This window comes from Ruditapes philippinarum, unplaced genomic scaffold (genome assembly GCF_026571515.1).
Source record: "Ruditapes philippinarum isolate M1 unplaced genomic scaffold, ASM2657151v2 ctg2208_1_1_1_1, whole genome shotgun sequence".
Lineage (NCBI taxonomy): Eukaryota > Metazoa > Mollusca > Bivalvia > Venerida > Veneridae > Ruditapes > Ruditapes philippinarum.
Window position 1 is genome coordinate 62,381 of NW_026859269.1, and position 57,823 is coordinate 120,203.

General features: G+C 32.8%; 3 protein-coding genes and 2 pseudogenes across 4 annotated transcripts; 3 read left to right on the top strand and 2 right to left on the bottom strand.

The window, feature by feature from the left end:
- Positions 1–356: 356 nt before the first annotated feature.
- LOC132755912 (tomoregulin-2-like) lies at positions 357–2,343 on the top strand. Its single transcript, XM_060746851.1, has 3 exons — positions 357–555; positions 1,306–1,462; positions 1,624–2,343. Exons 1-3 carry the CDS (start codon positions 504–506, stop codon positions 1,745–1,747), a joined length of 333 nt encoding a protein of 110 aa, XP_060602834.1. The 5' UTR covers positions 357–503; the 3' UTR covers positions 1,748–2,343.
- Positions 2,344–5,759: 3,416 nt separating this feature from the next.
- Positions 5,760–11,145, top strand: LOC132755914 (serine protease inhibitor Kazal-type 4-like). Of its 2 annotated transcripts, none has more exons than XM_060746855.1 (3): positions 5,760–5,787; positions 8,416–8,587; positions 9,711–11,145. In XM_060746855.1, the coding sequence occupies exons 1-3, from the start codon at positions 5,775–5,777 to the stop codon at positions 9,799–9,801; spliced, it is 276 nt and encodes a 91-aa protein (XP_060602838.1). In that variant the 5' UTR covers positions 5,760–5,774; the 3' UTR covers positions 9,802–11,145. The 2 variants fall into 2 exon arrangements, with proteins under 2 accessions (XP_060602838.1, XP_060602837.1); XM_060746854.1 differs by lacking the exon at positions 5,760–5,787 and adding an exon at positions 6,591–6,780.
- Positions 11,146–12,429: 1,284 nt separating this feature from the next.
- Positions 12,430–32,397, top strand: LOC132755913 (acetoacetyl-CoA synthetase-like). Its single transcript, XM_060746852.1, has 18 exons — positions 12,430–12,668; positions 14,952–15,055; positions 17,355–17,472; positions 17,778–17,891; positions 18,116–18,213; positions 18,700–18,814; positions 19,095–19,173; positions 19,575–19,725; positions 20,206–20,286; positions 21,400–21,524; positions 22,434–22,498; positions 22,760–22,882; positions 24,054–24,167; positions 24,637–24,762; positions 25,277–25,346; positions 25,602–25,660; positions 26,145–26,350; positions 26,614–32,397. Exons 1-18 carry the CDS (start codon positions 12,554–12,556, stop codon positions 26,749–26,751), a joined length of 2,001 nt encoding a protein of 666 aa, XP_060602835.1. The 5' UTR covers positions 12,430–12,553; the 3' UTR covers positions 26,752–32,397.
- A 17,123-nt stretch (positions 32,398–49,520) lies between these two features.
- LOC132755915 (cytochrome P450 2C23-like) lies at positions 49,521–51,335 on the bottom strand (annotated as a pseudogene).
- Positions 51,336–54,055: 2,720 nt separating this feature from the next.
- On the bottom strand, positions 54,056–55,822 carry LOC132755917 (cytochrome P450 2C23-like; annotated as a pseudogene).
- Between the last annotated feature and the right edge of the window lie 2,001 nt (positions 55,823–57,823).

The window sequence follows — 57,823 nt, forward strand, 5'->3', positions numbered from 1 at the left end:
TGAACTAGCAACCAAAACAACTACATGTATGATGCATTGAAAAAGATTTTACATATCAATTTAACCCCTTTTCCCATCGACAGGTCATCTAGCTGTAGATTTTAAAGTGGATCTCTTAAGATTTTAGATAAATAATTCTACATTTAAACATTTAAGTGGCAACAATGGGATGGCGCAGTGTATAACCACTTGTTTAAAGCCCTTGGCTTATCAGTTAGGGAGCTAATTACTGTAACCAAAAAAGGGCCATTGACGAAATAGTGACGTAAATCAACCCTGATTGACGTGGAACGAAATCGGTGACCAGGTGTTTAAAGAAAATCACCGGAAAGATAAAAGGCTCGTATCGACCTTCAAAGATCAAACAGTCGCTAATTTAGCACATGTAGTGTAATAATGCAGTTTGGCGGGGCACACTTAAATCTCACAAAATCGTTTTGGCCTCATAGTTGATAAAATAAATTTGAATTCTGATTTGTAAAGTTTAATATATTTGAAGAAGAATGGCAAAGAAAAGATGTTTAATTGGAGGATTAGTGTTATTATTATCGGCAGGTAGGAATAAAGACACTTTATTTCAAAATAATTATCTAAATCATTTCCTTTATGCTATAATATTGTTACTTTTAAAATTGTTTGTAATTAATGCATCAACATTGACAATTTTTTCTCATGTCGTGATTTGAAAATAGATAGCCAGTGCTTTATTTAAAAAAATCATTTTCAATTATTTGAAATGTAAAAAAGGTAAACTAATGATATTTTATTTTATATCATTTATCTTCTGATTTCTATTGTTTTATATTTTTATATAGATTAATTCGTTTCAATTTAGCTAAATTGAGATAGAAAAGAACCTAAGTTAATATTAGAAATAATTTGTCATTTATTTTGTCATTTATGTACTAAATCCGTAACTTAATTATTGAAATTGCAAAACTGAAACGTATTTAATTATTTATTTGTTTGTTCGTTTGTTAGATTGTTCGTTCGTTAATTAATGAATCAATTCATTCATTATTTATTTATTTATTTATTTATTTGTTATTTATTTATTTATTTAATTTATTTATTTATTTATTTATTTATTTATTTATTTATTTATTTATTTATTTATTTATTTATTTATTTATCTATTTATTCATTTTTTAATTCATTTTATTTATTTATTTATTTATTTATTTATTTATTTATTTATTTATTTTTATTTTATTTCATTTTATTTTGTTATTTATTTATTTATTTATTTATTTATTTATTTAAAGTCAACGAAAATATAAACAAAATTGCGTTGATTGTTTACAGGCTACCTGTGTCTGCCATCAAGGAGAGACTTGTTTGATTTGGACTGCGACAAAGATTTGAACTGTACGGACGATGTAAAGCCGGTCTGCGGGTCCGATGGTGTATCATACACCAACCTATGCTACTTGAGAAGTGAGCACCAGTACCAAAATTGTGTGTAAGTAAAATACTTTTGTTCCATATGTCCCTTGTTCTAATTCAGACTAGTTAAGTATTTTTGCATAAATATTTTAGATTGTTGTTCATTTATATTTGAAGTAATACTTAGAATATATACATTGATATATGTTATATTTATTTATCGTTTTAATATTTCAGGGTCGGGAATTTCAACCCGATACTTGTTGTCAAGGACGGAAACTGTACGGACGATGATGGGAAGGGTGTAAATGACGGGGATAAAGTCCGTACCGACATCGTTGTCAACTACAAGGGAAATTAAGAGAGCAGACGATAGCAAGGTTGTGCAACTACTTGACGCAATGCAAATGAAGACTTTACCTAGACTACCACATTTAAGCCAACCTTATCGCTTAGCTCACGGCTCTAAACATTGCTAAAAACTTTCACGGCAGTGTTTGGATTCAAATCGTGAACTTTTGTTCCAGTGCTAACCTTGGATATTAAAGATCTCTGTTTCCTGTATTTGACTTTTCCTAAAGTTGCATTTGATATACATGTATACGTGTTGTTTTAACGTAAATATTGCGTTAAACTGAAATTAATCGTTAAGAAGAACCATTTAGTATTTGTTCTTATTTGATGTATACAATGTATGTTGTTTGAAAATTATCTTAAATCACTTCTCTTTCTTAAAGCGGCATTTGATATGCGAGAGCATTTTTTGCCTATATGTAACCTTTAATATTGTATTATTATTCTTAAATGGAACAAATACTGTACTGAATATTTTAATTACATTTTCAGTCATAAACTTTTACTTTTTTTTTTTTACTTTCAACATTAATGTTTCAAACCAAATTGATATAAAAGTTATTATTATTCGTTTCAACACTTAAATAAATCTACCAAAAATCATTGTCTTTTTATGTTTTTTTCTCTTCTTCTTCATGAACGCTTTGAAAATACATGATGAGGAACTTTGGTTTTCTTTATCTGAAAGGTCATTTGATCTTATCATTCCTTGTAGTCAGAAACATGAGAAACGACAATTTCTTTAAAAAATCAAAAAGCATTAAGACGACCAGGAGATACAAAATGTCATATCAACTCAACGCTTATTCTAACTGCCAGCCCGATAGCAGTTCAATCGTAAGAATCATTTGGGGTTTTTTTTCCTCAAAGAAATCAAAGTTCCAAAGTTCAGCCGATGTTCAAGTTATGAAAAAATGTCCGAGGATGGTACTCATTAACAATTACATTCTGGAATAAAGACATAAAGACACAGGTTTTAAAACGCTAAATATTCTTATACAAAAAATGCCAAATGAATTATAATCATTAAATGGCACCGGGACCCACATGTTCAGTTTACAAGACACATGCCTTTAGAAACGAGCACCTTGCAAATGGTCACCAAAATTAACAACTCTGAGTTTGCCGAAGACTAGATTTTAAAGAGAAATAAAATATTCGGAAATGGTTGGGCTGAAATTTTTTATTTATATAAAACCGACTTTTCACCCCTTTCAAATATAGAAAATAAGAATCCCTGAAGAAAGTCCAAAACGGCAAAATGGAAAATGTTGCAGGCTCGGTTTGATTGAGCCTGTTCATGGATGGTACTTTAAAGTGCAAACTTCCGTTCACGCCCCCTAGCACCGGCTTAAGCAGAATTCAACATTTTAACGTGAAATTGGTGAAATTTTGTATTTAGAAACATCTGCAGATGTGTTCATACGGCGGTTATCATGAAACTTTCCATGTGACACGTTAGTGCCATTCCATGAAAAGCGGCATATTGTCCTAAGTAATAGAAAGCGTGTGTCCTAAACGAGAAAACAATGGGCGGAACTGAACAAAATGGAATTTTGAAAGGGGATCAGAATTCAAACTTGTTCTGTGACTTTACATCAAACAAAAATTAAGGAACATCTTGGATGGAAAATACTTTATGCGAAAGCTGTGCAAAAAAATTACAGCTGCTGTAAAAATAAGAAATTAAAGTGAATTGATCTATAATGGAAGGTCTGTAATACAATAAGTAATTATTTTGACAGAATTTATTATAAAACATAACAACAAAACATTGATCTATATTATATTTATATTGCAGATATTATAATGTTCAAAAACAGAATATCATTATTCATCATATATTGTTCATACTTAATCAGTTAAAATTTTCATTACTTTTATTCAAGCATTTTATTACATTCAAATGACACATTTCTATTGCTTTCATCAAAATTTGAAATATTTATGGAAACTGTGCCCATTGTAGACCAATCCTACTTAACATTAATTTCCCAACATCTGGAGATGTTTCTAAATTAAGTAAATTCCAAAGTTCACCTTGAACATGTTCAAATGTTGAATTCTGCTAAAGCCGGTGCTAAGCAGGCCTGGACTGTAGATTGCACGTACCAGCACCGTCCATGTACAGGCTTAATTAAAGGGAGCCTGCAACATTATCCATTTTGACGTTTTTGGGCGTTCTTTACTGATGTCATTTTTCTCCCTGTTTACAAATCTACAATAATATTGAGCTTTCTTTTTGAATTTGTTGTTGCTTAATTAACATAAAGGAAAAGTCTTGTGGAAGTTTGATTGGTGTACGTATGTATGAAGATACTTTTTATGCTTTAACTTGATAATATCTAAATAATATTTATTTTCAAAAGAAAATAAACATAAAAATGAATTTTTTCAATCAAGGATATGAATGCCAACGGAAGTAAACTTGATAAAAAGTAAAAAAAGGGGAAAAATATTCACTAATGGCAATTTTATTGATGAATATTTTACTTTATTTACTTGTAAATTAACTTGGCTGTAACATATGGCAAGATATTTATGTTATTAACATTATGAATATTCATAAAACTATCTCTTGTCATTAGGTCAACATCGATCAGAACGTATTCCAGAAATTAACAAAAATAGCGAAGTACAAAATTATTCAGTGATTCAAAAAATAAATAAATAAATTAATTAATTAATTAACTTGCAAAACGTCTATATCATTTTATACAAATGTTATAAATCAGCGACTGATTTCGTCGCAATTTTGATTAAAATAGGACTGTTATGGTAAAATTTATGTTATGGGTTTTATTCACGATAGTTTCGAGTATCTTGTAAATAAATAACGTTTACGACATATTTACGAAACTTACTGGTTGGGAAGATGAAAAAACGGAGGTGTATAGTTATTGCATTACGCTGAAATAAATTGGCTTTAAAGTAAATACGGAGACGGTTAATATTGACTGACCCCGTACCATGGTTTTATTTCGGTTAGGGCTTGGTCCAGTTTCGATGACTTAATAAAGGGGAGGAGATAAGACGTAGACTGTCTCATAGTATAACCGCTAATCCATTCACCTTTTGATTATCTAAGGATTTCTAATTTGATATGTCTATCAAAGCTTGTAATGCGTCGAACTTGAGTCTACTTTATAAAGTTTCCGTCATGAATATTTGGTAAAGGTGAATGTATTCAATGGTGAGTCACGTCTTAGAGTAAAGTCCGTCAATTTTATTCACATTTATTTTTTATTGTTTAACAAATTGTTTAGTATGAAAGAGATAAAAAGATACAATAAGTTTGTTTTTTTCGAACTCACTCTTAAAGTGTTTTAAGGCACAAACATGTTACGATCGTAACGTGAATATGTTATAAGTACTCACAAATGAATCAAATTTACGGGCGTCATCATCGTACCAATTTTTGACACCTCCTCTTTATTTAGTGCAATGGCTTAATAGATATTACAACTTACAAATATGCTATGAGTAATTGCACTAACTGCTTTTACAAAAACATGACACAAAATCAGTGAAATTCTGTCATTTTTATTATTGTGCATTCTGTTTATATGTTATTAATTTCTTTTTTTATCTTGGTTGGATTTAATTAAACAAACATACGGCAGTTCATTTTAAGCACCACGTGAATCATTTATTTCTTCTTCAAAACACACCCTTACTTCTGTGATACGCAAAAAATACCCTTAATATTGTTCCTGTTATGTGAAAATTAGTTGCGCAAAACTAAATATAGAAATCGTCATCACACCAACGAGAGTTAAACACATTTTTCGTGCATAAACATCTGACGAATTTAAAGCTCGAGTGCGCAGGACGAGGGCTTTGATAAATCCTAGGGCTTCTGCAGATGTTAATACACGAAAAATGTGCATTAACGCTATTCTTGCATGAGTATAAAAATATAATTTTGATTCCGTATTCTGTGTTTCATTAATTTTTGCTCGTATAAAGAAAAACTGGTTTCCACGTGCTTTACTCGTGCGAGTGCGATGTCATCAGACAGTTGAGTCTTAATCATGAAAGTACCAGGTTCGACATTGCACTATTTTACATGTAAATAACGACTATACTATAGTATTATATTCTGAAATATGCATAATATAAAATATTATATAACAGACGAGGTGCGTGTATATAGTGTTGCGGTGCACCAAACCAATGTCACAGAAAAAAAACGAAAGCACTAGGATTATATCTGTGTTATTCGATATAGAATTGTAAACAGACCGATATTGGACGGGTTGACGTGAACGGCTATGAGAGCAAACATACGAAATAAAGCTTAAATTAGCAGGCATTGATTAAGAAAGGAGGTCTGAGATTTGGATTCTAACCTCCCATTGTCAATTTCGTGCTACGGTTTAACAGGAGAACTTCAAACCACTCCCTTGTCAATTTTAACATTAGGCTGCAAATGTTGATATTACATTAAAGCAGCGACACGACAAAACCAACATAGTGGGTTTGCGACCAGCATGGATCCAGACCAGCCTGTGCATCCGCGCAGTCTGATCAGGATCCATGCTGTTCGCTTACCAACTCTATTACAAGTAGAGAAACTGATAGCGAACAGCATGGATCCTGATCAGACTGCGCGGATGCGCAGGCTCGTCTGAATCCATGCTGGTCGCAAACCCATTATGTTGGTTTGTCGTGACGCGGCTCATGTATACCAGCCTTTGCTTTAACACGGTAACCTCAAGCTTTATCTGTAGTCCCCTTATTCTGTCCGAATGCGTCATTAACCGAAACTCTGACGTAAATGTGATTTCAATTGACGTCGATCAAAAAAGGGTCAATTGTTTATAGAAACTAACTCGAAGATAAAAAAAAATCTCGTTCATTCAAATCGACCTGGTTGTCATTTCACATTGACGATAATGAAGTCTTGTGCTTTACTTCTGTGTGTTTTAAAAACATTTTCAACTTGATGCTTACGTAATAGTAATTTCAAAATTTTGAACATAAAAAATATGGATACCCTTAGCTTTGCTCTAAGTATTTGTGCTTTTCTTCTTACAGGTATTGTACATTTAGAATTACAATATTTGCTTTTTCTTGACTTTGTGGGTCATTTTTGTACATTCAAATTCCTTATTTGTTTTCCAGTTTCATTGATCAATGAAAATATTACAGTGCTATGCATTTAAAATTTAATTGTTGTTGTTGTTTTGTTGTTGTGTTTTTTCTAGAATTTTTATAGTGTAAATCTAATGAATTTTGTTTTAACAATTATCATCTAAAGTTCATTTTTTAACAAGATATCTAAACATATAAGTATAATTCGGTACTTTCTTTAAATATCATGTCAATTCTTCTATACTAAACGTATTTGCAATTTTATATTAGTTTACTTCAAAATCATTACGTATATAGGATCTGATTCTATATTCATACAATTTCTCGTTGTTTTTTTTATACAATCCATTCTTTGTTTTTAAAATTTATTTACTATTATTATTATTATTATTATTATTATTATTATTATTATTATTATTATTATTATATTACTACTATTATTATTATTATTATTATTATTATTATTATTATTATTACTATTATTATTATTATTATTATTATTATTATTATTATTATTATCATTATTATTATTATTATTATTATTATTACTATTACTACTATTATTATTATTATTATTATTATTATTATTATTATTATTATTATTATTATTATTATTATTGCCCTGTGACTCCTGTCAATTATTTTTAAAAGAAAAGGTAATAAATAATTCACGGATGGTTTTGTTGTGTACAAACATAAGTTTTAGGATTTCGGTGGATTTGACTGATACAATTAAATTTGTTAGGCCACACCAGCATCGTTTAGTGCACATGAACCCGTCCAAAATGAAAATATTTTTCTTTTATCAAATACGGGAATATATTGGAAGGTCACGAGGTACAAATGCAGATTGCCGATTGGTTAATTTTTTTAGATATATAATAAATTCATTCATTATTTTTTAAATTAACAATCGTAGGTTAAAGAGGACTGGAAATTACATGTCGAGATGAATGTTTCATTTGTTATAGGTCCAAACAACGCTACAACAACGCCTTTATCTCAAATAGGGCTATGAAATGCAAATAACGATTTTCAATTTATTTCTGAATACATTTCTTAATTATATTTTTGCACATCTTTTGTATTTTAAGTGCATCTGTCACTTCAAGGTGCACTATTTTCATATATATTTTAAATTTTGATGAAAACAAAGTCGTATCTTTAGGATATTTTAATGGAATATTTTAGGAGAGTAAAATGTTGATAGAGTTCTATAGTGATTATGATAAAGATATATTTGATAGTTAAGATAATATTTTGTTCTAGAATATCCACGTATGATACTAAATACAATCAACATAATTATTTATTTAATTTAATGTTTTTTAGGTTTTTGGACATCAGCGGAGTTCCTTTAAAATGCAATGTATTTTTAAGAACCTTTTGCAGTAAATTTTGCTTACTGGTCCCTATTCAATGAACAATTTGTTATCAAATATGCTAAAAATACTGCATCTAAAATATTTTTTCAATGCGCCAATAGATAGGTAAAATCTATAGATAGATATTGTTGTTTATTTGTTATTGTTGTTGTTGTTTAAATTATTTTATATATTATTATTTCACTAATTTCAGGCTACATGTGCCTGCCCAGGGAAGAAAGATTAATATTCAAATCAAACGATGATTTCAATTGTACCGAGACGCTGAACTGTACGGACATGTACAAACCAGTATGTGGTTCTGATGGGGTAACGTACGACAGTATGTGCCACCTGAAGCAGGAATACCAAAGAAATGTGTGCGAGTATGTCTTTATTTTATCTTGCTAGTGATACCAGCTTCGTACCTATAAGTAAAGAAAGATAAACATATATTTTAAAGGAACTTCACTGAGGTCCAAAAAGTCTAAAAACATAAAATTTGAATGCCTTACATAGATTACCTGGGAGAAATAAAACAGAAAAAAATATGCAAAAGGTAATTAAGAAATATTTCCAGAAATAAATTGTTAATCGTATTTTTGTGCTATTCTCTCATTTTTCAAAATTAGAATAATCATTCTGGAAAAAATGGAGTGAGCGACGATCTAAAATTCTGCACACAAGTTATTGGTCCTGCATCAAATAGAGTATCTTGAAAAGTTATTTGAGCCGCGTCACGACAAAACCAACATAATGGGTTTGCGACCAGTATGGATCCAGACCAGCCTGCGCATCCGCGCAGTCTGATCAGGATCCATGCTGTTCGCTATCAGTTTCTCTACTTGTATTAGAGTTGGTAAGCGAACAGCATGGATCCTGATCAGACTGCGCGGATGCGCAGGCTGGTCTGGATCCATGCTGGTCGCAAACCCATTATGTTGGTTTTTGTCGTGACGCGGCTCATTTCAAGTTCCATTATGTCAAATCAACCTCAGTGGAATACCTTTAAATGTAATTCTACAAATCTAAGTGTTTTACTCTTTCATGTAAGAAATCCGATTCATTTACATATATTTTTACATGAAATCTGAGTCTGCTGTAATGTATGAAATTCGCGTGCTATTTTATTATTCAAAGACAATGTAGAGAGTTACTTAAAATCTGATTTTACAAAAAAGTGTGGTTAATATGTGAAAAGTTTATACGATTTTTTCCAATGGTAAAAATTTGCTCTTTTGAAATTTGAATGTTACGGTGTCTCAAATCAACTTTAAATTTCACACAATATATCAGATAACAACTTCAAAATGTAGGAATTACGATACTATGATTAATGTGCTGTTAAAAAGATAATTGTTCGTTCACAAATTCAGGAAATTTCAATAATTGTATTTCAATGCTGAGTGGATGAAATGGTTCTGAGTGTTTCAAATATAGAAACCTTGTAGATTGCTCATGTTAAGATGTTAGGTGTTTTTTACCATTTTTCTTGTACCAATGTTTCAGGCTAGGCAATTTCAACCCTATTGCTTTTGTTAGTAACGGAAATTGCACAGATGGTGAAAATGACGGTCTACATGCTAAGAGCGATTACTGATACCGGAAATGACGCCAACGTCTTAACCAACCATTCATAGTGTCATAAACAACAACTTAATGCCTGAAAAAAAAATTGTTAGAATGAAACGCGAAACACTGGAATCATTATAAATAATAGAAAAGATGGGTGATATCTTATGTCAAATTTATTTCGTCTGCTTTAAAATGGGCTAGGACTTTAAAGCGAAAAAATGTTCGAAATGGTGTAGATTTTTTTCTGGAATGGTATCATCACGTCGTTGCTAGCATACATGTACAAGAAGCGTATGGTTTAGTGTCCATTTTATCAACGATAATTTTGAGAAAAAAAAAGAAAACAAGTTTAAATTGTACTTTTCAAAATGAATGATTCATATAAAATAAATACATGTCATTAATGAACACCATTCCCAGTTCAGAGATAGGTAGTTTGTTTGCATAGGTCCAATGGGGATTTCTGGCTTTAAAAAGGGTGTGACTAAAACCGAAAACGGGCTTGACCAACATGCGCAATAGTGTTCAAGTGTTACGTGGGTAAAAAACTACCGAAATGACTCAATTAAACGAACTGATAAAAATGTTTTGCCAAAACAAACAAGCCCATAAACAAATAGCTTACGATAACGTGACAACCATGCTTATTTTAGATTTTGTTTTTTACTTGATAATATAATGTGTACATAATTTATTGCATGTGTATATAAAATTGACTGTATGTATACATGTATGAGTTGTTTAATAACATGTTTAACATATATTATCTAATATAAAGTATGCTTATTTGTTAGCCTTAATCAAATGAGAGCTATTTTGTTTATATTTAGCTATTTACGTGATTTTTTTATTAAAAAATAGTTTTCATTCTTTTGAATTTTATATGCACATAACAGTCAGTAAATTCCGAGAGGTGTACTTACATGTATTTGTAAACAAAGAAACTTTTACTAGTGAAAAATATCTGGTAGTTGCGTTTTCAATTATGTAAATATTTTACTGATATTAAATCAATATGAATTGAAACACATTGGACTGTTTTAAGTCTTAACATAAATTTGGCAACGAGGAGAACATAATCATTTTCTATTTGGTTATAGCAATTTAGGCTAGGATGCTTTTTGTCTGGAATCAAATTTAAATTTCTGTCATTTAAGGGCTATGTAGATTTTAATGATTGCGGCGTACTTGAAAAAGAATCCTTTTTCATGTTATCAATATCACTCATTGTCACTCTTTTAAGTTCACTAAACTTGTAAATAGATAAATTGTTGGTTCAATCTTCCCTACGTTCTTTCTTTAGTTACGTTATAAGCTATTGTGTATTTACATGTGTACATCTTAAAATAAACAGATTTTTTTATTTCTCTATTGTTTATTATTATATGTTATGATTCTATTGGGTAAAATGTACGACATAAATAAAACATGAATAAACACCAGATTGTTTTGTTATCTACTTATCATAATTATTTAAATGAGTTAATAAACAAACAAGTTACAAAGTCTAGGCACATTTTTGGTTGTGTGACTAAAGCTGTATTTTCAATTTGGTTTAAAGTCACAATGCCACCTGTTTTCAAAAAAGCAGAACCTTAATTAGATTAAATAGACTAATAAATTAAACTTCATTTTATGATTAAGTACTGATTTCACACAACAGAATATAAATGCATATGGTATGCACGACGTTACGTCAATTCCAAGCCGTGTCTGTCCTCGAACAGAAACAATGTACATATTGTACAGTTAATTCGACTTGCCAGTGACCAAACATATGGTTCGAGACACAAAAACAGACGTCCCACTGTGCACGGGGGAAAATGTATCAAAATAATCACTATGAAATAAATAAATCTATAAATAGGCCATATACATTAAAGGATCTTTGTTTCCCCTCCTGCGACCCAACAATGTTTTGTTTTATGCCATAAGTAGATCTAGAATCATATTTACTGGTCCGGTCTGTACCGGGTTTTTTTAGGGTGTTGGTCATATTTGTCACGAAATAAATAAAGATATTTACTTCAAAACCTGGAGAAACCGAGGCGACACGTGTGATATAGTATTCGACGATCTCTAGATAGTATTTGTCGGTCAAAAATGACCAGGAGAGACCGGGAAACACCGAGAGAATACCGGCAAATAGTTATTTTATAGTTGGATTATTTTAATTTTTACATAATGCAGCCGTCTGTTAAATAATGTTATAGATCTAGCACATCCAGATAAGTCATGTACAATACACGTCCCACATTTGTTACAAGTATACATATTACAGGCTAGTGTAGATTTAATGCAATATTTCTACTGTTAAGTCCAATGAGTAGCTACACATATATTCTTAGATAAGAATAAGGGTGTCATCGTTCAATAACACTGTAATTATTTGTAATTTCGCGCCTAATCAAACTTTTACTATTAGTGGTCCTCAAAAATCCGTAGATATACCGGATACCGATATTCAGTCTATAGATACTCGAAATCTCACGCGATATATTCTTACGCTAGAAACTCAATGTTTTTCAAATGAAAGATCTATCGCAACGAATATAGTGTATTCATTTCAATGTCTACCCTTTTATTTTGCTGGATCAAAAATTAAAACTGACCCTACAGTGCTATTTTATTAACGCCCTATTTTAAACCGGAAGTAAAAAACCGGTAGCGTAGTCACTTCCTGTTTATGTGTTGACAGGTCACACATTGCTGTCAAACAAGTCAATTCGTTACAAATTGTAAAATTTACTGGTTTATGATCATTTTTACAACTTAAAATGGATGCAGGAGACGGCATAAAAGGAAAGGTTATGTGGAAACCAAATCGAAGTAAAGTGACAAAAATGGATTTGCTGAGGAAACGAATAAATGAGAAATACTCAGTGAAACTTGGTATTAAAACACTAAATTACTGACTAAAGTAATTAGTAAAATTGTTAATTAAAAATAAGCAGATGGTTGCTATGCACAGAAAATTATGCTATATTTACTTGATCATGTTAATGGATGTCTATTCACTATTATTTAAATTTCTTTAACATGAGACAGGTGTTCGACCAAAACCCTCTAGAAGTGTATTTTTTATGTTAAATGTGTAGAAATATTTGATATGTTATTTTCTTTCAATTTTCTTCATTTATAAAATAATTGACACTGACGTTTAGGTATGTAACTTCTCACTTATTTTCTACAACTCCCAATTAACATTTATTCCCCAAATTTTAAAGTCTTTGGTACAAATTTTGGTACAACCCAAACTTTGGGAATGGATTTCTCTGAAAAGGAAGTGGAACTGTCATTTCAGTTATTTCAAATTACATGTAGATGAAACATCTCAAAGAAAAAATCTGGGTTTAAGTTTTAGTACTTTTACATGCAACATACCAGTCATTAAAACTACTCGCAGTTTTTACTTGAAACTTAATAAGTATTCAGGATCATGATAATCATAAGTCACTTTCCGTGGCCTATTACTCTGTCATAAACTTTGACTGAATTATGGCCCTTCTTAAATTACAAAGAAATTCTTTGGTCAATATCCAAGATTCATATATGCCTTGTATTCTTTTAAAATGAAATCTTCCTCTTTGTTAATTCCTACATTATCAAGTCTCTTGTTTTCCTATTACGCAGGGGAAAATTCTAGTGATTCTGGTGATTGTCTGTACTCTGCTTTGAAATCTGATTAAAAGAAAGTATTATTTGAAATAACTGTTTAAATAAATCATCATACCAAAGAAAACAAACCTATTTTTAGCTTGACTTCAGGGTTCTCGGGGACGCTTATTTCGGCGTCCCGGTACGCATGTTTATTGCAGCTGGACGCAAATATTTCAGAGCAAGGATTCCACATACGCTTAATTTTGCCCGGGGACGCATAAACATTACCGATTGTTTACAACCACAAATACACAAATGCGTCAGCGCGTGTCAGTCTATAGGTAGGCGGTCCTATGCACATCGACCCGTGAAGCAATTAGCCAATCAGCGATAACGCTTCCGATCATTATCACGCAATAGTGATCAGACTAATGTATACACGCGCTGTACAGTACATGTTAATTACAAGATATATCACGAGGTGATAATTTTATATCTTTGATCAACCAGTTGATTGGAAATTAGCAATTTTACCGACAAAAGGATAAAATTATCGAAACTATTTACGCCGCAAGTTTAAAGACTGTTTCTCAAATTACAATTGAGTGTAATTTTGAATGATTGTCGAATATTTTCGGCATTATAATGATTGTCGAATATTTTCGGCATTTTCTAGGCACAATTTTGCTTTAGTTTTCATTCTTGCAAAAAACTTTCTATAAGAGTATTAAGAATTTTAAGATATTGTGCCGAAATGCCAGGTACACATACGCTTTTTCTCTATCCGAAAAATTGATCCCGAACATCGGCGATTTCACGTTCGCCAGAAACCCTCAAATTTCGCAAAAAATTCTCGGTTTCAAAGCCAAAACATGCGAATGAATTGTTTCTTTATTATTTAATCAACATTAAATCTTTAAATGTCGATCTTTAAATTGCCCCCCTTTTGAAGATATTTGCTAAAATAATCGTCGATCGGATGAATCTCTTACACACTGTGTGAATTTCTGTACACGATTTCCTATTCATTCCGCTAAACCGTAAACGCTGCCTATATACAATTACGTTTTTTTTTAACAAATACAAACTTTTTGTCTTAAGAGTGGACTTATTTAACCAGAGAAAAATTTGGTATAAAAGTGAAAAAAAATATTTTTTTTCCATGGGTTGATGCATTATAATGAAATAATTTCATAATAAATATTAACAACAAAACAATAATTATACTATGTAGTTCAGAGTTTCTTTTGAATAACTATTTACTTTGGAAGTCTCTTGAACATTCAAAATATCAGCAATGCTATTGTGAACATTGAATAACTAATCTGTAAACATATTAATTGCAACGCGCTTTAGGACTCCAACTTTTTCAGGGTTGGGAGTCCATGGACTCCATGTTTTAAAGTCCTAGTGAGAACCCTGGACTTTTATAAGGATAGGGAGGGCTATTGGAATTGAAACCATTCGAAATGAAAGCCAATGGTAATGGAAACTATAAGTGCAGCAGATGGCTCTCCCTTGTATTTTTATGCAGACATTTTCATTGGTGATGTACATACTTTTTTTATTTTTTAGAATCCTACAGAGAGTTTCATAGATGGTCATGCGATAATTATCCCGAGTTCTGGGAAGAAGTCTGGCATTTTACTGAAGTAATTCATTCTCAGCCCTTTAAAAGTGTAAGTATTACAGTGAAAAAAAAAATCATAACAAATCTTTTTTATTTGTTCTTGAACAACAAATCTTTGTTACTCATTTAAAAACAATTTTATGTCTCAGTAAAATAAATTAATACATAAGCAGTAATAGGGTTGGACACCGGTTCCCGGTATCGGTCCTATACCGAATAGTAACTTCGTAAATTACCGGTATATACCGTTTCGTAAAATACCGGTACTGGATTTGATACTTTTGTAATTTTGTAAAAAAAAATAATTAAATAGTCAATATGTCAAAAAAATAAGAAGATTTTTAAATAAAAACAGCCTACAAACACTTAAAACAAACTATGATCTAGTATTATCATGCGGCGAGTACGGCTTTCGCGGCAAAGTTGAAGTTTGTGACGCGATATTTTTGTAAAAGTATTGTGCCGCTTATGTTCAAGATAATAATATTTTTGTACTCGGCAGGAAAATATAATTATTTAAACTGATTTTGGTAAAAGTTTGTAAGTTTTAAATGTCAAAGAAACAACGAGAAAACAAATCAAATACTTGAGTAATCATCGGCACATAGCACACAGTCCTTCTAAACACATCGCACACAGCTCTTGCCGTAAATCCAACATATGACAATTGTTAATTCAAACAATGCTTTTAAAAAATAATTAAATCCTTTTTTCAGTTTAAGTCTCTAAACACTCATAATGAATACATATTTAATGTTTCCAGGTTCTTTTCTTTCATTACCACATGTACAAATCCACACGTAAATTACGATTTGAACATAAATGAGGCCAAAATATGGCTCCTTTTGTTTTTGGTGTAACACTGAATTATTATTAAAGATGTATACATTTTCTTAACAAAAGAATGCTGACAGAACTTCAATCAAAAAGTGTGAATGTCGGCGGCTCTTTGATGGTGATAGAGTAACAACATCAAAGGGAGGCATATTCTTTTGAATAGCCTATTATGCACCTGTCAAATGTCAACTTGTGTGTATTACACATTTAGATCTGTGATACTTAAAACAACTGAAACATTTTTCATATAGTGTTTTGTAGGATTTTTTGCAAATGTTGGCTAGTATTTTTGCGTATTTGAGCAGTATTGAATTATGCAATTTGGTGAGGACAATACCCTTTTTTTCTGTAGCAAGATGTTCACGGCACATGCTATTGAAAAATGAAAGATGTATAAAATTGAAAGGTAATTCAATATTAATAAATACCAAATCCTTATTTTTTGTAAAGCATAGGTATTTGCTTTTATGACTTTTACAAGGACTTTATATTAGGTTACCATGAAAATGTAAACAAGTCATTTTGGAAACAGTCTGTGCATATACATGTTTTTTCCAAATTTCTAAGTTAATTACTGGTTGGAAAAATATGTTTTGTGCTGTTGTAGTATAACAGCCTTGGAAAAATATAAGTGACTTTTTGAAAAAGCATCTAATGAAATTTCCCTTACATGTAATTCCAAATTGCAAAGTTAGCCAACCAATCCAGTGATTTCATTTATTACAGTAAACAATAATGTGGTTTAAACAAGAATATCAGCATCAGAATAAAATTTCTACACAGTTATAATAATAGCTGTAAGAAAATAATAGATTACCAACTGTCTTAAATTCTTTTAGATGTAGAGATATTAAGATTAAAACAATAATTTGTAGACTTCTCAGCTGCAGACCGCTGTCTTGCATAAGATATTTTTCTGTGTTTAAATTATGTCATGTTCTTTTGATGAAAAAGTAAAAGTATTTTACAATTAACATGTGTAAATGTTATAAAAAAGAGTAAACACAAAACAACAAAACATCCATGGAACTTGAGAAAAGTATACTTTATAGCATAAAATTTCAGAAAGACCAGTAATGTAGCATATTTATTTTCTAGCACTACATGTTATATCTCTTCAGTTCTTATACTTGCAGCAAAGGATTTGATGTGGTATTGTAAAAGTATCAGTATCGATAAAATACCCGTATCGTTTCATCAGTACCGGTATCGGTATGGGACCGTTTCGTGAAGAACGATATCCAACCCTAAACAGTAAAACTTCTAAATTTTGTAAAAACTGTTATTTTCTTGATGAACATTTAGGTCGGACACTGAGACTTACACCTTAGATTTTTTCGGGAGGACCATTATGCATTTTAACGTAGGCTGGCACAGGAGCAGAACGATGCCCCACCTACCTGCTAGTTGGATAGCTTTCTTAGTTACTTTCTATATTCTCTAGCTTTATCAACTTAAACTTTAAATTTTAGCTTGAGATAGATCTTATTTTGATTTAATTTATTTACTAGGTTATTGACAAGACCAAAAGTATCACAGAAATACCAGAGTGGTTTAATGGCTCCAGACTGAATTTTGCAGAGAACTTACTGAAGTATGATGATGATAGAGTAGCAATTTACTCAACAGGTATCAGCATTTTGTAAAATTACTGTATTACCTCAAGTAAGGACATCAAATTAACAGCATTGAGAGTGATAAAAAAAGCCATTTCATAATTTCTTGTACACAATAGCAAAGTATGCTTAGTTTTCATTGACTTTGAACATATCACACAAAAGGCTATGTGGACTTAAAATAGATTCATTATTTTAAATGTAGTAAATGTTCACAGTCTTATTCAATACATCGGAAATTAATATGGTCAGTTAAGGCAGAAAATTTATATGACTGTTTTTCTGTTAATTTGAGCATTCATGTATTCCTGTGTATAGGTGAAGGTAGGGAGACAATAGAGAAGATCACCTTCAAGGAATTGAGGCAGAAAGTAGCTGTCTACGCCTCAGCAATGAGGAGACTTGGTGTTCAGATTGGAGACAGGGTTGTTGGTAAGTCGGTGTTCATAATCTTTGTTTGTGTGGGACATTGTGTGATCTATTACATCTCATCGTGGACACATGTTTTTTTTTTTATTCTTTGGCATGTTTTTGTATTACATGATCATTGGTTCAGTATGTTTGTCTTAATATTAAAAAGATTTTGTTTAATTTTGCTATTGTAAATATGTAAGTTACGATTGTTACCTATTGAAATGATGTGAATTTATTTATAGGGTATATACCAAACTGTCCTGAGGCAGTGATAGCTATGTTAGCTGCAGCTAGTATTGGTGCAATATGGAGCTCTACATCTCCTGATTTTGGTGTTGTGGTAAATAATTCATACCTTAATTTATTCGTGATAATTATATAAAACAGAGTCTTTATTTTTGCAATTTAAAGGTAAACTTTCAAAGAGACAGGCTGCCACTGCCATTTTCTTAGCACAGGGGTTTAGTTACTAAGTGATCCACACTATATGTGACTCATAATGAAAATCACACAGAGTCCATTTAACAATGTAAGCTGTTTATTTATTCTTGGTGCCATTTTGACAGGTATATTTTTAGATTGTAAAGAATTTGATAATGTTACAAAATTGAAAAGCATGGTCAAATTGAGACCATCAAGAAGAAATGTCTTGACCTATCTGTGATCTCTAAAAGTTATTGCATCAAGGAACACTAAAGTTGTTTAGCATGTGCCCATTCAAACTTTTAGGGTCAATGAATCTCCTTCTTTCTGCACATTAATAGTTTCATTTCTTATTCTACTTAAACGAAACCTTTCTCAGGACTTTAAACTTGATATTTTTTAGGGCGTGCTAGACAGATTTTCCCAGATTCAGCCAAAAATGATATTTAGTGTTAATGCAGTACATTACAATGGAAAAGTGCACGACCATCTTGAAAAGTTAGAAAATGTTGTTAATGGTAAAACAGAGTTTTCATTTAATAAGTTGGCATAAATCTTTAATTTTATCAAATAGATTTATTTATTATGTTTATTAATTACCAGTTCTTAATTAAAAAATTTTGAATTTTAGTACAAAAGGAAAAGATGATGGGATATTCAGCCATAAAGATATACATGTATTTGATTGAGACACAGTGGTGAACATATATTATCATTTTAATACTTCTATAAGCACTGGATGAATGTTAAAGTACACATGTGTAAAGAACATTTAGAATGTATATATGTATATTTTAGGGTTACCAGATTTGGAGAAAGTTGTTGTGATCCCCTTCGTTCCATCAGCTTCATGTAATATTTCAAACATCAAAAACAGGTATGATTACATATAGTCCAGACATTATTGTTATAGATTTGATATCGAGTGAGATTGGAGATAAGAGCACCTCGCTAAATATTGCTTGAATGATTAAATGTTTAATTTCCCCTTTTCACTCACTGAAATGCACTTTAAGACGTCTTATTCCTATCTTCACACCGACTTATATACCATCATGAATGAAAAATGAAAGAATCTGCGAAAAAAGTGATAATTTTTCTGCTTTGTGCTCATGATTTTTTGGAAGCATCTAGAGGTACTGCTCCAAACCTGTAGTAAGTTAAATTCTTTAATTTCACCGACAAACTTCATCCTATTTTTCATTGATTCCTAATTGTAAATTTTTTTAAATACCTCTTCCATTTTGCAATATTAAGGGATTTGTTCATTTTTTTCAGTACCATGTTGGAAGATTTTTACCAATCAGGATTGGTAGATGGAAAATGTCCGCCCCTGTCATTTGAACAAGTCCCGTTTAATCATCCCATGTATATTATGTATTCGTCTGGTACGACGGGGGCGCCAAAATGTATGGTACATTCTGCAGGGGTAAGTTCACTGACCATTCTGTTTTCTTACTTGAACTAAAATTTTAAAGACTTTTTGTTATTATTTATATAGTTTACACTCTAGACTAATTGTTGCTGATGTCATAAAATTCTACATAAATTGCCGCATGGGTGCAATCCTCGTCGGGGGCCGGCAAACCGTTGTTTCCGTATGAAAGAAACTACAGTCATTGCTTGATACTGGTTGGTTCCAGGAATAGATTTGGGAGTGTTTATAGCTTCCAACACAATGGAACTTAAACAAATTTGTATAAACTAAACTAAAATTTAATATGATCACGATCCGAGTAAAGTTTGAACTATAACTCGTGCAAGAGACAGACACCTCAACAAGGAAACTACAGACCCAATGACTTTTTTTAGCTTACTTTCTTGAAAAAATTTCTTAAAACCAAACAGTTAGTTGACATTAAAGGGCCCAACATGGAAATGTCATGTATTGGCTATGCTTTATTTTCAGGGCACATTAATGAAACATCTAGAGGAACATTTGATACAGAGTGATATGACCAGAGATGATATAATGTTATATTATACAACAGTAGGTATAGTAGTATCTTATAAAGGTCAATGATAACATACAAATTATTATCACATGTAGATATGTTGATAAACATCTTTAATAGGTGTTGCCATTATGTAGTTTTATACCTCATGTGACTTGGTTTCTTTGCCATATATAAATTTTAATAGGAGTGTATGTGGCTGAGTGGTTAAGATCTAAGGGTGTGGATCGTCGAATAAGTGACGATCCGATCCGAACCACGATTCAGCACTTACGATTCACAAATCGAACCACAGATCTTTTGTTATCAAGACAGCCATAAAAACATGTACATTAGTTATAAAAACATGTTTATTTAAAACAAACAACAATACTAAACATTAAACATATAAAATATAAACTATGTTTATGTTTTTATTCTTTGGATGAGTATTTTGGTTTTGTTGTTTTGAAACCAATTACTTCCTAGCTCAGCATCATGGTACATGGTCTTTAACCTGCAAATTGCATTAAGGTAAACTTCATATAGTTTATACTCAAATCGTATTTTTCTCGATTTTAAGAGTTTTAGAAACAGTGAATGTATATAAAAAAAAGTTAGAACGCGATCCACGATCTCTGGGATTACAAATATTCAAAATCGATTTTTTTTACTTTGATTCGCGATTATCCGAGTACTCGGATACTTGCCCCAGCCCTATTAAGATCATTGAAGTCAACCACTTGACCCTCACTTTTCTTGGTTCGAATCTTGCTAGGGACTTTGGATTCTTTCATTTGAGGAAGCTATCCAGCTAGGTTACAGAACATTGGTGGGTCTACTCAGGTGCCCATTTTATCTGAAATAATGCACAGAGGTGTCCAAAGTCTTCCTCCATCAGAAAGGCTGGACATGACCTCTACTTAACCCAACCTCAAAAAAGTGAAAAATTTTAAAAATCAATATCGTCTAGTTATGAAATATTACTATCCATAAGTTTTTGGGGTATTTTACCATAAACAATCAATGTACATAATACTTTGTAATTGTTGCGTCATTAAACAGCATTTTGATATCAAAATAATTACTTTATTATAAATGTTTAGGACTATACGAAATTTTTAAATTGGGATATAAACAATTTTGTATACATAGATTAATTTCTTTAGGTTGGTTGGATGATGTGGAACTGGCTGGTTTCAGTCCTGGCTGTTGGTGCAGGTATAGTGTTATATGATGGTTCCCCACTCATTCCACATGCTAACATTCTTTGGGATATCATTGAGAAATTAGGGTAAGACATCAATTTGATAAAAGTTTAAAATGTGTATGTGTACATGTAATAATTTAAGCTCAATTGTGATGAAAATTTAGAGTTTCTGTAAAAACAACTCAAATATGCACCTGGCACTTGATTGGGGGATTGAGCCTGTGAGTTGCAGGTATCTTTACTGTAACCACCTTCTCACATGGCAATTGCTGAATTGATAAAGGATTTGCATCTCCTCACACCATTTTCTGTACAGTTTTGTTTTATTGGAGCTATCACCTTAGAAATGTTTTGCTCTGTTGAATTTGATGGCCACCGTAGCTAAAACTAGAGGTCTGCTTTAAAGAATTTAAGTGTTAAAATTGGAAAAGGATAATGATGCTAAATAGGAATGATAATTTGGTCTTGTACAAAATATGGCAGAAAGTGGTAATGCATTTTAGAACAAGATTGTCACTAGAGATAAGAATAGAAAAAATGTGTTAACTGCCTATGTGTGTTTACAGATTTTTATTTAACTCAATAGAAGTGAACCTTTGTGGTCCTTTACAAAAAATTGGTCTGCTGAGGATGATATGAGGGCTGTCAAACATGAAACTAGAAATTTACTTTAAACAATGTTATCTTCACAACCCTTGGGCTATCTAAGGATTGCTGACAGCGTGGGTTCAAACCCTGTCAGCGGCAAGCTGTTGTTTCTTTGAACAAGAAACTTTATAGTCATTGCTACATGTAAGTACTGGTTAGTTCCAGGAACAGATTCAAGAGTGTCTCAGTAAGCATATAGCTCCCAACAGACTAAAATAATTTCATATAAATTAATCCTTGGGAAAATTTTGGTAAAACTCGATGTGATTTGTCAAATAATTTTATTTCTTTTTTGTTTAAACAAGGAATAGGTTTTAAGAAATTATTTATTCAATATATTTCTAGTGTAACAGTATTGGGGACAAGTGCAAAATGGATTGCTGTGATGGAAAACAAGGGATTAAAACCAGGTAAAGTGTGTAAATATCTTTCCTAATACTTATTTTTTTTTACCAGTCTGCGTCCTTATTAGTGATACATAAATTTGTATTATTAAGATAACTTTTCCTCCTAGCCTTAGAGCATTTATCTGATAAGGGGACATAACCCAAAATTGAGTACTTAAATTTTCTCAAAATATTTAGGTTGTGAATAATGTTCTAGTTATTCATAATGATTAATTTCTGTATATCAATATGTTTTAATGAAATTGATTATTGTATTATATCCAGGTACAACTCATAATTTGGAGTCACTAAAGATGATATTATCTACTGGTTCCCCTCTCATGCCACAGAGCTATGATTATGTGTACAGGGAAATTAAACAAGACCTGTTGCTGGGTTCCATCACTGGTAAGTTTTATCCTGGGAAGAATAAAGATTTGTGCATAATCTAATTGGTTATGTTAGAGAACTGGAATTGTGTGATGTCACTAAGTCTCTTACTTCTAGCCACAATAATGAAAGGCATGTTTATTTCTTCATTTGGTTTGTTTAACAGTCATACCAACGTAATGAAGGTCAAATGGCTAATTTTGTGGTTTTATGGTGTAGGAAAACCTGAAATGCCTGCCAATGCATTATTTCAGACACAAGCAAGCTTCAGAGTAGAACCACTGACCTTCCTTAAGCTAGCTGGATAGTTTTCTCACATGAATGAATTCCTAGTCCCAGTTCGAAATTTTAGGCGTATGCTCAGGGATTGAAAAGCCACTCGTCCGCTTGTATTTACAAGTAGACTTCAATGCAGGACGAGTACAACATTGTTGTATGCTTCTCCAGCGGGACGAGCAATAATCTGCCAATGTAATAGAAAGCAAGAATTTTCAAAATCAGTTTGTTTACATTTAACGATGGAAAACTGGAAACAAAGCTTGTGTGTTTAGGTTATGTATAATTTGTGCACTTTATAAAGCTCTAAAAGCATTGTTAATTGGATACGGGTGTGACTGGAATGTGCCTGACAATGCTCTATAAAGTGTGTGATTTATACATAACCTAAAACACAAGCTTTGTTTCCGGTTTTGTTTTGTTAAATTTATGTAAACAAATTGATTATGAGAAGTTTTAGCGGTCTCTTGCATGGGCGAGGTTCTATTGCATCGGCAAAGTTTATCTTGAAAATCAAGTCAAAAATGCCAGATTAGTAGCAAAGCATGTGGGTCAAGTAGAAATTTGAAGCCAGTCGTCCTGCAGGAAGTTTGATTTTCATCACATGTCTAAAATTTCTGTAATGTATGAGCGATGCTTCTTCATTGAAATTTAAAGATTGGAAGAATGTTATACATATTCGCATATGTAAAAATGAATAAATGCTTTAGCCTGGTTTGTTTCAAAAAATTGTTTAAATGTATATAATCTCATATAAAAAATATTGTAACATTGAAAGTTCATGAGCTGTATTATTAAAATTTGCTCTTTGGTCATTATTGTATACTTCAACAACCTTGACATTCAGATTGACTCGAAGACTTTTGTTTATACAGAATTATTTGATGTTATGATATATATCATTTACATACAGGAGGGACGGATATTATTGCCTGTTTTATGGGTCAGACGTGGACAGAGCCAGTGTACAGAGGAGAGATACAGCAAATGGTTCTTGGGTGTGACATGAAAACATATGATTTGAGTGGTCAGTATTACATTATAACTCTAGTTCTTTTACAATATCTTTTGATTGCAAAACATTATTTGTAAATGGAACAATAAATATGTAGAAAAGTGGCTATGTAATCAGTTTGCTTGATTGTTTGTGGTTACCTTGGGCTATGCTTTTAAATATAGAAAAACAAAGATCATGTGATAGCTGATGTGTTTTACTGTACAGGAAAGAATTAGACCACCATATTTTACAGTTTCAACATGTCCCTCTTACAACTGTAGAGCTATCAAGAATTCAGTACTACAGGGCATGTAAGATGTGGATTTTGTCAGCCAATTAATTTCTTTTTAGGTGCAAAGAAATGCCTTTTCTTATTGAAGTTAAGTTATTGAATCATTAAAATCACAATCTGAGTGAGGTTTTCTTCCTTTCTTTCTATGTGGTGAATCTGATAAAAAATTATTTCATCATTAACTAGACTGTATTAATGTTTCTGTAGGCAAGGAAGTGTGTGATGAGGATGGGGAGCTTGTGTGTTTAACTCCATTTCCTTCAATGCCCACAAAGTTCTGGAACGACCCACAAGGACTGAAGTACAAGAAAGCATATTTTAATGTTTATAAAGGTGAGTTTCTGTTTTTGTCCTGATTTAACCAATAACTTGCGGAATTTATTTGCCCTGCTTTGTATTTTGAAAAGTCCATTCAGATTTAAGTTATTTCAATAATAAAATACACATACAATAATTGAGCTACCTACCAACAGTGTAAAGCAGGATCAGGCTATGTAGGCTGGCCTTGTTTTATACTGGTTGCAAAGCCTAATCACTTGAGGTTCCAGCAAGTTCAAGGTTAATACAGTCTTACACTTAACCAATAATTCATGAATATACTGAATTATCATTTATAATGGTTTTATATGTACATATTTATGACTTAAATTCCACCTGAAAAAGACTAAGTATGTTTGTATAAATATTTTTTTTTCATTTCTGAACAGGCTGTTGTTGTTTTTTTGACTTTCAGCTATAACTTAGCTTATTTGTTGCTTATATTATCATCATTCCCAAACGTAAAAACATTTCAGGTTTTCAATATCTAGTGATAAATTCATTACAAGTATAATTTGTAATTTTCCAGATGTTTGGGCACATGGGGACTTCTGTAGGTTCAACAGCCAAACAGGAGGCATTGTTATGCTTGGTCGCAGGTGAGAATGTATTCTAGGTCTTTATCAAAAATATACCCTTGAGATTAAAGTTTATTATTGTCCAATACTTCATTGCCTGCTGGTATATAAATGTGTTACTGACTCAATAAGTAAATAAACAGATATTATTATTTTCATGTTACCAGGAATTTTATACACACATGAAAGTAGTATATTGAAACAGAATTTAATAAGAGAACAATTACAATGACTGTAATAATTAAAGCTGAAAGTAATAAACCTGTATATTTTCAGTGATGGTACGTTGAATCCAAATGGTGTAAGGTTTGGAAGTTCAGAGATCTATCATATAGGTAAACATGGATTTATAATCTAGGTGTCTTGTTGAAGGTCGGTAATACTACTCTCTGACATGCCTGAAATAATGCACAGTGGGGCATATGATAATTTATCTTTCCTCTGCAAGAATTGGATGTAAAGTTATGAACAGGAAACTTGGAATACTTGCTTTATCATTACAAGATGCAGTTGAGAGACAGGGGGATAATTCTGAAAGCAATATTTTTAGAGTGATCCCCCATTTAAACTTAGAATTTTTAACAGACAAGTGTTAACATTGCATGTGTTGCTGCTGTTATATATCACACAGGCTGTGTAATTCAGTAAACTGGTCATGAACCGTACATATATTTAAAACTACTTTTTAACCATTGATTTAATTTCATATTTTGTATGTGACTAGTGTACAAACATTTAATTTTTGATATAGGTCTAAATCTAATGTATCCATTAAAAAGAAGTCCTCTATATAGTATACTAATGTACTAATATTTTCAGTGGAGTCATTCAAGGAGATACAGGACAGTATTTGTGTGGCACAGCGGAAACAAGACGTGTCAGAGGAGCGTGTGATTTTGTTCCTCAAGATGGCGCAGGGTACGGAGTTCACGCAGGAACTTGTGTCCAATGTGAAAACGTGCATCAGAAAGTATCTGACAGCGAGACATGTGCCAGCTTTTATTCTTCCATGCAGTGATATACCAGTATGTAATTACTGCTATATGGCTTAACGTTCGTCTAATTTTAAAGTAACTAGATTGCAGATCAGACTGTGAATATATTTCCCCTGGAAATAAAGAAAATATATAAGGACAGCAATTGTTACACACATTCATAATCACTTTAGAATGTATTATTGTATGATTTTACAGCTGGTATAATGTATTTGAATAGATGAAACTTAATTTCAGTATGCTGTCCCTCTATAATGTATTTTTGTATGCAAACTCTCTATAATGTATTTCAGTATACAATCAGTGGGAAAAAGGTTGAAGTGGCTGTCAGGAATATGATTATGGGACAAGAAGTTGTACAGAAAGGGGCGCTGGCGAATCCTGACTGTCTTCTACAATACGGAAACATTCCAGAGTTACAGGGATACTAAACATACTTTATGTGGATTACATCCGGGATGTAACCTCTTGTGAACAAAAATTGGGGCTTCATTTTAAATATATATATTTTACCATTACTAATCTGTTTTCAGACATTTAAAATACAGACATTATTGAACAGAATGTTAATGATAGAAATGTTGAAATGAAATGTTAAGAAATACTCTTTTAAAAAACTTTTTAGTTTAGTTTTAACTTTGTTACTGATTTGGTTGTGTTTTTGTTTATTTATTTCTGCTAATATCAAAATATACATATCTAAGTGTATATCTATACGCTGTCAGGTTTCTTAGTGTATATCTACACACTTTCATGTTTCTAAGTGTATCTACACACATCCAGGTTTCTAAGTGTATATCTACACACCTCAAGGTTTCTTAGTGTATATCTACACACCTTCAGGTTTCTAAGTGTATATCTACACACATCCAGGTTTCTAAGTGTATATCTACACACCTCCATGTTTCTAAGTGTATCTTCACACCTTCAGGTTTTTAAGTGTATATCTACACACATCCAGGTTTCTAAGTGTATATCTACACACCTCCATGTTTCTAAGTGTATCTTCACACCTCCAGGTTTCTAAGTGTATATCTACACACCTTCAGGTTGCTAAGTGTAAATCTACACACATCCAGGTTTCTAAGTGTATATCTACACACCTCCAGGTTTCTAAGTGTATATCTATACACATCCAGGTTTCTAAGTGTATATCTACACACCCCAGGTTTCTAAGTGCATATCTACACACACATCCAGGTTTCTAATTGTATATGTACACACACATCGAGGTCTCTAAGTGTATATCTACACACCTCCAGGTTTCTTTGTGTATATCTACACACATCCAGGTTTCTAAGTGTACAGTAAAGACTGTCTTAGCGACCCCCTGCATACAGCGACGTTCTGTCTTTAGTGACCATATTTGGGTGCGCCGAACAGTATTTACTATATAAATGGTCTGTATGTAGCGACTCCCTGTCTAGTCCGTACAACGACCATAATTTAGTCACCCGTTACGGTATTTGAGCCGTGAACAGCGACTTTTGCAAGGGGGGCGAGGCTTGAACTAGGTGACGACTTTGGCGAAGAAGTCGCCTTCGGATCAGCGACTTTGCCTTAAACAAACTTCAGCCCGATTTTTATAATTTTCCGTCATACTTATTTACGCCGCTAGGTCTGTTAATAATTTGTTTACCTCTCAATTACAACCAATTACCGTTAATCTGCTAATTAAGAATGCGTGTCAACATCAACAAAGTTCAATTAACGCCGCAAGGCAAGAATTCACTATGTTTATCTTTCTCATTACGTATTCATTCGATTGACGAATCAGAACGCGCATGGTATCTACGGCACTTTGCATTGACCAATTGGTGACACGCTAATACACTGTGGCTGTTTGTTGACAATTACACAAAATGGCGACAGATTCAATCAATTTTCGCCGATAGAATGATTGAAGACACCTGCATATACATAATTGCTGCGGTGTTTTGGCGAGTAAAGATAAACAATGCCAAACGTCTTAAAGGTGTGGTTATATTTGAAACCTCGATTGTTAATTTTTTCGGAGCACTTATCAGTAGAAATTATGTGAAGATTTGTATCTAATGTTTTATTAATACATTGAACTCCGTAAAGTAAACAGGCTGATTATACAAAATCAAATGTCTCTACAGTAACATCTCATTAGTAAAATTGAAATTAAACATTTTTTTACAAACAGATTTATCAATATATAAAATTATATACATTATAATGAATATGTAACTTTTAAATACTAATGTTATAGTGTAGTTTATAATCTTAACCAATTATACATGCAATTTTAATACTCTCTTGTTTTTTATAAAAGATATTTGATATGTTTAATATCAATAAAAATAATTAAACCCTTAGTATGGTACTATCCTGCTTTTCAACAAAATATTGGTATGATATGTTCATATATCCGAATTATGTAGAGACTGTCCACAGTGACTCCCTGTCTATAGTGACCTTTTTTCTTTTCTCCCATCGAAGGTCACTGTAAACAGTCTTTACTGTATATGTACACACACATCAAAGTCTCTAAGTGTATATCTACACACCTTCAGGTTTCTTTGTGTATATCTACACACCTCCAGGTTTCTAAGTGTATATCTACACACCTCCAGGTTTCTATGTGTATATCTACACACATCCAGGTTTCTAAGTGTATATCTACATGCATCCAGGTTTCTAAGTGTATTATGTACACACACATCCGGGTTTCTAGGTTTCTAAGTGTATTTCTTCACACCTTCAGGTTTCTAAGTGTATATCTACACCCCCCCAGGTTTCTAAGACTTTGTGTACATATCTTTATACTTCAAGGTTTCTTAGTGTTTCCAGGTTTCTAAGTGATGATATTCTACCTTTTGATTGACAAAATGGCAAAACTGGTTGGAGAGATTTTGATGGCTCTTATGTGTCTTATTTACAATTAGTTTTAATATTTTCATTTTTTGTTAATATAATTGTGTAACATTGCTTTTGCATAATTCTCAACACCAGGGTATTATTGTATTTATTGCCCTGTCAATACTCACAATATTGAAATTTTTTACAATACAAACATTTCAATGTATAATGACCTTTTTGAATCTGAACAATTTTAAGCTCACTTATTTGAAAAATATAGAAGATTACTCATCCCAGCGCCATTGTCCGCATAGCTGGTGCCGTCACACTTTGGTTTTGGTTGTTTTTGCATGCAAATTGGCATCTCAAAATTTATCAAAAGATATAGGTTTGAACTTCACACACTTGTTCTCTGTGATTATCTTACATATTAGGTACAGGTCCCATTACCGGATTTACCTTTTACAGAGTTATGCCCCCATTTCTTACTGTCAAGCAGGGAGAATAGTCGAGCGCCTTTGTCTTTACTGACAGCTCTTGTTATTATACCCCCAAAAACGAAGTTTGGGGGGGTATATAGGAGTCACCCGGTGGTCGGTTGGTCGGTCGGGCGGGCGGTCGGTCGGTCGGTCGGTCCATACGTCCGTTGCATTTTCCTTGTCCGGACCATAACTTGAAGACTAATGGTTGGAATTCAATATAACTACATACAATGGTCAAGCACATTGAGAGGAAGTGCAGTGCACAAGAACCATAACTCTATCTTGACTAATTACAGAGTTATTGCCCTTTGTTACTTTTCCTTGTCCGGGGCATAACTTGAACACTACTGGTTGGAATTCAAAACAACTTCATACAATTGTCAAACACAATAAGGGGAAGTGCAGTGCACAAGAACCATAACTCTATCTAAAGTAATTACAGAGTTATTGCCCTTTGTTACTTTTCCATTGCTTTCTTTTGTTCGGACCATAACTTGAAGACTAATGGTTGGAATTCAATATAACTACATACAATGGTCAAGCACATTGAGAGGAAGTGCAGTGCACAAGAACCATAACTCTATCTTGACTAATTACAGAGTTATTGCCCTTTGTTACTTTTCCTTGTCCTGTGGCATAACTTGAACACTACTGGTTGGAATTCAAAACAACTTCATACAATTGTCAAACACAATAAGGGGAAGTGCAGTGCACAAGAACCATAACTCTATCTAAAGTAATTACAGAGTTATTGCCCTTTGTTACTTTTCCATTGCTTTCTTTTGTCCGGACCATAACTTGAAGACTAATGGTTGGAATTCAATATAACTACATACAATGGTCAAGCACATTGAGAGGAAGTGCAGTGCACAAGAACCATAACTCTGTCTTGACTAATTACAGAGTTATTGCCCTTTGTTACTTTTCCTTGTCCGGGGCATAACTTGAAAATTACTGGTTGGAATTCAAAACAACTTCATACAATTGTCAAACACAGTAAGGGGAAGTGCAGTGCATAAGAACCATAACTCTATCTAAAGTAATTACAGAGTTATTGCCCTTTGTTACTTTTTTCCATTGCTTTCTTTTGTCTGGAGTATAACTTGAAGACTAATTGTTGGAATTCATTATAACTTCATACAATGGTCAAGCACATTGAGAGGAAGTGCAGTGCACAAGAACCATAACTCTATCTAAAGTAATTACAGAGTTATTGCCCTTTGTTACTTTTCCATTGCTTTCTTTTGTTCGGACCATAACTTGAAGACTAATGGTTGGAATTCAATATAACTACATACAATGGTCAAGCACATTGAGAGGAAGTGCAGTGCACAAGAACCATAACTCTATCTTGACTAATTACAGAGTTATTGCCCTTTGTTACTTTTCCTTGTCCGTGGCATAACTTGAACACTACTGGTTGGAATTCAAAACAACTTCATACAATTGTCAAACACAATAAGGGGAAGTGCAGTGCACAAGAACCATAACTATATCTAAAGTAATTACAGAGTTATTGCCCTTTGTTACTTTTCCATTGCTTTCTTTTGTCCGGACCATAACTTGAAAGACTAATGGTTGGAATTCAATATAACTACATACAATGGTCAAGCACATTGAGAGGAAGTGGAGTGCACAAGAACCATAACTCTGTCTTGACTAATTACAGAGTTATTGCCCTTTGTTACTTTTCCTTGTCCGGGGCATAACTTGAAAATTACTGGTTGGAATTCAAAACAACTTCATACAATTGTCAAACACAATAAGGGGAAGTGCAGTGCATAAGAACCATAACTCTATCTAAAGTAATTACAGAGTTATTGCCCTTTGTTACTTTTCCATTGCTTTCTTTTGTCCGGAGTATAACTTGAAGACTAATTGTTGGAATTCATTATAACTACATACAATGGTCAAGCACATTGAGAGGAAGTGCAGTGCACAAGAACCATAACTCTATCTAAAGTAATTACAGAGTTATTGCCCTTTGTTACTTTTCCATTGCTTTTTTTTTGTCCGGAGCATAACTTGAAGACTAATGGTTGGAATTCAATATAACTTCATACAATGGTCAAGCACATTGAGAGGAAGTGCAGTGCGCAAGAACCATAACTCCATCTTGACAAATTACAGAGTTATTGCCCTTTGTTACTTTTCCTTGTCCAGAGCATAACTTGAAAACTACTGTTTGGAATTCAATACAACTTCATACAGTTGTCAAGGACATTAAAAGGAAGTGCAGTGCATAAGAGCCATAACTCCATTTTGACAAAATACAGAGTTACTGCCCTTTGATACTTTTCCTTGTCTGGAGCATAACTTAAAACATACTGGTTGAAATTCAAAACAACTTCATACAATGGTCAAGCACAAAAGAGGGAGGAAGTGCAGTGCACAAGAACTATAACTCCATCTTAAGTATTTATAGAGTTATTGCCCTTTGTTCCTTTTCTTTGTATTTCTGGACTTATTACAGAGTAATTCAATAAAACTTCTTCAATGGTCAACCACATTGAAAGGAAATGCAATATACAAGAACCACAACTATCTTTATTTGCCCACAACCATAACTCTATATTTCAATTCTTTTACAAGGTATTCTGTTACTAGTAACATCCTCATTTCCGAAGCAGTCTTGTGGGGGTATTAATCACTTTTAGTGATAGTTCTAGTTTTAAATGTTTTGTTATTGAGAAACTTTAGATGCATTTACATTTCATTAAATCATGATCTCACAATGGGAAGCATTTGGTAATAAAGTAGTTAAAAATAGCTGTCTTCTTGTCATTGTTGAGTAAACATTTAAAATGACACATAGCCAGAGTGATATAATGATGTGCATACGAAGAACAGTGATTTTACCAAGCGTTTAAATCACCGATTTGGATATATAATTTTGATTCTAACAGGACATCAACAAATAAATGGTGCCATACCTGATATTAACCTAAACTGCGCCTGATTTGTTTCCGTACATATTTTCAGTGCATCACATTTGTAGTGGTTGTGTCAAATGCATAATGATTACGTCATTTGTCTAAATATAGAACGTCAACAGTGATTTTATTGCATAATAACATAAATAAATGTTCAATAGGGAAAAATGGGAATTATATTAGAATATACTATTGAAGCTTTAGCTTAGATATTTGGTATGAAACATTGTCTTGTTGAACTCAACAAAAATTGTTCAAATAATAGCCCTCAGTTAAAAATTGCACCGCCCCGGATGAACATAATTTACTATTTAACTATGTATATAGTATAAATTAAAAAAAAATATTCCCTAAATCTACAAGAGCTTAAGCTTAGTTTCCATAGCAACCAGTGACTTCATAGTAGCCAATGACTTTTCATAGCAGACTGTTAATTTCATAGCAACCAGCAAACATTAACATTCCATAGCAACAAGTGAATCTACCGTTCATTTTGTATAGCAAACTGACATCTTATGGAACTGTTGTTTTCCCTTAGCAAAAGCAACCAGTAAAGTATTTCAGATCCAAATATGAACTTTGTGATATCATATGTAACACTTAGGCCGAACAATTTAGGGGGGATCACTGCGTAAATATGGTCACATGACAGGCACATTAATTTTCAAGCAAAATAATTCCCGAATAGTCGAAGATTTCTAATATTGTTTTATTCTTTATAGATATACATGCTTGTAGTAAGCGCCATGGTAATTTACACAAGTGTTAAACAACAGTTAGCGTCGTTACAAACCCTAACTAGAATAATATGGTTTTCTTCAGGCCGTTAACATATAAATTCACCGTGGCTGAGGGGTATGCGCGCTCGCTTAGGAAGCGAGAGGTCTGGAGTTCAATCCCAGTTAAGGCAACTAATTTTTTTTTCAAATTGTTTAAATCAAATAAACATTGGATGGTATATCAGTGTTGCAATTAGTCTTATAGCCAGTCTACTACAATTAAAACGCTGGAAAGCATTGGATCTGGCACTATACAAAAACAAATTGTTTTATAATCTCACAACCTTCACCTTTCTAACATTCTGAGACCCAAACAAATTCAGCGCTTTCTGTGCTTTGATTATATCTGCTTTCATTTATCGTTTTCAACATTACTTGTTCCTTGTCATGGAGGATATTCATAGTCAGGTGAGCGATATAAGGGCCATTATGGCACTCTTGTTTAATTGTTACTCTCTGTGTTGTACCCACAATGCCATGTTGCAATTCTTCACCAGAAGACTTCACAATCATTGACTGAAAATAATACACCAGTCAACAGAAGGTGCTCAACTGGTTGTCTTGAAGTCCCATCTTCGGTCACAATCTCCACATATCTAATGGTTGATAAATCTTAATAAACTTCCTATTTTGGTTGAATTTCCTTTCCAGAAATAACTAAGTTAAAACTATCATTTGTTTTTCAGAGACAAAAAAAATCTCAAAAACAATCAAAGATGGTAATTTTGTATAAGTTTCATTAATTTTGTTCACTAACAAAAATTTATGGAATCAAATTTATAATCATTCAAATGGATAGGCAACATTATTGATCCAATGTTCTTGCTCATATTTTCTATCTCTATACATAACAAAAATAAAAGATCAGCACAATTTGAAATAAATTTAAAGAGAGCTGATCCAATTTTTCAACTTAAAGAAAGCTGATCCATTTTTTCTCGACTATTATATTTATATAACAGTCGTTCTATCCTGACTTACCAAAGAATTGGCGTCACACTTTTGTTTAAATTGTTCATACTACCCCACTTATTTCCTATACCCTGGGGTATAATCATTTGCTCTGCAACTTTTAACCTTACAAGACCATCATCCCCACTTCCAGACAAGAGGACATAATCTGTCATGAATTTTCAAATTATTTTTGATAATTATGCCCTTTTCACTTTTCTAATTACTAGTAGTTTTATACTGTTGATTTTTTCTACCTCAAATAGAGTTGATCCAATTTTTCTACTTTAAATACTACTAATCCATTTTTCTACATCAAATATGCTGATCTTTTTTTTCTACTACTTATATTGCTGATTCTTTTCTGTCTACATGTACTTCAAATACTGCTGATCCATTTTTTTTTCTACCTGAAATACTGCTCATCCATTTTTTCTACTTCAAATATGATGATCCATTTTTTTTCCACCTCAAATACTGCTGATCCATTTTTTTACTTCAAATATGATGATCAATTTCTTAGTCTTCAAATACTGCTGATCCATTTTTTTCCAGTTCTAATATTGCTGATTTATTTTTTCTACTTCAAATATGCTGATCTCTTTTTCTCTACATCAAATACTGCTGATTCATTTTTTTTCTACTTCATAAAGCTGATCTCTTTTTTTCTACATCAAACATGCTGATCTCTTTTTTCTTCTTAAAATACTGCTAATTTTCTTATTTACTTCAAATATGCTGATCTCTTTTTCTCTACATCAAATACTGCTGATCCATTTTTCTTCTTCAAATTCTGCTGATCCATTTTTTTTACTTCAATTACTGCTGATCAATTTTTTCTACTTCAAATATGCTGATCCTTTTTTCTACTTAAAATTCTGCTGATCCATTTTTTTCTACTTCTAAAACTGATGATCCATTTTATTTCTTTTTCAATATGCTGATCCATTTTTCTGAATCAAAAATTCTACTTCAAGTATGCTGATCTCTTTTTCTACTTCAAGTACTGCAGACCCATTTTTTCTACTTCAATATGCTGATCCATTTTTCTACATCAAATACTGCTGATCCATTTTCTCTACTTCAATATGCTGATCCATTTTTCTACATCAAATACTGCTGATCCATTTTTTCTACTTCAATATGCTGATCCATTTTTCTACATCAAATACTGCTGATCCATTTTTCTACTTCATATAAGCAGATCCATTTTTCTACACCAAATACTGCTTTTTCTGCTTTGAATACTGCTGATCTCTTTTTTTCTTCTTCAAATACTGTAGATTGTAGATCCATTTTTTCTTCTTCAAATACTGTTGATCCATTTTTCTACTTCAAATATGTCGATTGGTTTTTCCACATCAAATACAGATGATCAATTTTTTCTCCTTCAAATACTGCTGATCTTTTTTTTTCTACTTCAATATTGCTGATCCATTTTTTCTTACTTCAAGTATAATTGCTGGTCCTTTTTTATGCTCTATAAAGTCGCCGCTTTTCCATCTGTCTGCATTTTCTTGTCCGAGACATAAGTCTGAAACTACATAAGGTATCAACAAGAAACTAAGTAGGTAGACAAGAAGTGCAGTGCACAAGAACCATAACTCTGCCTTGCCTAATTTTGGACTTATTGCCCTTTTATTTCATTTTACACTTTGAACTTTGACCGGGACTAACTCTGAAACCTAAATAGATATCAAGAAACTTTGTAGGTAGATAGATCTCATTAGTAAAAGTGAACTGCACAAGAACCTTCACTCTGCCTTGCTTAATGTTAGAGTTATTGCCCTTTATAATTTTTACACTTTGAACTTTGTCTTGTACACAACCCAGAAACCAAGAGAGGTATCAAAAAGAAACTTAGAAGATAGATAGATCTCATCGAGTAGAAGAGCAGTGCACAAGAACCGTAACTGTGCACATTATAACTTTTGAGTATTAACAGCCTTTGTCTTTTTCATACTTAATTTTTGTCCACAATGTAACTCCAACTGTAAGAAAACTAGTTTCTACTGAAGACAGATAGATCTAATAGTGGAGAAGTGCAGTGCACAAGAACCATAACTCTGCCTCATATTTTGCAGTGTTAATACTTTCTTCCCTGCATATTAAAAACAGTTTTAACCTTTTTCAGCAACTACCTATAACATAATAATACCTTGATGCTGAACTTGGTTAACACATTATGGACAAACTACTTCTCTGTGTTCAAAACCTATTCTGGGAGAATCCCCTGGTTGAACTGGCTCTTTTTTTATTTCAATAACAAAACTGCTTATCTTTTTTCTACCTCAATAACAGCAATTCTTATATGTCTGTTTTTCATATAATATACTACTGTTTATTACATGCTTTTCAGTGGTTTATAGAAATATATCAGGGATATAAAACTGATAATTCCACTTTTTCAAAGTTAGTGAGTGAGTGAGTGAGAAAGTAAGTAACGACTTTATTTAACGAGGCTAACACATTCAGTTTCCCGATCTTCCATGCGGGCCTATAACCAACTTTCTTCTTCTAAGACTTCTGATGCAGTTCTCTATTTGAAAGACTGCTTTGATATTTCATTTTCCTGCTAGAAGTTTGCTGATCATTGTTTTTCTTACTTCAATACCACTGAAACTCTACTGACACTATCCAGCATCTCTTCTAGTCAGACTGAGACTTCTATATAGTCAAAGAATATTCTAAGAGGCCCTCTCCTACTTCTAGTATTGAGAAGCAAAGAAATATTCTGGTGGGTATTAAAAGAAAGGGGATGGGTGATAATATTATGCTCAAAAAAGGAGAAGGAATAGTGCTGCATATAAGTGATGGCTTGATTAAATGTGCAGCATTGGTTTTAAATCACTGAGATACTGCAACAGTTGGTGCCTAAAAAACAAAGTCTTAACCCATCTGAACATAATCACACATGCACTGTCCATGTCATTATTCCTTTTAAACAAAAAAGCAGAAATAAACCTATCAATGGTTTTTATCATGGAACTGAGATCTGCATTATAAGCTAGATCTGTATTATAAGCTAGATCTGTATGGATACTCCTTTGAAAGTAAAATGGCCCCAGACATCTCATAAGTTATTCATACCACTATTCACTACCAAACGGCCCCCAACCTCCCCTTACAGCCGTCCATTCCACCCTTTATCACTAACAGAATATAATAACACTATCTTAATGGTATCTGATCTCTCTACCAATTTGCTATTTTGCATCCTTCTTTAATTCCTTTAGAAATAATTATAATAACACTAACTTAAAACAAGCCTCCAAACCTCCCCTTACAAGCTTCCCCGTACCACCCTTTCCATTTAAATTAGAATATAATAACACTATCTAAATGTGTTAGTTGACCAAATCACATCATACTTAAGTACCTCTTAAATATATAACACTAACTAAAACGGCCTCCAACCTCCCCTTATAGCTGTCCGTACCACCCTTTACCATTTATAGAATATAATAACACTATCTAAATGGTTAGTGACCAATCACATCATACTTAAGTACCTCATAAATATATAACACTAACTAAAACGGCCTCCAACCTCCCCTTACAGCCGTCCGTACCACCCTTTACTACCTACAGACTATATTTACACTATGTTAACGACTTTAGACCTTCCGTTACCTACAAGGTCTCCAACTTCTCCTTACAGCCGTCCATACCACCCCTTACTTACAAGGTCTTAAACCTTTCATACCACCCTTTACTTCCCACAGACAAGTCAAAGATTAGAACTGCCTGTATCACCCTGTACTAATTAATTTACCTAAAAATTATTGTTACTTTACAACTGACCCTCGTTAATCTACCTTTAATAATATTCTACATTTTTTTTGGGCTATTTTTTAAAAATTTTTGTTTCTTTTTTTATTTTGTTTTTCAAAAATTTTAATATTTTTTTTTTTGGTAATTTTTATTTTTTTTTAAATTCTAATATTCTACCAAATGCTTGTAGCTAATATCTACTAAATTTAAAAACCAATGAAATTCAATAAACCCAAAAAATGTTTAAAAATTGAAAATTTCATATTTTAAATTAAAATTTAAAACAATGTCTTCAAAATGATGTTCAAAAACAAAAAAGGTTGATTATCAAACACACAAAAAAGCCAACCCAACTTACTTGTTGCTTATTAAACCCCCATTAAACCGTGTGCTTGAATATTTTAAAACATTTATTCATTAATTTTCAAATCTAAATTATAGAAAGGCGAAATTTAACTCTAAGAAAAAAAAGAAGAGTTAATGGCTCTTAAATCTTTACTTAAAAAAATAAGGTGCCTTAAATAATATTCTAAAAAAGTCAGTGAAAAAAGCAACAAAGAATACAGCAAAAATTTTTTTGTTTTTTGGGGGCCAAAGGAATTAAAAAGGGTGGGGAATGCCATTATTTTTTTTTTAGCATAAACAAAACGAGTGAGAGAATAATCAGAATTACATGTTCATTATAAAAAAAATGTTCCTGGTTTAAATTTCTGTTTTCTAGTAAAAAATTACATTTGAACTAATTGATAAAATCAAGTTTCAGTAAAATGATATTACCATGTATCTTCAATCAGAGGTACATGTATGTATCTTATATATTGCCAGTGCTTTAATATCAAGAATAACTGAGAATAAAATTATAAATGATGAATAGACACTGAAGATTTCTTTATAGAAAAAGTGATCAAAGTTTAAATGAGAGTGAAATTATCAACATATCCACTGCATGCTAAAATTTCTGTTTCTACTTGAAGCAGGCTGTCTACATAAAACCACTAAATTTCCCCTTACTACACTACAGTGGGTTTGAATCCTGCCAGGGGCTAAGTTTTCATTTATGTGTGGCAGCTATCCACCTGGGGTGCACCTGGGTGGGCACTGAGACATGTTTTCCTCAACATTAAAGCTTGAAAGGATCTATATGTACTTTTCAAACCAAATCAATCAATCAATGTTAAAAACAAAAATTGCCACTTAGAATGAACATAATTATATGCCTCTCAAAGTACTTATAAAACAAATCATAAGGGGGTTTGCAGAGGTTGATGTTTTCAGGTTAAATGGTTGCTACTTATATATATGATAAAAAAAATCTGATCTCAATGTTTTAAATAAAGTATTTAAGCCAAAATATAGCTGGATATATGGATAAAATTTCAGAAAACTGGTGAAATTACTAACTGAAGGGTTATTGATAACATCATTGGATAAAAACTTATTAGAAAAAAGAACAACTAACTACCCTACAGCATTACTACACTACAATAACTAACTAGTAAAAAAAATACCTCCGAAAGTTGGGATGACTTGGGTTGACGTGGATGGCGGGCCGTTTTGCAGCAGGGTACCAATCTGTATCATTGTCCCTACCACGCTTGCGGCTCACTGAAATATATAGTAACTCATATTTATTCAAAGAAATGACAGTTGAATTGTTAATACAATAGCTATTAAGTACAACAAATTAATTCACTTCAATTTGGTAAGGGCCATCATACTTTACATATGGCATGATAATTATAAATTTGTTGTTTGTCAAATTGTGGAGTTAGTACTAGCCTAATACCTGAAAACAGTTGGAAATATTTAGTAAAATATAAAAATATATGAGCCGTGTCAAAACAAAACCAACATAATGGGTTTGCGACCAGCATGGATCCAGACCAGCCTGCGCTTCCGCGCAGTCTGATCAGGATCCATGCTTTTCGCTTACCAACTTTATAATATTACAAGTAGAGAAACTGATAGCGAACAGCATGGATCCTGATCAGACTGCGTGGATGCGCAGGCTGGTCTGGATCCATGCTGGTCGCACACGCTCTATGTTGGTTTTGTCGTGACACAGCTCATATATAGAATGCATATTTTCAAATGAAAATAATATGAATCAGAAAAATAACTCTGACTTAATCTTATCTTCAGATTATTTCAAAATGTGAGAAAATATTGATAATTTATCCATCTCATCCAACACTGGTGAAGTTTTCTGAAATAAAACATAAACAGGCATGATAATATAATTGAGATGAGCACCTTTCTTACTGCTGTCCTTGCTATTTTTAGACAGCAGGAGACTGAAGTCAAAATGCTCTTCAGCCTCAAGACGCCATTCCTCCATCTGACAAATCATCTCATTTGTGAGGCTAGTAAAACAATAATAGAAATGTTTAGTGTAAATTTAAGTTTCACAATAGCAATAAAAACAGTCATGACATGAGTGTGAGAACAGGCCCTTTTCTGAAAATCTTTTTTTTGGGAAAAAAAATTGATTAAATTGATATCTAAAATACATTTTTTTCCCAACCCTGTTTTTTGTCTGCTGTAAATTAATACAGTAAAATTTTGCACTGTTTAAATAAAAAAAAAAAACTACTTTTTCATTTTTTTTTATATATATTTACATGTATATATCTTTTTGAAGATTAACATGGAAAAAAGGACCTATTGTCATAAGTAATTTCCTAATTATAATATTATTATTATTATAACAATATAATTAATACTCAAATCACTGTTACTTAAAAAAGGAGAGACTGTTAATCTGTTATTAATTAATAGAACAAAATGTTACAGTCTAAAAATACCTAGTTATGGGTACATTTTTAATTAAAGATCTTTATTCAAATTCAATGTAGAAAGTACTTACTGTGTACCGAATAGCTCAGGGAATTCTGGTTCGTTGAGCTGATCAAGTACTAGAGGCACTTCCTCTCTTGCAGGTGTTGATGTCCGGTCTATCTTGATGACCAGAGAACTAGTACCACTACTACTAGGTCTAATATCCCTAGACCGATGGGGACTGGGGGTCCTAGACCTATTGGAATGGCACTTGTCCCTGGAACATCTAGATCTAGACCTGGGACTAGGACATCTAGACCTATGGGAATGGCACTTGTCCCTGGTACATCTAGACCTGGACCTGGACCTGGGACGCCTAGACCTAGATCTAGAACGTCTTCTTTGTCTGAAAATATATTAAAATTAAAGAAATGAAATGAAAAAAAATCAAATGAAAAAAATAATGTTACAACAATGTCAAAATATCTGTCCAATATAAATGTTTATACTGGATCTACAAAGTAGAAGGTCTGATCTGTATTTGAACTTTACTAGTCCTAATTTCAAATTAAGAAAAATTTATGTAACTCAAATACCTTAATAGAGCAATTTTCTTGAGCATACAAACCATCATGTGTCAATTTTAGGTACTGAAAAAACAGTATTTAGCTAAATATAAAGAATTCTAAATTTATTTTTCACTACTGGCTGCAGTAAAATCTTATGTGATAGAATCTAGTTTAGTGGACCACAGAACTAAATGAGTGTTGGTGCATTTTAATTACTATGCTTTCCATTCTTAGTGTTATTCTGAATTTAGTTCAAATTTGTTGAAGTTTTGAATATAATAAACATGTAAAAAAGTGGGGGTGAGAGAGAAGCAAGTGTGTTAATATTGTAATTTGTTTAACTTTACCCACTAAACTAGATAAAGAGTATTCCTTTTTTATGACCACATTATTTCTTTCAAGGTCTTAAAGCTACATGCCTGACAGATGAGCCAAAACATTTCAAGAAAATTGATCTTGAGAACAATGAACTAAGATTTTAAGAAAAGTAAAAAGATAATGTAATAAATTAAATGCTATTTGCGATTAAGGACTGATTTTTTAGAATTAATCAGCATATTTCTACTGTGCATTACTTTTTTTGTTTACTTCACAATATTTTACTTTAGAAAATAAAAACATTTTTGTCTTTTATAATATGAAAATTTGCATTAATCTGAGGGCATGCTGCTTTAACCGTCTAAAGATTTATGCCCAAAAGTGTCAAGAATTAGATCTAGATCTACTGTACAGTAGACTCTACTCACAAAAATAAAAAAAAGTCAAAGGAAATTTACAACTTTTCAATAAAGCACTCTACTGTATAAGTATCTGATACTTGTAATAATAACTCGAATTTTGTATATATATATATATAAAAAAATGTAAAAGACTAAAACGAAGCTATCTTCATAGTAAAATAGAACCTACATTTGTACATGCAAAAATCAAATATTTGTGCGGCCATTACTGTATCTAAGGAGCGGAGTCTGCGCATGAAGTCTAACCAATCAAAACATACAAATAGCAGTAGCTTTCAAATACAATGGCGGACTTAATGAAAATAGTTCCCCCGCAAATGAATTAATATATCGGTAAACATGCAAGAAAATCGTCTATTCCTTATATTTTGATCATTCAAAATCTAAATAAAAATATATTTGTTTGATTTAAAGATGTTTCATCATTATCTGATCGATATGTCTAACCATCAACGGAAAAACCACAATCTATAAATAGAACAATTAAGTCGTGCCAAGAGTAAGAAATTTTTTTTTTTGACAATTTTGCGACAGAATCAAATCAAACCAAATCATTTCCAATCCGATCTAATCTTAGAAATACATATCTTTCGTTCTTTATCTGATAAAACTTATTGTGAACACTGCATTGCGGTAGGTCTAGGTCTAAGTGTAGTGTAGATTGAAGTTTCTTTGGGCGGCATTTTTTAAACTTATTATTTGTTTACGTACTGTATTGATATAAAACGGCATTAATATAATAACATAAAGGTTTTGGAAAATTTATGAAACAATGGAAATATTGCACAATATTTTTTCTGGTTCACTTTCTTGAAGTAGAATCTAAACCATACCCCGCCCACTGTAATGTAACAGCACTGTCAGCAGACTGAAATCGCGATTGAAATATTAAAAAGCATTTAAATGAAACTGAAATAACAGTAACAGCCAGGACAGCGTAGGTTGAAAATATGATATTCATACGTTAATTCAAGTGATTAAAATACTAAAACACTTACGAATAGTATGAAGATTTTCTTTCTCTGTCAGAGCGCATATGTTAGCTTTAACTGCAGATGTATGAATCTGAACGTGCCAACCTGACAACAAGGCTCTTTATATATGGTATCCAGGGGGTAGGTCGACCAATCAGTGCCGACTATCCAGTCGACCAATCAGGAACTAGCATTCAAAATTTCGCGGGCACCAAACTTGTGTTTTTTAAGTGCATTAAAAACACGATTTCTAAAATAACTACGCATCGGATTTGAGCTCTGTTTTTTTAACAATAAATAACTCTACATTTCCTCAATATTTTAAAGCATTCCTACCACGATGTTCATTGATATGTGAATTTTCTCAGTAATTTTCTGTGCATTTTCAGTCATAAATTTTGAAATTATGAATAAAGGCAGCTTATATTTTTGATAATATGCAATTGAATGCACTAATTCAGGAATAAAATGAAGTAACAGGTAGAAATTACGATGACAATCATTTAATGCACTGCAAAATCAATTTGAAATTCATATTTCAATGAAAAAAATGTCGAGTAAAAAAAACACAGCCGTAGCGTCTCATTTGTTGTGCATGATATGAATTCAGCAATGATGTTTTTTGCAATGTCTTATGTGATTTGACAGTCAAAACGCATAAACATTTCTATTTCAATTGTGCATCTTTGAATAAAATAGATTAAACACGAAACAGGGCAAAATTGAAAACGTTATTTATAGGTTTCGGTTCGATATCTATAGATCTACTAGTAGATAGAATTTAGCTAGATTGCCGAGCAGGCTTATAGGCCTATGATACGCGGGTATCATGTGACCATTTATGTGTCTAGTAGATAGAGTATTGCCGTAAAGGGAATCATCCAGTCTATAGCACTGTCTAATTTGCAAGTAAAATAAAATATAAGGTTAGATCACGGTCTACCTAGACTGGAAAATGGTGCTTTTTAGAAGAATTCGCAAAGTAAATTGTAAACGTATGTCAGGATGGGGAAAATAAATACAATTCTTATACAGTTTTCTAAGTTTATAACAAGTATTTCGGCAACAACAGTGTCTAGTGAGTTAATATTACTGGATATAAATACATACCAACTGACAAGTTTGGATAACAATGTCGTTTGTAAGATGTTTACTGTATTTGAACTTTGGCGGTTTTAAAACTTTATTTGCATTACTTGGAGGTCAAGACCGAAGTGACAACATTGGTTGGATTCCGACTTTTATAAGGTTCGATGTTTGAAATCTACCAATGAAGCAACAGAAATCCGGAAATCCTCCAATGGACAGACGGCCGGATTTCTGAATCTGAAATCTTGGATTTCAATGGCGGCCATATTGAAATCTCATATAAAATCTACATACGAAAATCATTAATATACAGAAACATGTAGTGAATACTTAAGGATTTCTGACCTTAATCAATCATAAACTTTAAATAAATTACGTTCTTGAATTGAATTTGACTGAAATTGACATTAACAATAAGAAATCTTCAATACAAAATATGAAGTGACAGATTTCAAAGATGTCTGTCATTGGACGTCTGCTACACATAAATGTAAAGAGAAAATCAGTTTTCTGCTATACATAAAAGGTAAGTTTAATATTTATATCAGCTTAAATTGCAAAGTCAATAAGTGTTAATACAGTGTTCCTTCAGATCAATCAGGTAAGTGAATCTTGTTATTGTAGAAGTCAACAAATTATGAAGCTATAGGATTTCACAATGTCACTTGGATTTCATTATAAGTTCTGTTGTAAGTACATTTCAGAATTATGCTAGAATGTCAGATCCTTACACACCCCCTCCCTAAGTCTTTAAGACTGATATTCCCTGAACTTTTTATACTGTCTGAAATAGGTACTAGACCACAAAATATTTATGATTTATTTCACAGTTACTTAAAACTTCTGCTGTTCTGTAATTATTATTACTTTATGTAATTATATTATATGAGAAGTTTATTTAATCAGATAATGTAAATGTCCTTAGTCTTATTGTAGTTTTTATGTCATGCTTAATTATTTTATTCAATTCCTAGGTGTTGGTTCTTCAGATGCGGAAATGTCAAGATTTTATTCAGATGCGAATTTTAACACCAGCAATTTGTTTCAATATATCTTCCAATTCTTTAAAGTGTGACGCTGCTTCAAGCTGATACATGTATGTGTCTTACCAAGTTTTGACTATTTCTTTAAGCTTCAAAGATGTTTCAAATAGTAACCTAGATGGATGATACTCGCGTGGTAGCGGTTTGTTTGGAAGCAATTAATATGTATATTTATAACATATAGCATACAGTCATACACAATTACTTTAGATTGAATACTACATATCTCCTAGTCCATTTTAAAGCATTGAACAAATTTCTGATAGTCTCCTTATTCTGGGTACTGTTTTTCTAACCCAATGTCTACCAGTCATTAAGTTTCCCATAGAATACAGCAGCTTCACATTATAGAATCACACACGTTAAGACCAGACTCTCATGGCCATTAACACACGTGACATCATCCTAATGAAGTCACAATTGTCATCTCATCGTAATCCTTGGGTGATCAGGCCAGTATTACCGTGTCCCGCTTTCCACTCCTCCAAAATTAATTTTATCATCCGTGAAAGGTGATGTTATCTATGGTCATTCTTAATACACTTTTAGCATAATAGGTATTCTTTCTTTTGTTGTGCCCATCTGAGATATGCATGTATTAGGTTCACAGGCTACCATGCTTACTTTTCCAATTTTAAAAATATATATAGGTCACCTATTGAAGTGCAAGTTCCAACGTCACTTTTTTGTTTGATTACCACATGATGGTCCATATAGTTTGTTCCATTCACTTGAGTGCATTGCTAGTCCTTTTTACGCAACACTATCTACTATTTGAAGAGAATTTTCTTTGTAATTAGATTAAAAAAAATAAAACTGGCAACATAAAGTTTTTGTTTTGTACCTCTACCATAACCCACATTGATGTTTGTACTGGAATGTTTACTTTTTCGGATACAATAACTTGACAAGCAGAACAATTATCTGAATGTGTGCCTGTCCATTGTTGGATATTACCATCTAAAATATTAAGTCTCTGAATTTCTTTATCAGTTGTTTTCACATTTTTTCATTAAAAGTCTTGGTCAATGATGCCTTGAGAATGTGAGTTTTGCTACTTGTAAACCAAAACACTTTCATATGTTTGTATAATGCTGACAGCATGATCTATAGTACTACAGTTTTTTTCGATGCACTTATACTGAAGCTCAGGACACAGGTTATTGTACAATTGATCTAAAGCCATTCGCTCCTGTGCATTGTAACTCAGATCAGAATATGCTTTGCGTGCAAGTTCGGAGAGAGCATCTGCAAAAGACGCAATAGATTCTGTTGAACCTCGTTTTCTTGCTTTCAGAGAAGATACCCACACTGGTTGATCATACTTGTTAGTAAATCTATTTCGCAAGGCCTCAACCAGGCTGCGATAGCTTGATTTAATGTCAGTAGGAAGTCTTGAAATAAAAACTTGGGCTCTTCCCGTCAGACAGGACCTTAAGGCTAAATTCATGATATGTAAGTCCCAGCATCCTAATTCAGCATTTATTTCAAAATGATCTATGAATTCTTCAAAATTTTCATCTCCACTAAATGATTTAAGTTTAATGTTTGGCTCTCTTGGCAACATTTTCTTGGAAAGTCCATTATGTCTGTCTGATGTTTCGTCCACTTTGATGGTCTACCCCTTTAAGGGGGACTTCGGTCCTGACCTGCAAGCGGCTGAAGACTTCATCATTTGTGTCATACTCATCCAATGGAGAATCAGCTCTTTCAGTTTCAATATGAAGATTTGGCGCTTCATCCCCTTGCCTTTCATCATTCAAAGCTCTGTTGTTATTATTCTGACAAAATTCTATTTCAGAATCTGAAGAGTCTCCCATAATTTATGTTAATCCAATATACTATACTGTTTAAATCCCTATTTACTGTCAGTCATAGATATACAAGTACAGTTTATTCAAGGAATAAAATAATGTTGTTGTAAGTTCATTTGTATGTTTCTCACAAAATAAAATTTTCTTCACCAGTTGATATGTTATTTTTTTTTTTTTTTTTTGATGGATGGATGAGATGCACTTGACTGGCCCGTTTTATAGGATGGTAAATAATTTAGACCATCCCATTACTTCTGACACCATTGTAAACGTATGTCAGGATGGGGAAAATAAATACAATTCTTATACAGTTTTCTAAGTTTATAACAAGTATTTCGGCAACAACAGTGTCTAGTGAGTTAATATTACTGGATATAAATACATACCAACTGACAAGTTTGGATAACAATGTCGTTTGTAAGATGTTTACTGTATTTGAACTTTGGCGGTTTTAAAACTTTATTTGCATTACTTGGAGGTCAAGACCGAAGTGACAACATTGGTTGGATTCCGACTTTTATAAGGTTCGATGTTTGAAATCCACCAATGAAACAACAGAAATCCGGAAATCCTCCAATGGACAGACGGCCGGATTTCTGAATCTGAAATCTTGGATTTCAATGGCGGCCATATTGAAATCTCATATAAAATCTACATACGAAAATCATTAATATACAGAAACATGTAGTGAATACTTAAGGATTTCTGACCTTAATCAATCATAAACTTTACATAAATTACGTTCTTGAATTGAATTTGACTAAAATTGACATTAACAATAAGAAATCTTCAATACAAAATATGAAGTGACAGATTTCAAAGATGTCTGTCATTGGACGTCTGCTACACAGAAATGTAAAGAGAAAATCAGTTATCTGCTATACATAAAAGGTAAGTTTAACATTTATATCAGCTTAAATTGCAAAGTCAATAAGTGTTAATACAGTGTTCCTTCAGATCAATCAGGTAAGTGAATCTTGTTATTGTAGAAGTCAACAAATTATGAAGCTATAGGATTTCACAATGTCACTTGGATTTCATTATAAGTTCTGTTGTAAGTACATTTCAGAATTATGCTAGAATGTCAGATCCTTACAAAATACACAATTGCAGTATACACAGAAGGACCAAAGAGTCGCATCAAGTAATACCAATGAAAAGCGGGCATCTAGACGCCATGTTTTAAAGTAACTTTCTGCTCATTTTTTTCACTATATAAAGTTCAACTGAATTGACGAAGATTGACTGTTACAATGGTGATATTACTACGCGGTAATCTGACGGCCTTGATTCTTGTGCGAGCTCCAAGTGCAAAAATTAAGGGCGGCCTAAACCATTGCACTATCTGATTTGCAAAGAAATCAGACCGATTGATAGGTCACGATAAGCTCCATTAAATGTTGCTTTTTACGAAATTAGAAGATTTTATTTAAAGAATAGCAACTAACACCAATACCATGCTGGCATCGGGAGGTTAATCTTTTTTTTTGTTAACTTTCTAAAGCTTACGCCACGAGTCTTTAAACCGGACCCTCCAATAGCAATTATACTAGTCAATTGGCAACGGTTTCGAAAAATAAGTAGGTGACGATGGGTTCCAGAAAATGGTGTTTTTTTACTAAATTCGTTAAGTTTGTAAAACTTTGTATACAGAAGGAAACATTTACGAGTACATGATACGGAGACATCTAGCGGCCACGTTTAAAAAAAGAAAAAGAGAAAAAAGAGCTCCAAATTTCTAGTTCTCCATATTAGGTTTTCACGTACCTTACTGCCTCTACTCACGAGAATTGGGCAGATTAAGCCAAACCTCAGTACTTAAATGTCCTGGCTGAATATGGACTTACGAACAGATTTTTTTGCCACGCACTCGTCCTTTAACCAAGATAACCTTGGTCCAAGATGACCCAGAAATAATTGAGAGTAAGGTCATCAAATAAGAGTTATATATCTTCAAGTTATATATTACAAATAATTTAAATTACAACAACATTTAGGCTATATGCCTCAACTTAATTTTTTTTTAAATTTTCACATCAGTTGTGCCCGTGACTATCAATATATCGCTCTATATATGAGGAAGGCTGTTGTTTGTTTATTTGGGTTATTATGTTTATCTCTACTCAGCTGTTACATGTATATAAACTTAAAAAAATAAAGCGGCTTACATGTTGAATTATAAATAAAATTATTAAAGCAGACGATAGTTTGTGGTAACGCACGTTTTCAGTATTGAGTGAGCATATCTTTATGAAGACATTTTCCCTGCAAGTATGCAACTAGAATAAAATCCACATGAACTTCTTAGGTTCGTTTAATGCGGTTTCAGGAGATACCATAAGTTAAAGCATGGCTTTAAATAAAACCTTGTTGATATTTTAAATATATGACTAGTCAATTGGGCTTCTTGCAGTTTGTAGGCACATAAAGATAATCGATAATGGCAACTCAAGTGAGATGCTTATTTATCTAAAATAAAGAAATAACAAAACATTGAACTAAAAAGATTATGATTTACTATGGTGATCTACAAGTTTCTGAAAAAATGTTCTACACGGATTGTCAGCTTAGCGTTTCTCAACTTTCATTTTGAAACTACTCGGATTTAGAGTTGTCGCCAATTTTCCTTTTTGGTCCGGGACAACGCCATCCTTTTCCGGTAAAAATCTCAACTTTTGAACAAGTCCTGTCAAAAACAAGAATATTTCAATTGTTGCTAACGTCTCCCCTAAACATGACCTCGGTCCTAATGAAAATGGGATGAACTCTTTTGGAACTATGACGTCATTTCCTTCCGCGTTCAGAAATCTTTCCGGTATAAATTCTTCAGGGTCCTTCCAAACATCCGGATCCTTTAAAGCGGTGCTGAGAACTGGCAAAACTGTGCAATTCTCTGGAATAAGGTATCCCGGAATAAGGTATCTTGTTCAACAGTGTGCGGCATTGATAGCGGTACCACGTGAGAAATTCGGAGTCCTTCCAACATTACCGCTTGCATGTACGGCATTCGTTTCCTATCTTCAATTGACGGAGGCTCCTTTCCAAGCACAGCTTCTACCTCCGCGTTCAATTTATCCTGTATGTGAGGATTCCTTATTAGGTGTAGGAGTATCCATCTAATTGTGACAGCGGTGGTTTCAAACCCTGCCACACCGAGATGATATGCCGCTATCTTTAAATCTTCTTCATCGAATGTACTTTCTATCCCTCTACTTTCGTTAGCAGCAATTCTATCTAAGTAGCATTCAACATAAGTTGTTCTTTGCGTGTTTCTACTTTGTTTCTTCAAATCTTCGATAAACTTTGTCAAAAATTCCTTAGCTGTTGCGAATGAATCCCTAGTTTTTTGAATTCTTAAAAGATCTCCCGGTAGATTTTGTAAGAATGGGAGACAATTTAGAATTACCTCCCTTTTCAAAAATTCTTCTGAACTGGTCCGGACAAATTTCTGAAACCAATGCAGGCCTTCGTCATTTAGATCAAAACGATGTCCGTACACGACTTGAAATATCACATTTTGAACGCTTGAGTTCAAGTAGCGTTCTATATCAAATGGCTCATCAAATTTAAGAATTGTTTCTGTCAAGTCATTCACCTCGTAATCTACTAAATGTTCTACAAAACCTTTATCATTATAACAGATTTCTTGTAATACTGCTAATGTAAAACTTCTACCTTCCTTCCATTTTGTCCCTTTCGTAAATATTAACCCTTTTGTATGTATATCTTCTTCTTGGTCGAAACTTGGCAGAGCTCTGAACATAAATTTGGATCCTTTCTTTATCAGCGCGTCATGAATTACATCATAACCATTTAGAAACACGAGAAGTTTACTTCCGGTATATAGTCCAAAAACGTCACCATACTTTTTTCGTAGTTCCTTTAATCTGCCCAACGTATCTGCCGTAGCCAACGATGGGAGATTTCCGATAATAGGAAACAAGGCAGGTCCAGGCGGCACCCTTTTTTGTCGTCTTGTGTTAGAATAGGCTAACAAAAATGTTATTAAGAAAATCAGTATTGTTGTTATAGTGCTGTAATCCGTGTCATCCATTTTTGTCAAATTTCAATTTTTTCACCCCTATTTCTCTATCTCACTAACTTCAAGAATAACTTAAATATTTTTTATAAAGCACATGTGTTCAGTTCTTGAATAGAAACTGCAATGCCTTCAATTATTCACAAGTCTTGAAAAATCCGCTTTAACTGATGTAAAAATCACAAGGTGTTTTCAATACACAAACATTTCACGCTCTATATATCATAAATTTCAACTACGGAATTCCGTTAGGGTCATTATTTTTTATCGTATGTAGAATAGCGTGTAGTCGCGGGTCAGCTCTACAAGGAATTTAATTGGATCGTAATGAAAACTAACACAACAAAATATACTATCCTGTTATTATATACATACAAAATTATGATGCATGTATAGAAATCACTGTTTGATTAAAGTACACAATATTGTACACAACTGACTAACATGATTCATTTGAATTAAAAATATATATATAAATAAATACAAAAAATGCATTCAGATCTGTAATTATGTAAAAGATTAATACAGAAAATGGAATTATATTTTATAATGTGTATATATTATGAATAATGGCGGTAAAGGCGGAAAGAGTTAAGATTTTTTTACCCGTGCAAAAGTAAATTAAGTTCAGCTAAAAGAAGTATTGAGAACAATAGCTGCATATATGAGACCCTGTAAGTATTGTTATAAAGTATAAACTGATATAACTGTTTGTGTGTGTATTATAAATGATATGATCTGAGATTAGTTTATTTGAAGTGTACGATAAATATTTGCCAGTACTATGTAATAAATATATATATATATATCCTATGACAAGATTACTGGCTAATAACAGTCTTCAGATGTCACTTAAAACGCATGTTTATGTCGGAAAACGAATCTCACCCTTCCTCATTTCGTCTTACAGCACTTGTGAGTATCCGTCGAAATATTGATGGACCTGATGGAACACCGTAATTACAAGTTTAAAGATAGTATAGCCTCTCTACCGGCTGTATTATAATTGTTCAACCGAGCGTAACTATTCTTTATCATAATACTATGGCAGACCATTATCGTCAAAGCTACGCTTTTAAAACCGAACAAACAGGACTTAGCTTTTCTACGATTTTAAGCATTCTTGTCTTGTAAAATGTTACTATCCTGAAAAAAAATGTTTTGCTTGCGTAGCAGATTATAATTCTAACTAGCGCTCCAAAACAAACTACGAACAATAAAACAATAAAGTTTTAAATAACATATATATAACAAGTATCCATGGCTTGACAAGTATATTCCACAACATCACGCAATTTCTCATGTTTCTTATCTGTTTGTGTATTAATTACATTCTAAGAATTGAAAGAAATAAACACTTGAAACTATGTAGATGTATTATCAATAAGATAAAAGTTCATGTACAAGAAACATATACTATTTACATAACAAATACAGGTTACTATAGCAAAAAATAAAACTTGACACAGTTTCTTAACCTTTGTAAATATATATGACTTAATATCTATGAAGTGTATGTAGGTAGGTGCGTGTTTTGCGAGCGTGCGTGCGTTTACGAGCAAGCAAGCGAATGAGTTACTTGTGTTGACGAAAATAAAATATATACATTTTGTAACAACACATATATAAATTTATTTTCTCGAGAATTTGTAACTTCACAAACTGAGAAGCGTAACTTGAAACAAGTTTTGGGACTTATTCAAAAATAACGAAAACTTTTCACAACACTAAGAATTATAACGTCTTGTCAATGAATAAAAAAAATCCAGTATAAGTTCTGATTGTTTTAAAAACTTTTTACTGGGGTTGCCTGACATTACGGGACAAAAAAAATGTTTGTTTTTTTTTGTGTGTGTGGTTTTTTTTCTCGAGATTTGTAAGCCATACTATGTAGTCTAGACCAATAACTTGTGTGCATATTTTTAGATCATTCCCTTGTCCACTTTTTCGAGAAATAATCATTTTAATTGAACAAACCCAAAAATGAAAAACGTTGAAACGCCTTTTACTGAGATAGGGCTAAAATCGCACAAAACTCGGACAATCTATTTTATTCTGAGTATATTTCTTCATTTTTCCTTTGCAGATTATTCAATTTGAAGTACTTTACTTAAACTATGAAAATATTTCATTGTTTAAAGGCTTTTTGACTTTTGTTTAAAAATGAATATTTGAAAAACTAAATTGTTGACAATCATGATCGCAAGCAATTTGAAAATAAAATGTTATATAAAATAATATAAATTCAGGTCTGAAATACGTTATAGTTAGAACTTGCTTAGTAAAATCTAATTGATTACTGGCTTGGCTTATTGATTAAATTGAAGGGGAGGCGGAGCAAGTGCATCAATACAGATATTTAACCGTTTGTGAATTAGTCAAAACATTTGCACCAAAATCTAAAATTTTTACCTCACACACGGTGAATTGGTGAAATTAAGAGAATGTTCATCTGTCCCTGCACAGCTGTGGGCGAGGTTACATATTATTAACCGGTACCGTTGGCCTAGTGGTTAAGACGTCCGCCTTCGGATCGGGAGGTCGAAGGTTCGAGCCCACGGGGAGCGTTAATTGAAGGATGAATGTTTCTCGTGGGACTTTCTCCGAAATGGCCGCTTCGTGAGCCGCGAGGTAGTTAAAATGAATGGTTACCGATTTCTATCCGCCTGGCGCCTGGTATAGTGGTAGGAGTTGGGAGGTACATGGTATGCAACCAAAAGGTGTCTCATAAGTCAGAAATGGCTGGCCCTTTCAGTAGGGTTGACACTATAATAAGCAAGACCTTTACCTTTTTTTATTATTAGAGTATTTATTACTCAACCGAACATTACTCAACTATCTTATAAGACTATATTGGACTTTGCAGCGTCCAATACTGGAATTCATTATGTTGGCTGGTCATATTGGAAGATGTTTACCTTCATTTGGCAGTTCGTACAAAGACTGCCCGTGTAAAAGCTTAACGTTTTTCAACTCTCATTTTAAAATTTAAAGGAGTAAATGTAAGTCCAAGTTCTCCTTTCTGGTCTGGATATTCATTATCATGTTCAGGTAAAAATTTCAACTTTTGAACAAGTCCTGCCAAAAATAGAAATATTTCGATAGTTGCCAAAGTTTCTCCCAAACATGACCTTGGGCCGAGTGAAAATGGCACGAATTGTTTTGGAATTATGACGTCATTTCCTGTCGCGTTCAAAAATCGTTCAGGTTTGAATTCTTCGGGATCTTCCCAGACGTCAGGGTCTTTGAGAGAGCGGTACTGAGGACAGGAATTATTGTACAATTTTCTGGTATAACATATCCCCGGAATAAGGTGTCTTGTTCAACAGTATGAGGTAATGATAGTGGGCACCACGTGGAGAAATTCGGAGTCCTTCCAATATCACTGCCTGCATGTACGGCATTCGTTTTCTATCTCCAATTGATAGTGCCTCGTTTCCAAGTACATTTGTCATTTCAGCACACAGCTTGTCCTGTATATTGCGGATTTCTAATTAGGTACAATAGTATCCATCTAATGACAGATGCACTGGTTTCGCTTCCTGCTGTTATTAAGTGGTGCGCTGCTATTTTCATATCTTTCTCATCGAAAGTACTGTCGGTTTCGTTACTTTTGTTTGCAGCCATTTTTTCCAAGTAACATTCTACAAACGTCTTTCTTTGTGTGCCTTTCTTTTGATTTGCAAACTTTTCAATCCGTTTTGATAAAAAGTGCATTTCTGCTGCATAGTCAACCCTACTTCTTTCAATGCCTAAAATGTCTCCAGGAACATGCTCTAAAAACGGAAGGCAATTTAGAATAACTTCTCTTGCAAGGAATCTTTTCGACTGGGCTCGTACTGTCTTTTGAAACCAATGCAAGCCTTCATCATTTAGATCGAATCTATATCCGTACACGACTTGAAATATCACATTCTGAAGGCTCGAGTTCAAGACGCGCTCTATATCAAATGGATGATCAGACTTAAGTATTGTTTCTGTTAAGTCATTTACCTCGAACTCTACTAAATGTTCGAGAAAACCTTTATCTTTAAAACAAATCTCTTGTAAAGTAGATATTGCAAACATTCTACCTTCCTTCCATATTCTTCCTTTCGAAAAGATTAGTCCTTTTGTGTGTTGATCTTCTTCTTGATCGAAACTTGGCAGAGCTCTGAACATAAATTTGGACCCTTTCTTTATCAACGCGTCATGAATTACATCATAACCATTAAGAAACACGAAAAGTTTACTTCCGGTATATAGTCCAAAAACGTCACCATACTGTTTCCGAAGTTCATTTAATCTGCCCAATATATCTCTCGTAGCCAACGACGGGAGATTTCCGACAATGGGGAACAAAGCTGGTCCAGGCGGCACTCCTTTTTGACGTCTTGTGTTAATATAAACTAGGAAAAATGTCACTAAGAACACTAAAGCTGTCGTTAAAATGCTGTAATCCGTTTCTTTGAAAAGTGCTGAATCCATTTTTAGCTCTCTTTATACGTCTATTTCCAATTTACTACAAGGTTAACATTATAATACATACGCCTATGTACTTTACGAACTATTGTAAATACATACTCTGTATAGCAAACAGTTAATTCGCTTGAGTTAACACGCTATACCGAGTGCTCTTTCTCATAGTACAAATACAGTTAGCTTGTTGTAGTTGTTGTGTTTAGTTTCTATTCTTTATTTTTCTTTTTTCTTTTTTTATGGAGGTGACTGAGAAAGCCTCACATGCCTCTCCGTGCATTATAAAATGAACTGAACCAGCTAGCTTGTAAGCTTCGTTCCCCACATGAAAAATATCCAAAACAATGGACAGGGCGTGAAGTGGTTGCACACATGGTTTGCGACGCGAGGAAAATGGTTGCAAATTTGAGAAAATGGCGACCTAGTCATAAAAAATTGTGACATCCGCTCGAATTTTTTTTTTTTTTTTTTTTTTTTTTTTAAATTTTTTAATATGTCTATTTATTAAAGCAATGTTTATGATATTCTCAATTTTTGAGAAACGTATCAGTTGCCTACTTTCCTAGTTTCTCATTTAACGAAATTATTGAAGATACAAACTTTTGATGTATATATTTTGAGATTTAATGGCTTTCCTTGTCGTTTCCCCCACTCATTTATTCATATTTGTAAGTTTTAAAGTTCATCAAACAAGACAAAATGTGTTTCTGTCAATACTGTATCAATGTTTAATTTGCGTGTTCCAAATATATTTTCAATAGTTATACGCAAAAAGTTCTTGGCCAAGACATAACATCAAATGGTACACAAATCTTGGAAAATTATTTCAAGTCCCGCCAAGTAAAAAAAAAACCTCATTGAAGTCCCATTAAAATCAAACTAAGTACATCAACAAAACCAACACTTGCAGATGTTTTAACAATAGCGGAATCTAACAAAGTAAAAGCTAAAGTTCAAAACACTCATTTCAGCAACAATTCGAAAACCCAGTGTCATCCTAGCTAGTTAAAGCTGTAGCCACCGTCATCACAAATACTCTCCTTTCTTAGTGTTACTCTCACTATTTAAGACGTAACAGATTCCACTGAGTTAAGGCATCAGCATCATTTGGAACGTGCTACAGTAGTGCGGTTTGTAGTTTCAGTACAGAATTTAAATCAAAGGGCTGCAAGCTCTGTGGTATTTTCTGACCTTTGCAATCTAAATCGTACTGACTATCTGTATGTATTTTCCTATATAGGTTTATTTTATATACTATAATTCATCTTACGCAGCGACTGCGTTAAGATTTTTTTCTATAACAGTTTGAGATTGATACATATGGAATTTTGCATGACTAGAGTTGCATCAAAAATCTATTTTTATGACAGCCACACTTTATCCTTGCATATCGTGGCTACTTCCTTAAAAAGGACACTTCAAAAAAAAAAGTTGCCTCGACTAGGATTTGAACCTTAGGCCTCTCACACCCTAAACGAGCGCGATACGAGCGCGATACCCCTGCACCACGGTGAAGTAATACGTAATATGTAGTCTGAATAAAAACAAATACATTGTAATTCTAAATTGAGAATTTCCATTTCGTGTTTGTAATTCTTATCAATTTCGAGGTATTTTGTTCACGATAAACCTGTTTAACACTGATAAAAATAATTTAGCGAAAATCTTCTCGCCAAAACAGTCCGACATGTATATATTCCACTACTCGGCAGTCAGATTTATTTGTATATTACGCCCTGGAGTATTCAGTAATCGACATAGCTAAAAATAGCATTTTCATTGATTAAAATGATATTCATCCAATAAATTTGTGATTGTAACCTACTATTTCTATTGACTAATCTGAACTTTCAATGCACTGTAATTCGTTAAATGCCTACATTAAAAATTATTCTGTCTTTTAAATTGCTGGTTTTTAAGCAGTTTTGAGTGAGAACTACTTTGCGTTGTTAGGTCTGTTAGGAAATTTTGTGTTAGACCGTGGATGTTAGCTATGTATTTACTGATCTTGCGATCAGAAAATACAAAAATGGCGGACTGTTCATGGCCGGAGAGTATAAGTGTTTTTACTTTTTTAAAAATTTCGACATATACTTTCAAGTAGTTTGTGTTCTTAAACAACATTTTGTGCCCATGATGCATTGCCACAGTGTTATATTATATCGGCAGATGTGCAGATTTGACAGTTTGAACATTTGAATCGAGAGAGACTAATATATGATATTTTGTTAAATCAATATTGAAATACATTGTT

Excerpts from the sequence above, each read along its gene's own strand:
- LOC132755912 (XM_060746851.1), top strand. The coding sequence starts at position 504 with ATGGCAAAGAAAAGATGTTTAATTGGAGGATTAGTGTTATTATTATCG. Across the intron at positions 556-1,305 it reads AGTGTTATTATTATCGGCAG|GCTACCTGTGTCTGCCATCA; the intron begins GTAGGAATAAAG and ends GATTGTTTACAG. Across the intron at positions 1,463-1,623 it reads CACCAGTACCAAAATTGTGT|GGTCGGGAATTTCAACCCGA; the intron begins GTAAGTAAAATA and ends TTAATATTTCAG.
- LOC132755914 (XM_060746854.1), top strand. The coding sequence starts at position 6,732 with ATGGATACCCTTAGCTTTGCTCTAAGTATTTGTGCTTTTCTTCTTACA. Across the intron at positions 6,781-8,415 it reads TTGTGCTTTTCTTCTTACAG|GCTACATGTGCCTGCCCAGG; the intron begins GTATTGTACATT and ends CACTAATTTCAG. Across the intron at positions 8,588-9,710 it reads TACCAAAGAAATGTGTGCGA|GCTAGGCAATTTCAACCCTA; the intron begins GTATGTCTTTAT and ends CCAATGTTTCAG.
- LOC132755913 (XM_060746852.1), top strand. The coding sequence starts at position 12,554 with ATGGATGCAGGAGACGGCATAAAAGGAAAGGTTATGTGGAAACCAAAT. Across the intron at positions 17,892-18,115 it reads GATTGGAGACAGGGTTGTTG|GGTATATACCAAACTGTCCT; the intron begins GTAAGTCGGTGT and ends ATTTATTTATAG. Across the intron at positions 24,763-25,276 it reads ATATTTTAATGTTTATAAAG|ATGTTTGGGCACATGGGGAC; the intron begins GTGAGTTTCTGT and ends GTAATTTTCCAG.